This window comes from Pongo abelii, chromosome X, assembly GCF_028885655.2.
Source record: "Pongo abelii isolate AG06213 chromosome X, NHGRI_mPonAbe1-v2.0_pri, whole genome shotgun sequence".
In the NCBI taxonomy this organism is placed as follows: Eukaryota; Metazoa; Chordata; class Mammalia; order Primates; family Hominidae; genus Pongo; species Pongo abelii.
The window spans coordinates 123,553,495-123,625,583 of NC_072008.2; positions in this window are offsets into that span (position 1 = coordinate 123,553,495).

Genomic DNA, 72,089 nt, shown 5'->3' on the forward strand with positions numbered 1-72,089 from the left:
AGCTTTAGATTAATTCACCAAAAATCAAATCATCCAAAGCCAATTCTCTAAAATTCATGTCACCAAAAAATTAACTCATCAAAGCCTATTAGTTTCAGTCTGGTCTCAGAGCTGCCCCTCTATCTGCCTGCTCTGTTGACTGCCCCATGGAGTGTGTGTGTGTGTGTGTGTGTGTGTGTGTGTGTGTGCACACGTGCGCATGTGTGTGTGTGTGAGAGAGAGAGAGCGAGAGCGAGAGAGAGAGACAGGGAGAGAGAGAGAGTGTGTGTGTGTGTGTGTGTGTGTGTGTGTGTGTGTGTGTGTGTGTTGGGGGTGGCAGCTGCTAAGGTCACCAACTCTCCTGCCAATCCTCATCTATAACCAACTCCTGCTACAACAAAACCACTACTTGCAAATTTCAGTAAAACCGAAATTTCAGAAAAAGCCTCCCAAACTCTTAAGTCCATCCTGTGTAGATATTATTAGCAGTCAACGGTTTCTGTTGTCCTTTCCATAAAAGGGACCTAGCCACTCTGCAATTAGATAGGGATATATAACTAGTTCTGACCAATGAAACATGAAACGAAGTTGTGTGTATCGCTTCTACCCTAAAACAATCTTTTATGATTATCTTGTCACTTCTACTCTGGCATGTGTTCCAAATAGTGTAGTTAAAAGATGATAGAGTCTTCATCAGCCTAGGTTCTTCCTTCAGCAGCTTGGGTTCCTGAATATCTTGTGTAGTAGAGCTTTCTCACCAAACTCAAACTGCATTTATGTCCACCATACATATGAAATAAACCTTTGTTATATTAGGACACTGAGATTTTAAGGTTAATTACTTACTGCAACATAATCTATCCTCTCCTGACTAATACACATCACATATAGCATAAATTATTTTTAAAAACTTTTAAAGTAGTTAATTGAAACAAGTTTTGGTGAATGCATAATTAAACTATTTTAGAGGAAGGAGAGATATGCTGTTATCTCAAAGGGGCAGAATCTCCCTATAACACTCACCCTACTCCTCTCCCCCCACCCTATGCTGGCTGAAAGATGGCTGCAGCAAAACACAGTAAATCTTCAAAACACAATCAGTTGATTGGTGACTTGGCCAATTAATCATTAAGTAAGATAGTTTTGGTGAATTAACTCTCAGTGAATTGATGAGTTTCAATTACTTAGTTGGCTTCTGGAATATCAGGCTCTGCTGAAGGCTTGTGAGATATTCTTTTTCTGTGGAGGAAAATCTCAAATCTTTCTGCAAAGGAAACCGCTAATCCATCCGTACAAGATGAATCCTGCCTCAATCACTCTGAACTTCTTCTCTCCTGAACATAGCATCTTGCCTTTGCCTAACAAATCTGGTAACTTCTCAGAATGCCCCAGAATATCTTCTGATCAGAAGTTCTAAAAAGACAAGCCCAACTTCTGGAAGTCTGTTTGCAAGTAAGTTGAGACTGAGTTCAGAAGCTAGAGCTCTTATTCCTCTATTGTCTCAAAAAAAATGTTTACACTCTAACTCCATTTGTTTCTTGCCAAATGCCTTCTGGAATAGCATGACTCAAAGAAAATGACTTGATTTTACTGAGGATCAGCACTTAACACCCAGCGAAATGTTGAGTAAAAAGACTTTAGGACACTCCACCACCCAGTGGAAGAACTGTTGACTTGATGGCTCTAGCAAATAATGATAAATGTTTTTCTCAGTAGGACCTTAACACCTTAGCAGCAGCTAAATAAATTTTCCTTCATAAAAATGCAAACTTCTTCCCAGCACACAAATTATTATTTTTAAAATTCTAGTGAAATCATCATAGATGTAGCAGATCTAGATGACATCTAGGGTCATCTGAGAGACATCTAGGCATCTCAGAGACATCTAGGGTCTCTGAGATGTCACATTCGAGGAGTCCTTGAGTCCATAAGATCTGCCATTTACAATTCTCAGATGGCTCCTACCCTGACTCACTTGTTTTGAGAAAAACATTATTGGATCATATAAACAGTTGTTCAGTCAGCCAAGTTCTGTAACAATGGCTGCAGGAGCCAGTTTCTGAAGATTTATGATAGCTATCCTCACAGGCTTCTACCAATGGAAGATTACAAACCTATATCAATTCATTTTACAGCTACTTAAGTGGCTAACCTATGCTAGATACCAGTTCTCAAGATGTAAGACAAAATAAGGCATGGTTATTAAGAAGTAATCTAGGAATTTGATTACTTCATCCTTGACCTTGCATATTTAGACCCATCTCAGAAATAGTTTACATATACCATTCCCTGACGGCAAGTAACACAGTTTCTAAGATTATTTCCCATGGTAATAGAGTACTTTGGTTTACCTATCCTGAAATAACCAGCTCTAAACGGTCCCCGCTTCATAAAATGGACAAATCCTATGCTCACCATCTGCACAGCCACCTTTGGTTCTGTGACACTGACTGTCTCTTCTTAAACGAGGCTTGCAGAATAGCAAACTAATATTATGGTAGAAGAGCCTCAAAACCTGGACAATGAGAGAAGCAGAGGCCGGGCATGGTGGCTCACACCTGTAATCCCAGCACTATGGGAGGCCGAGGCAGGCGGATCACAAGGTCGGGAGATCAAGACCATCCTAGCTAACACGGTGAAACTCTGTCTCTACTAAAAATACAAAAAATTAGCCGAGCGTGGTGACGGGCACCTGTAGTCCCAGCTACTCGGGAGGCTGAGGCAGGAGAATGGCATGAACCCGGGAGGTGGAGCTTGCAGTGAGCTGAGATTGCACCACTGCACTCCAGCCTAGGCGACAGAGCAAGACTCCGTCTCAAAAAAAAAAAAAAAAGAGAGAAGCAGAGCCTAAAGTTTGGGAAGTATGATTCAATGCTTGTAAATACTTACTCTCTTGTCTATAAGATCTTGCATGATCTGGTTTGGGTCAACCTCTCCAACTAATGTTTCTGTATTCTACTTTTCACTCATGATAAACCAGTTACACTCCTTCATATCAGAACCTTCACAGATGCCTTCCCCCTCTGCAGGAATATATTTCATCTCTATTCACCTAGCTAATTTCCACTTATTATGCAGGTCTCGGGGAAGCCTGCCTTAACTCAGCCACCCTCTCCTATCCCACCTGATATCCCTATATCCCATATTTTCATAACATTCTGTATTTCCTTTTTAGCTTCTAACACATTGTTGTGTCCTCCCTTGAGGCCAGATAAAGTGTCTGGCAAACTGTGAGAACTTGAATATTTGTTTAATGACTCAGTGGATGAATGAATGACCAATCCTTGGCCTCAGCTCTCCAGGACCCATCCCAAACTAAGAGTAACAGGTACAAGTAATAGAGACTTTTTGGTAACAAAATCTGAGAGTGTTAAATTGTGTGTGTGTGTGTGTGTGTGTGTGAGAGAGAGAGAGAGAGAGAGAGACAGAGAGAGAGAGAGAGAGAATGTATGTGTGTGTGTTTATATGTGTATTTGAGGGGAAGAGAAAACAGGGCTGTAGGCCTTTGGTCCAAAAAGTATTTTGAGTCATAGCCATTACAGCTGTAATAGAGGGCCCCATGAAACCAGAAAGAAAATTGAGTTCAGGGAAAACCGTATTCCAGGTGTTACATATGCCTTAGGGGGCCATGGCTTAGTGTGAGTACGGCTCAGTGTAAGTTTTTGTTCCTCAGTAGTTCCTGTCAGGGTTTGTTCCTTTCAAGTTCTCCTAGCTACATCCAGCAATCGTTCATAATATGGTTGTCCAGAATTGTTTTTACCTCAATGAGAGCCCATTTGTTGTTTGTTCTCCAAAAGGACCTACAATACAATAGCTCTTTTCCTTTTACAAACAAGAAAATTTGGTCAGGAGGCAAAATTACAGTGGTAAGAGTGAAAAATGTTTACTCTTGGGAGTCTAGTTAAATTTCAGATAAATAGTTTGTGTGATATTAAGTGATTTGAATATAGATGGTACAAAGAAATTCCAGGAAACTCATCTTTACTTCTACTCCCTCCAATCTCAACCTCTTCCAGACTAAAATCACACAGTATAGTAGAGACTCCTCCCAGTTAGTCCTCAGTATCAGCTGTCAGGAAATAAATCATACCAAGGCAAGACATTTAACAGTCTTCATTTTTGTCACATTAATGACATATGGTTTTAACTCAAATATTTACTACTTCCAAAGGTAAGATTATAAAATATTGTTGGTGCTTGCCCAGCTTAGGTAAGTGCTATTAGTGGTATTTTTATTGGGCTGCCATAGAGCAATAAAGAAATCATTTGTAAAATTCTTCTGAAAAATTCTACAACCTAGGAAAGGTGGCAGTATCTCTCCCAGTCAACAGCTAGCCTTCAGTTGCTATAGAGAAACATATGTTTTCTACTATAACCTTCAGAACAGTTTTGCAGTTGTCAACTTGGCCCTGGGGTATCATCAATTTCCTCTGAGAGTTTCCAAGATCCCTTATCAGGAATATAACAGGATTAGTTACCACATCATGTCAAGAGGAAGGTTTAGAAATCACCAGTAACTTCCCAACAGTAGAAGTAGCAAGCAAGTGGTCCAGATTCCAGGAAACAACCCCAGGGACAGGAACTGAGCACAAAAGAAAACAAGACAGATGGGCAAAAAACCCTTGATGCATATCAGTATCCTACCGAATAGGGCCAATTCCAAGATCTTCAGGGCTAAGTGAAGGGTAAGTCTTCTCATGGGCTGAAATATGTCCACAGCAGACCACCGGGCAAAGCACAAGATCAAAACAGGGACTTAAATCTGCATCAGAGCCAGAGTGGGATATGAAGGAAGGAATCTGGGTCACCAGTCAGCTATATTAAAAAAACTTCAGAATCAAGAAAAAGTTCAAGTTGATGGTGCCATTTGCTAACAGTGAAAATATCTGAGTAACATTGTCTCAAATAGTCCTAGGGGATGGTCACGTCCATACCCAGTTATTTTTCAAAAGTTTGACATCTGAAAGGGCAAGAAAGAAAAAGCGTTTTTATATATGAGCAATTCAAGTAGGATAGATAGAAAGTGCTCTGAATTGAGTCAGAAGACCTAGGTTTTAATTATGATTCTGCCACTTACTATCTTTATGGCATTGGGCAAGTCCCTCGCCTCTGTATACCTCGATTTCCTCATCTATCAAATAGGTGAATACTTGTAGACAAGAGATATCAAAATTATTTAGAATCAAATACATTCAAAGTTTTCAATTTAAAATGATGATTGTACAACTTCACAAAAATACTACTGTTTATTTCTTTCAAGAAAACAAGCCCTATAGCCACATAGCATTCATCATTCTCTTTCTGGAAGGTGACTTCCAAGACTCCTTCTGTTAGTCTGCCAACTTTGTACTGAGAAAATATTTTTTAGAGTACAAAGAGGAAGAACAGTATACTCATGCATTACTAGATTGAACTTTTAATTATTGCCTCAATTTGCCATTTTCATGTACAGGGCTATCTCCCACACATGGCAGTTGATGAGGCAGTGTAACGTGCCGTGATAAGCCAAGGAGTCAGAGACATGAGACCTGTGTTCTAGTCCATTTTTAAGTAACATGCTAAATTACCTTGAGTAAGTCATTTAACCTCTACTCTTCAGTTACCTCATCTATAATCTTATGGTGATGATGATAAAAATAGATACCATTTCCTGAACACTTATAATGTGCTTTAGATATACATAATCTCCAATCCTCACAACAGCCCCTATTAGAAGGCACTGTCATCTTCATTTTTCTGAAGTGGAAACTGAGACCCCAAAACGTTCTCATTTTCCCAAGGTCACCCACTAAGAGTGGGATTCAAACCTAGGTCCATGTGACTCCAGAGCACATGTTCCTTTTTTTCTCCCATTATCCCACATTGCCTTCCATTTGAGAAACAGATTAGAGAGCCTCTAAGATCCCTTCCAACTCTGATATACAGTATTTTGGGACCCCAGCAGTTATGTGGCTAAGCTTACTTAATAAGTAACTAATTGTACAGTCTTCACAAGCCCTACCCCTTTATTTTAGCACATTCTTAATCCTTCTTTCTAAAAGATTTCTTATATTTTCATTGAAGACCTTGAACAACTTAGCAAAATGAGCTCAAATATATTTGTATATTTCAAAAACCTTAGCCCTTTTATTGAAACAAGAGATACCTGAAGCACTTGTTCTGGAACAGATTCTTGGTTTGAGACAAATTTTCAAATCCCCAGGAATTGAGGCTACCATTATTAAAAATGCCTTTTTTTACTTGAAAACTGCTGGAGTACGGGACTGCCTCTAAGTGATGGGATGCTGAGATAAAAAGAAGCCCCTAACTTACATGCACACTCTTCTATGAAATTCTACCAATAGAAACTCATTCCCTTGGTCTTTGAAGAGCTTTCAAGTCTTTTAAGAGTTCCTTATTCAAATGGTTAAAAATTATGGAAGGATAATACCTCAAACCTGAGAGCAGGTGAGAAGCAAAATTAGCTGCTTTCCAGGCAAGAATCTCAGCCCACCATAGGAATGAGAATAAGATCATAGTTTAAATTCCTAATGGAGGTAAGAGATCTTTGGGGAAAGAGCAGTGGGAAATGGGAAGGTATTAGAATCAACTTGACTCACTTCTAGTCTTGCTGAGTGTGAATCCTGCTCATGGAAAACTATGAGAAGCATGACAAATAAGAAAGGGTGAAGATAAAGCAGCACGTAATATGGGAAAAACAATAGTCAGAAATTGGAGGCATTAGCTTTCATACCTCAAAAAATGCTGGAAGCAAAGAAAAAGGAAAGTAATCAATTGGCAAAGACTTTGAGATACACAAAGCAGTCTATCAACCTGACAATGAAGAATATAATGTCAGACAAATCTAATTTCCTTCTGTGACAGAGTGACAACCCCAGCAGTTTGGAGAATGTAACAAATGTAGTGTTCATTTGGTGAGCCCCCATAGTGAGGAAAATGAGGTCCTGGATTAGTTCACCAATAGCAGGATCCCAGAACTGAGTCAGAGCCAGACTCCAAGTGCAGGAGCTCTAATGCATGATCACTTAAGGACCACCACAAATGGTATTTGTCATTCAAGTTCTGCTACTATTATTCAGGATTTGAGATAATTCTTACATAGGTTCTGAAGGTCTTACATAGGAATTTTACCTCAGCCCTGAGTTTTCACTGCCAGTAAGTGCTAAAAGCAACCTAATATTTGCCAGCTGTAACTGAACTGCCTGTCAACAAAGAAATGAGTGAAAATTAGAGATAATGTAAGTCAGAGACTAAATTCTTAAAAACTATGCAATTTACAAGCAAAAATACAATATAAGGACTTAGTGAATAAATCTGGAGTTAAGAAATACCTATTAGGGCAAATCCAAAAACACAAAATATTTTATCTGTTAATAATTTGTACATTGACTTACAATATACCTCTCAAAGATAAATTTCTTTTCAACCCTGGCCCTGCCAGCCACTATCAGTCAATATCTGACCTGCTCCCATCTCTGTCACCTAAACTGCTCCCTTCTATGTCACTCTCTTAACAGACTTTCAATGAGCTTTATAATGCCAACTATTTACAGTGTTGCTTTGTTTTCCTTTCAACATATTTAAAGATTTTAGAAATTTAATCAGAGTAAAGATAGTCCTGGCCAGGTGCAGTGGCTCACGCCTGTAATCCCAGCACTTTGGGAGGCCGAAGCGAACGGATCACGAGGTCAGGAGATCAAGACCATCCTGGCTAACATGGTGAAACCCCGTCTCTACTAAAAATACAAAAAATTAGCCGGGCATAGTGGCGTGTGCCTGTAGTCCCAGCTACTCGGGAGGCTGAGGCAGGAGAATGGCGTGAACCCGGAAGGTGGAGCTTGCAGCGAGCCGAGATTGCGCCACTGCACTCCAGCCTGAGCGACAGAGCCAGACTCCATCTCAAAAAAAAAAAAAAAAAAAAGACAAAAAAAAAGATAGTCCTTTCAGTTATACTTGGCCTTTTGAACAGAGTGGGCCCTTCACTGTCTTGTTCCATTTCAAGTCCTCCCCCACATCCCCCTGAGATTGAATCTAAGGGATAGTCACGTAGGATGATGTTATGGGCTGAGATGTGTCCTCCTAAATTCATATGTTTAAGCCCTAACCCATACTATGGTTGGAACACTTTATCGCCTCCAAAACTCATGTGTTGGAAATTTAATCCCCAATTGAACAGTGTTGGGAGATAGAGACTTTTGGGAGGATGAGAGCTCCATGCTCATGAATGAGTTAATGCTGCTATAAAAAGGACTTGCTGGAGTTCCTTCCTTCTCTCTTGCTCTTTCGCCATGTTAGGATACAATGTACCTCCTATTCAGAGGATGCAGCAATGAGGCACCATCTTCGAACCAGAGATGCAACCTGCTGGCATCTTGATCTTGGACTTCCCAGGCTCTAGAAAGTAAACTTATTTTCCTTAAAAATTATCCAGTCTCAGGTATTTTGTCATAACACAAAAAGGACTAAAACATCCTTCAGTGTGACTGCATTTAGAGATAGGGCATTTAAAGTGATAATTAAGGTAAAACAAGGTCATAAGGGTAAGCCCCTATTCCAATAGGACTAGTGTCTTTAAAATATTCAGTAAAAAAGAGGAAAAGGTACTGGGGATGCATGCACACAGAAAAAAGCTCATGTGAGGACACAGTGAGAAGGCAGCCATCTGCAAGCCAAGGAAAGAGGCTTCTGGAGAAACCAAATCAGCCAACACCTTGATCTTGGACTTTTAGCCTCCAAAAATGTGAGGAAAAAATTTTTTTAAGTCACCCAGTCTATGGTACAGGCATATCTCAGAGATATTGTGGGTTTAGTTCCAGACCACAGCAAGAAAATGAATATTACAATAAAGCTAGTTACATGAATTTTTTGGTTTCCAAGTGCATATAAAAGTTAAATTTTGCTATGCAGAAGCTCGTTAGTTTAATTAGATCCCATTTGTCCATTTTGGCTTTTGTTGCCATTGCTTTTGGTGTTTTTGTCATCAAGTCTTTGCCCATGCCTATGTCCTGAATGATACTGCCTACGTCTTCTTCTAGGGTTTTTATGATTTTAGGTCTTACACTTAAGTCTTTAATCCTTCTTGAGTTAATTTTTGTATAAGGTGTAAGGAAGGGGTCTAGTTTCTGTTTTCTGCATATCACTAGCCAGTTTTCACAACACCATTTATTAAATAGGGAATCCTTTCCCCATTGCTTGTTTTTGTCAGGTTTGTCATCAAAGATCAGATGGTTGTAGATGTGTGGTGTTATTTCTGAGGCCTTTGTTCTGTTCCATTGGTCTATATATCTGTTTTGGTACCAGTACCATGCTGTTTTGGTTACTGTAGCCTTGTAATATAGTTTGAAGTCAGGTAGCATGACGCCTGCAGCAAAAGAAACTATCATCAGAGTGAACAGGCAATCTAGAGAATGGGAGAAAACTTTTGCAATCTATCCATCTAACAAAGGGCTAATATCCAGAATCTACAAAGAACTTAAATAAATTTGCAAGAAAAAAAACAAGCAACCCCATCAAAAAGTGGGTGAAGGATATGAAGAGACACTTCTCAAAAGAAGACATTTATGCAGCCAACAAACATATGAAAAAAAAAAAGCTCATCATCACTGGTCATTAGAGAAATGTAAATCAAAACCACAATGAGATACCATCTCATGCCAGTTAAAATGGTGATCATTAAAAAGTCAGGAAACAACAGATGCTGGAGAGGATGTGGAGAAATAGAAATGCTTTTACACTGTTGGTGGGAGTATAAATTAGTTCAACCATTGTGGAAGACAGTGTGACGATTCCTCAAGGATCTAGAACCAGAAATACCATTTGACCCAGCAATCCAATTACTAGGTATATACCCAAAGGATTATAAATAATTCTACTATAAAGACATGTGCACATGTATGTTTATTGCAGCACTGTTCACAATAGCAAAGACTTGGAACCAACCCAAATGCCCATCAATGATTGACTAGATAAAGAAAATGTGGCACATATACACCATGGAATACTATTCAGCCATAAAAAAGGATGAGTTCATGTCTTTTGCAGGGACATGGATGAAGCTGGAAACCATCATTCTCAGCAAGCTAACAGAAGAACAGAAAACCAAACACTGCATTTTCTCACTCACAAGTGGGAGTTGAACAATGAGTACACATGGAAACAGGGAGCGGACATCACTCACAGGGGCCTGTCGGGGGGATTGGAGAGGGATAGCATTAGGAGAAATACCTAATGTAGATGACGGGTTGATGGGTGCAGCAAACCACCATGGCAGGTGTATACCTATGTAACAAACCTGTACGTTTTGCACATGTATCCCAGAACTTAAAGTACAATTTAAAAAACATTTTTAAAGTCATGTTACATTACACTGTAGTCTATTGTGTGTGCAATATCATTATTTTTAAAAACGATGTATACATCTTAATTTAAAAATACTTTATGGCTAAAAAATGCTAACAGTCATCTGAGCATTCAATAACTAGTAATCTTTTTTATTTTATTTTATTTTATTATTATTACACTTTAAGTTTTAGGGTACATGTACACAATGTGCAGGTTAGTTACATATGTATACATGTGCCATGCTGGTGTGCTGCACCCATTAACTCGCCATTTAGCATTAGGTTTATCTCCTAATGCTATCCCTCCCCCCTCCTCCCACCCCACAGCAGTCCCCAGAGTGTGATGTTCCACTTCCTGTGTCCATGTGCTCTCATTGTTCAATTCCCACCTATGAGTGAGAACATGCAGTGTTTGGTTTTTTGTCCTTGTGATAGTTTACTGAGAATGATGATTTCCAATTTCATCCATGTCCCTACAAAGGACATGAACTCATCATTTTTTATGGCTGCATAGTATTCCATGGTGTATATGTGCCACATTTTCTTAATCCAGTCTATCCTTGTTGGACATTTGGGTTGGTTCCAAGTCTTTATGTTTATTGTGGCACTATTCACAATAGCAAAGACTTGGAATTTGTAATCTTTTAGCTGGTGGGAGATCTTGCCTCGATGTTGATAGCTGCTGATTGACCAGGTGGTGGTTGCTGAAGGATGGGGTGGCTGTGGCAATTTCTTAAAGTAAGATAGCAATAATGAAGTGTACCACATCAATTGACTCTTCCTTTCACAATACATTTCTCTGTAGCATCCAATGTTGTTTGATAACATTTTACCTATAGTAGAACTTTTTTTCAAAATTGGAGTCGATCCTCTCAAACCTACTGCTCCTTTATCAACTAAGTTTATGTAATATTCCAACTCTTTTGTTGTCCTTTCAACAATGTTCACAGCATCTTCATCAAGAATAGATTCCATCTCAAGAAACCACTTTCTTTGCTAATCCATAAGAAGCAACACCTCATCTGTTCAAATTTGATCATGAAATTATAGTAATTCAGTCACATCTTCATTCTCCACTTCTAGTTGCTTGCTATTTCTGCTACATCTGCAGTGAATTCCTCCACTGAAGTCTCAAACCCCTCAAAGTCACCCATGAGGGCTGAAATCAATTTCTTGCAAACTCCTGTTAATGGTATTTTGACCTTCTCCTATGAAGCACTAGTGTTCCTAATGGCATCCAGAATGGTGAATCCTTTCCAGAATTTTTTTTCAATTTACTTTGCCCAGATCCATCAGAGGAAACACTGTCTATAGCAGCTATAACCTTATGAAATGTAGTTCCTAAATTAGACTTCAAAGTCAAAATCACCACCTTGATCCATGGGCTGCAGAATGGATGTTGTGTTAGTAGACATGAATATAACATTAATTTCCTTGTACATCTTCATCTGAGCTCTTGGGTGATCAGGTACCTTGTCAGTGAGAAGTAACATTTTGAAAGGAATCTTTTTTTTTTTTTTTTTTCCTGAACAGTAGGTGTCAACAGTGGGTTTAAAATATTCAGTAAACTATGCTGTAAACAGATGTGCTGTCATCCAGGCCTTGTTGTTTCATTTATAGAGCACAGACAGAGTAGAATGAGTATAATTCTTAAGAGCTCTAGGATTTTGGGAATGGTAAATAAACCTTGGCTTTAACTTAAAGTCATCAACTGCATTAGCCCGTAACAAGAGAATCAGCCTGCCCTTTGAAGTTTTGAAGACAGGCATTGACTTCTCTCTAGCTATGAAAGTCATAGATGGCATCTTCTTCCAGTACAAGGCTGTTTTGTCTTCGTTGAAAACCTGTTTTTAGTGTAGCTATGTTCATCAACAGTCACAGCCAGATACAGATAACTTGCTGCAGTTTCTACATCAACACTTGCTACTTCACTTTGCACTTTTATGATATAGAGACAGCTTTTTTCCTTAAACCTCATGAACCAATCTCTGATAGTTTATAACTTTTCTTCTACAGCTTCCTCTTCTCTCTCAGCCTTCACAGAATTGAAGAGAATTGTAGCCTTGCCCTGGATTAGGCTTTGGCTTAAGGGAATATTGTGGCTAGTTTAATCTTTTATCCAGGCCATCAAACTTTCTCCGTATTGGCACTAAGGCTTTTTCACTATCTTATCATTTATGCGTTCACTAATTTCCTTCAAGAACTTTTCCTTTTTATTCACAACTTGGCTGTTTGGCACAAGAGGCCTAGCTTTTGGCCTACCTCAGGTTTCAACGTGCTTTCCTCACTAAGTTTAATCACTTTTAGCTTTTGATTTAAAGTGAGAGATGTGCAATTCTTCCTTTCAGTTGAACATTTAGAGAGCATAGTAGGCTTATTAATTATCCTAATTTCAATATTCTTGTGTCTTAGGGGATAGGGAGGCCCAAGGAGATAGAGAGAGATGGAGGAACATCTGGTTGGTTGAGTAGTCAGAATACACACATTTATCGATTAAGTTCACTTTCTTCTACAGGTTCAGTCTGTGAAACTCTAAGACAATTACAACAGTGACATAAAAGATCCCTGATCAGAGATCACCAGAATACATGTTGCAATAAAGTTTGAAATATTGTGAGAACTACCAAAATGTGACACAGGGACACAAAGTGAGTACATGTTGTTGGAAAAAAATGGTGCCAATAGAATTGCTCGGTGTAGGGGTACCACAAACCTTCAGTGTCTACAAAGTATAATAAAACAAGTACGCCTGTATTTTGTTATCTCAGCCCAAACAGACTAAGACAGCTGGGAAGAGTACTTGTAGAGTTTGGCCAAGCTGCATTCAGAACCTGATACTTATTTGTACAATGTTGAAAAAGTCTCTGTACCTTTCTCAGTTTACCCTTCAGTAAAATAGGGATATAAACATCCTCTGGTGTTAGCGGTATGAAGATTAGCAAAATGTTTGTAATCTGACAGTCATATAGGTCCCCTCAATAACTAGTGATGGGTATTTTTAATTAGCAACTTTAATTCAAATATGCTTACATAGATATTTATTTTTATCCAAGTTGAGGTTTTGTTGGCTTCCAGAGGCTTATTTTCAGTTAAAATTCAGCCTTTAAAGCTCATATATTTTCCTGCTCTGAAGTTTTTTTATTTTCCTACAAAGCCCATTTCAAACTGCTCAGTCTCTCTCAGTGTCAGACAGAAAGCTTTCTTAAGTGTTATATGCACTTCCTAACATCAAAAAAAATCCTTTGGTTAATTCCTTATTTTAACTGACTCATTTTAGAAGATAGTCCCTTGAAATCAATATCAACATATTCAGGTTAGAATTATGCCCACTCTGACTGCCCTAATATATTTCTCTCACAAGCCTCATCAAAACTACCATCTTTCTCCAAAGTGCTTATCAGAGTCCTCACCACAGTCTGCTGTACCTCTCACAAAGGCAATGCATTCTAAAACAGAACATTGTCATGTGGCCAATTTGTCTTCACATCAATAGATAGCATAAAGTGATAGAGATATGTAACAAATGTAACTCAAACATTTACAGTAAAAAATCACAAGAGATTGTTTTGTTGCTGTTCTCTTTAATCAGAGGTAATTCTTACTTGTTTTAGAAACTCTGCTGGTACAATAAAAACCCATGTACATAAACACAGATCATCAGAGTTAAAGCCCAAACACAATTTATAGTCGAGGACAAACATGTTTATAAGTTGAGGTTCCACATGTATTGTTGCTGCTCCAGATAATGAATTGTTAAAGTGGATTTTCCTTGGAGGAAGCCATTTGTGGACATAAGAAAATAAAAATCAATTTCCAACATCTAGCATATCAGATGGACCTCATTTCAAATCCCAGCTGGGCCACTTGCTACTTGTGTAAGTTTCAGAGTGTAGGTGCACAATAAATATTAACTTCATTTATTCCCCTGTAATAGGAACTAAGGCTTAGCCGAAATTTCAGAATTCTGACACCAAAAACCAAGTCGTATATTTTTCCTTGTTATCCTTTGTAAAGTTATGGATGAAACCCTCATTAAAGGATCAGCTGGCTTTCCTTCATGATGTAGATATTAGTGTTTATTATTAGTTGTAAAAAGTAATCATATCATCAGTACACTCTTCAAAGAGCTGGACTTTATGAAAGAGCACATGGGTAACCCATTCTTGTACTTCCATAGCAAGTTATTACACTTAGTCAATGGGTGTAATTGGTGTGCATATTTATAGACCTGAAAGGGTGCTGACTCTTTCTTTGGATGGTCACTAAAGTCATTTATCCTTTGTGGATAAGCAAAGTTGGCAAGAAAACAGTAGGTATAGTAAACAGTTCTGGATGAGCATAAGGTACTAGGTCAGGTTCAGAAACAGGAGATGTGAGTAAGGTGTCAAATGAAGGCCAAAAATAGAAACCAAAGTCATTTATCCAAACCAAGTCAGAGACAGGTGAAATTGGGAGAAGCTGTCAGCCCTATTGAGTTGGATGATACGAAAAAGTCATGTACAGACACTTAGAACAGAATCTTAATGCTCCTTGTCACTGATGACCTTTCATAGGTTGGGCACTGGTCTAAACATGTTTGAATTCTATTAACTTTGGTGTCTTTCAGTTACTGATGTTACATCTGAGATTACTAGCTATGGACTTTGAATCAAAGAGATGAGTGGAACATGGTGATTTGCTTTAACCTAAGAACAGACTCCAGCAGCACTCATTCGAAAGGATGCACAGGGGTGTGGCTCTTGGTTAAGCCAGTTCACCACAATGAGAGCTGCTTTAAATCAGGAATCATATTGTTTTCCAGTTTTATATCCTCAAAGCATCCAGCTCTGTGCATATATAAAACTATAGTGACAATTATTAATAAATCATGTTGAATCACATTTCATTCGTAGCTGTTTTTTACTGTACACAGGCTGATTATTGGGATGGAGTAGCATAACACAAGCTCTAAAATATGTTTAGCCTTGGAATAAAATTTATGGAGCCAGGAGGATTCTGATATGAATATTATAAACCTTTCTAACGATTAATCATAATCAACAAATATAACCATCCTTCCTATCATATGGGATGGACAGTCTTTTGTAGTAGTATTTCCCAAGTTTAATATTCACCACAATAGTGGAACTATTTTGTTTTGTTTTGTTTTGTTTTTTTGAGACAGAGTCTCACTCTGTCACCCAGATTGGAGTGCAGTGGCACAATCTCGACTCACTGCAACCTCCACCTCCCAGGTTCAAGCAATTCTGCTGCCTCAGCCTCCTGAGTAGCTGAGATTTCGGGTGAGCACCACCACGCCTGGCTAATTTTTGTATTTTTAGTAGAGACGGAGTTTCACCATGTTGGTCAAGCTGGTCTTGAACTCCTAACCTCGTGATCCGCCTGCCTCGGCCTCGCAAAGTGTTGGGATAAAAGGCGTGAGGCACCACTCCTGGCCTGAAATTATTTTTAAATGTAGAGTTTCTGACTCCACTTCTAGGGACTCTGATTTATTATATCTAGGTCAGTGCTCAGGAAGCTCTATTTTCACCAAGCACCTCAGGTTGATGCAAATGTTCTATGGACCACACTTTGGGAAACACTTAGCATATGTACACATAATAAAACAGGGCAGGGAGAGGGAAATATGGAAAGAAGGAAAGAGGGAGGGAGGGGAAGGAAGGAGGTGAGAGGAGAGAGAGATTGAATCATCCCTTCAAACAAATTCAATGAGCCTTTCTACTGAATATGGATTTTAAATAGAACCACAAAAAATATTCTAACAGTATATTTGGCTTGCCCACTGGCCAAGGAATGACATGCAATATTAAACTAAGGTCATTTGACACCAGGTTTGCAGGTCTCATACAAAAGCTGTAACACTCCAACAAACTCTTGGCCTTTGACTCGCTTATAGATTCTAATTCACTGAATACCTGTCAAGACATATATGGGGTCAGAAGAAGACCAGCAAATGAATTGTGTTGTTCTAGCATCAACATTTCACCTGCAGCTGCATCCAGGAATCTGCTTCAACTTTAGGTTGAATATTAAAGGTCAATTGTGAATTTTTTGAAACTCAAAATTCTCTCTTCTTTACTAGCCCCTCAACTAATACCTTCTTCTTCATTAGGACACTTAATTGAAAGTCTAATATATAACAAGTTACTGATATACAAAGCAATTGTAATAATATTTAACACTTAATAAACATATTCCAACTGCTGTGCTAAGCTATCTTAATGCATTATCTTGTCTGTACAAGAAACCTCTGAAGTGAGTACTAAATTATTCCCGTTTTACAGATCAGAAAGTGAAGAAGCAAATTCAGGGCCACACAATGGGGGGTAAAACTTAGATTTGACCACTGGTAAGAGTACACATGCTTAACCACTCTCCTTTCAACTATACCAGCACTGATTATGGATTCATGGTTCTCAAAAAGGTCTTCAGGACAGCATCAAGATGGCTGGCTAGAGGTGCCCAGTGCTCCTCTCCTTTACAAAGAAGAACCAAAACAAAAAATCGCATAGCTATACTTTGAGTAAAGTACCTAAGGAAGAACACTGAAATTTATAAAGGAAGTAATGAAGACCCTCAGATACCCAAATAAGAAAGAAAACCTTATCACAACAGAAAATGACAAAGCCACAAAGAAAAAATGAGAGAGGAAGAAAGCATCAAAGGCTATATGAAAGCACTAGAAACCATGTAACAAAATGACAGGAGTAAGTTGTTACCTATTATTAATAATCTTAAATGTAAATTAATTAAATTCCTCAATTAAGAAGTATAGACCTTAGTAGTGGAGAGGGAGGCAGAGAAAGATGGCTGAATAGAAGCCTCCACCATTGTCTCCCCACAGGAACACAAAACTCAATAACTATCCACACAGAAAAGTACCTTCATAAGAATGAAAAGTTAGATGAGCAATCACAGTACCTGGCTTTAATGTCACATCCCTGAAAGGGGCACTGAAGAGGATAAGAAAGTCTTGAATTACCAATGCCACTCTTCCCCCAACCCCCATCTGTGGCTGCATGGTGGAGAGAGAGAATCTGCGCACTTGGGAACAGGAGAGTACAGTGACTGTGGGACATGGCATTGGAACTAAGTGTTGCCTTGTCACCATGCGAAGCAACACCAGGCAGAACTCATCTGGTACACACAGAGGGATCATTTAGACCAGCCATATCCAGAGGGGAACTGCCTGTCACAGCAGTTGAAACCTGGACTCTGCCAAACCTCGCCACCACAGGTTAAAGTGCTCTGTGGTTCTAAACAAACTTGAAAGTCAGACCAGGCCACCTGGACTGCAATTTCTAGGCAAGTTCTGGTGCTGTGCTGGGCTCAGAGCTACTGGACTTGGGGTCATACAACCTAATGAGATACCAGATGACGTGGCCAAGGTGGGTGCTCATGACACCCCTCTCCCAATTCAAAGCAGCTCAGTTCACAGGTCTGGGGAGACTCCTTCCTTCTGCTTAAGAAGAAGAGAGGAAATAGGACTTTCTCTTGCAACTTGGATACCACCTGAGCCACAGTAGGATAGGGCACCAGGCAGAGTCCTGTGGCCCCAATTCCAGGCCCTAACTCCCAGACAACTCTTCTAGACACACCATGGGCCAAAAAGGAACCCATTGCCTTGAGGGCAACAACCTCATCCTGGGAGGATTCATCACCTGTTGACATGGGCCCTGAATAGTCAGCAGTGGTAGCTAGGCACTACTCGCCATGGGCTTTGGGTGAGGCTCAGAGATGTGCTTGCTTCAGGTGGGACCTAGCACATTCCCAACAGTGGTGGCTATGGGGAGAGATTCCTTCTGCTTGAGAAAAGGAGAGGAAAGAGTAAAGGGGTCTTTGTCTTACAGCTTAGGTACCAGCTTGCCCACAATGAGGTAGAGTACCAAGTGGGCTGTAGGGGTTTCTGATTCCAGGCCTTAGCTCTTGGATGGCATTTATAGGCATGCCCTGAGCTAGAGGGCAGCCCAGCACTATAAAGGGAGAGCCCCAGGCCTCACAGAATTCACCACAAGCTGAAGACCCCTTGGGGCTTGAGTGAACATTGATGGTAGCCAGGCAGTACTCTCCATGGGCCAGGGTCAGTGGCGGCCACAGCAAGAGGCTTCTCTGCTTGTGGAAAGGGAAGGGAAGAGTAGGAAGGACTTTGTATTGTGCCTTGGGTGCCAGCTCAGCTGCAGGACAATACAGCACCAGGTAGATTCCTAAGGTTTCTGACCTCAGGACTTGGCTGATGGATAGCATCTCTGGATCATCCAGGGTCAGGGAAAAATCACCACCCTGTAGGGAAGGACACAAGCCTGGCTGGATTTACCACCCTTCTGATTGTAGAGACCTAGGGTCTTAAGTGAACATAGCTGGTAGGTAGACAGTGGTTACCATGGACCCTGGGTAATCTGTGCTATGCTGGTTTCAGGTGTGACCCAGTCCAGTCCCAGTGGTGGTAGCTACAGGGGTGGTTGTGTCACCCCTCCTGCAGCTCCAGGCAGCTCAACATAGAGAGAGAAAGACTCCATTTGTTTGGAAGAATGTAAGGGAAGAGAACAAATGTCACTGCCTGGTCATCCAGAAAATTCTCCTGGATCATATCCAAGACCACCAAGTTGCTACGTCTAAAAGTCTGCAAGAGCCACAGTGATACTGGGCTTGAGGTGCCTCCTAATGTACATACAGCTGGAGTGAATAAAACTTAGATGGCAACACCCAAGTCCCTTTGAATACCTGGAAAGCCTTCCCAAGAAGAATGGGTACAAACAAGCTGAGACTGTGAAGACTATAATAAATAAATAACTCTTCAATGTCTAGATACCAAAAATAATCCACAAACATCAAGACTATAAAGGAAAACATGATCTCACCAAATGAACTACAAAAGGTACCAGAAAACAATCCTAGACAGATATAGATAAGTGACCTTTCAGTAAGAAAATTAAATTAGCTGTTGTGAGAAAACTTAATAAAATTCAAGATAACACAGAGAAAGAATTCAGATTCTATCTGATAAATTTAACAAAGAGATTGAAATAATTAAAAAGAATCAAACAGAAAACTGGGAGAGGAAAAATGCAATTCACATACAGAAGAATGCATCAGAGTCTCTGAGCAGCAAAATTTATAAAGCAAGGGAAAGAATTATCAAGCATGAAGAAAGCCTACTTGTAAATACACAGGCAGAAGAGACAAAAAAGCATAAAAACAAATGAAGCACCCCCATCCCCCACAGCAGCTGCAGCAAGCCCTGCCCAAGAAGAGTCTGAGCTCAGACACTGTCTAACCCTGTCCCCACCTGACGGTCCTTTCCTACCCACCCTGGTAGCTCAAGACAAAGGGCACATTCTCTTGGAAGTTCTAGGGTCCCACCCACCACCTGATCCTCCCTATACTACCAAAGCTGATGCTGTCTTGAAAGCACCACCTTCTGGCAGGAGGCCAACCAGCACAAAAAAGGTCCATTAAACAACCAAAACTAAGGACACTCACAGAGTTCATTTCACTCCTCTGCCACCTCCATCAGAGCACATGCTGGTATCCCTGGCTGAGAGACCTGAAGACAGTTCACATCACAGGACTCTGTGCAGACAATTCCTAGTACCAGCCCAGAGCCTGGTAACCATGCTGGGTGGCTAGATCCAGAAAAGAAATAACAAGCATTACAGTGCAGCTCTCAGTAAGCCACATCCCTAGGAAAAAGGAAAGAGTACTACATCAAGGGAACACCCTGTGGCAAAAAAGAATCTGAATAGCAGCCTTGAGCCCCAGATCTCCCCTCTAAATAGACTACTCAAATGAGAAGGAACCAGAAAAACAATTCTGGCAATATGTCAAAACAAGGTTCTTTAACGCCCCCAAAAAATCACACTAGCTCACCAGCAATGGATCCAAACCAAGAAGAAATCCCTGAATTACCTGAAAAAGAATTCAGAAGGTTGATTATTAAGCTAATCAAGGAGGCACCAGAGAAAGATGAAGTTCAATTTAAGGAAATCAAAAAAAGATACAGAAAAACGAGGGGAGAAATCTGCAGTTAAATAGATAGTATAAGTAAACAATCACAACTTCAGGAAATAAAGGATACACTTACAGAAATGCAAAATGTTCTGGAAAGTCTCAGCAATAGAATCAAACAAGCAGAAGAAAGAATTTCAGAGCTCAAAGACAAGGTTTTCAAATTAACCCAATCCAACAAAGACAAGAAAAAAAGAATTAAAAAAATAACATAGACTCCAAGAGGTTTGTGATTATGTTAAACAACCAAACCTAAGAATAATTAGCATTCCTGAGGAAGAAGAGAAATCTAAAAGTTTGGAAAACATATTTGGGGGAAAAATCAAGGAAAATATCCCCGGCCTTGCTAGAGACCTAGACATCCAAACACAAGAAGCTGAAAGAACAACTGGGAAATTAATTGCAAAAAGATCATTGCCTAGGCACATTTTCATCAGGTTATCTAAAGTCAAGACAAAGGAAAGAATGTTAATTAAGAGCTGTGAGGCAAATGCACCAGGTAACCTAAAAAGGAAAACCTATCAGATTAACAGCAGATTTTTCATCAAAAACCCTACAAGCTAAAAGGGATTGGTGGATCCTTTAACAAAACAATTATCAGCCAACAATTTTGTATCCAGTGAAACAAAACTTCATAAATGAAGGAAAGACACGGTCTTTTTCAGACAAAGGCTGAGAGAATTTGCCACTACCAAGCCAGCACTACAAGAAATGTCACTATTTGCTGATGATATGATTGTTTCCCTAGAAAACCCTAAAAACTCCTCCAAAAAGCTCCTAGAACTGATAAATGAATTCAGCAAAGTTTCAGGATATAAAATTAACGTACACAAATCAGTGCTCTGCTGTACACCAACAGCGGCCAAGGTGAGAATCAAATCAAGAATTCAACCTCTTTCCCAATAGCTGCAAAAAAATAAAATAAAATACTTAGGAATATATCTAACCAAGGAGGTGAAAGACTGCTGCAAGGAAAACTACAAAACACTGCTGAAAGAAATCATAGATGACACAAACAAATGGAAACACATCCCATGCTCATGGATCAGTAGAATCAATATTGTGAAAATGACATACTACCAAAAGCAATCTACAAATTCATGGCAACTTCCATCAAAATGCCACCATCATTCTTCACAAAGCTAGAAAAAACAATCCTAAAATTCCTATGGAACCACAAAAGAGCATGCATGGCCAAAGCAAGACTAAGCAAAAAGAACAAATCTGGCGGCATCACATTACATGATTTCAAGCCATACTATAAGGCCATTGTCACCAAAACAGCATGTACTGGCATAAAAATAGACATATAGGCCAATGGAACAGAATCAAGAACCCGGTAATAAGCCCAAATACTTACAGCCAACTAATCTTCAACAAAGCAAACAAAAACATGAAGTGGGGAAAGGACACTCTATTCAACAAATGGTGCTGGGATAATTGGCAAGCCACATATAGGAGAATGAAACTGGATCCTCATTTCTCCTGTTATATAAAAATCAACTCAAGATGGATCAAGGACTTAAATCTAAGACCTGAAACTATAACAATTCTGGAAGATAACATTGGAAAAACCCTTCTAGACATTGGCTTAGGCAAAGATTTTATGACTAAGAACCCAAAGCAAATACAACAAAATCAAAGATAAATAAGTGGGACTTAAACTAAAGAGCTTTGGCATGGCAAAAGCAACAGTCAGCAGAGTAAACAGACAACCCAAAAAGTGGGAGAAAATCTTCACAATCTATACATCCAACAAAGAACGAATATCCAGAATCTGCAAGGAACTCAAACAAATTAGCAAGAAAAAAACAATTCCATCAAAAAGTGGGCTAAGGACATGAATAGACAATTCTCAAAAGAAGATATACAAATGGCCCACAAACATCTGAAAAAAGGCTCAACATCACTAACGATCCAGGAAATGCAAATCAAAACCACAATGTGATACCATTTTACTCGCACAAGAATGGCCATTATTGAAAAATCAAAAAATAATAGATGTTGGTGTATAGGCAGTGAAAAAGGAACACTTTTACACTGCTGGTGGGAATGTAAACTAGTACAACCACTATGGAAAACAGTATGAGGATTCCTTAAAGAACTAAAAGTAGAACTACCATTTGATCCAGCAATCCCATTAATGAGTATCTACCCAGCCAAAAATTAGTCATTATATGAAAAAGATACTTGCACATTAATTTTTACAGCAGCACAATTCACAATTGCAAATATGTGAACCCAGCCCAAATCAACCAGTGGATAAAGAAACTGTGGTGTAATATATATATGAAGGAATACTGCTCAGCCATAAAAGGGAATGAATTAATGTCATTCACAGTAACCTGGATGGGATCGGAGACTATTATTCTAAGTGAAGTAACTCAGGAATGGAAAACCAAACATCATATGTTCTCACTCATAAGTGGGAGCTAAGCTATGAGGATACCTTAAGAAAATGTGGCACATGTACACCATGGAATACTATGCAGCCATAAAAAATGATGAGTTCATGTCCTTTGTAGGGACATGGATGAAGCTGGAAACCATCATTCTCAGCAAACTATCGCAAGGACAAAAAACCAAACACCACATGTTCTCACTCATAGGTGGGAATTGAACAATGAGAACACTTGACACAGGAAGGGGAACATCACACACTGGGGCCTGTTGTGGGGTGGAGAGACGGGCGAGGGATAGCATTAGGAGATATGCCTAATGTAAATGACAAATTAATGGGTGCAGCACACCAACATGGCACATGTATACATATGTAACAAACCTGCACGTTGTGCACATGTAACCTAGAACTTAAAGTATAATTTAAAAAAAATATATATATATATATAAAAGAATGAAACAGTGTACTTTGGGGACTCGGGGTGGTAGGGTGGGAAGGACATGAGAGATAAAAGACTACAAATTGAGTTCAGTGTATCCTGCTCAGGTGATTGGTAAAGAACTTACTCATGTAACCAAATACCACCTGTCCCCCAAAAACCTATGGATATACAAAATTTAAAAAAAATTTAAAAAGACATAGAGTGGCTGAAGATATTTTTTTAAAAAAAAATGCAAGACCCAATGATCTGTTGCCTACAAGAGACACACTTCACCTGTAAAGCTACGCAAAGGCTGGAAATAAAGGGATGGAAAAAGATATTCCATGCCAATGGAAACCATAAAAAAGAGCATGAATAGCTATGCTTATAAAAGAAAAAACAGGTTTCAAGGAAAATCTATAAAAAGAAACAAAGAAGGTTATTATATAATGATAAAGTTGTCAATTCAGCAACAGGATATAACAATTGTAAACATATATGCACCCAACACTGGAGCACAAAGATATATAAAGCAAATATTCTGAGAGCTCAGGGTGAGATAAACTTCAATACAATAATAACTGGAGATTTCAACTCCTCATTATCAGCATTGAACAGATCTCCCAGACAGAAAATAAACCAAGAAACATAGGACTTAATTTGCACTATAGACCAAATGGACCTAATAGATATTTACAGAACATTTCATCCAGGGGCAACAGAATACACATTCTTTTCTTCAGCATATAGATCATTCTCAAAGGCAGATCATATTTTAGGCCACAGAACAAATCTTCAAAAGCTCAAAAAACAAAAATTACATCAAGTGTCTTCTCTGAACACAATGGGATAAAATTTGAAGTCAAAAATGGGAAATTTTGGAAACTTTACCAACACTTGGGAAGTAAACAATATGTTCTCAATGACCAGTGGGTTTATAAAGAAATTAAGAAGAAAATTGAAAAAATGTTTGAAATTAATGATAATGGAAAGGCTACATACCAAAATGAATAGGATATGGTGGAAGCAATAATAAGACATAACTATAAGCACCTACATCCAAAAAGTGGAAAACTTCTAATAAACCACCTAAGAATGCATCATAAAGAACTAGAAACTCAAGCACAGACCAAACCTAAAATTAGTAGAAAAGGAATAAGAATTACAGTGAAAATTTAAAAAAATTGAAATGAAGAAAATAATATAAGAGATTAATAAAATGAAAACTTGTCTTTTTGAAAAGATAAACAAAATTGACAAGTCTTCAGCCAGACTGAGGAAAAAAAGAGAGACAGAGCACACAAATAAAATCAGACATGAAAAAGCAGATATTACAACTCAAACTGCAAAATTTCAAAGGATAACTAGTGACTACTATCAGCAACTATATGCCAATACATTGGAAAACCTGGAAGAAATGGATAAATTCCTAGACACATACAATCTACTAATATCTAACCATGAAGAAATCCAAAACCTAAACAGACCAAAAATAAGTAGCACGCTTGAAGCTGTAGTAAAAGGTCTCCCAGCAAAGAAAAGCTCAGGACCCAATGGCTTCACTGATAAATTCTACAAACATTTAAAGAACTAATACCAGTCCTACTCAAATTATTCCAAAAAATATAGGAAGAAGGAATACTTCCAAACACATTCTATGAGGTCAGTATTATCCTGATGCCAAAATCAGAAAAAGACACATTAAAAAAAAGAAAACTATAAGTCAATATCCTGGTTAATGTTGATGCAAAAATCCTCAATAAAATACTAGCAAACCGAATGCAAAAACACACTGGAAAGATCATTCATCATAACCAAGTGGGATTTATTCCAGGGCTGCAAAGATATTCAACACACACAAATCAACCATTGTGATACATCGTATCGACAGAATGAAGGACAAAATCATATGATCCTTTCAATTGATCCTGAAAAGCATTTGATAAAATTCAACATCACTTCATGATAAATTCCCCCAGTAAACTAGGTATAAAAGGATCATACCCCAACACAATAAAGTCTATATATGACAGACCCACAGCTAATATCATACTGAATCAAGAAAAATTGAAAGCCTTTTCTCTTAGATCTGGGACACAAGGATAGCCACTTTCGCCACTGTTATTCAACATAATACTGGAAGTACTAGCTAGTGCAGTTAGACAAGACAAATAAATCAATGGCATCCAAATTGGAAAGGAAGAAGTCAAATTATACTTGTTTGCAGATAATGTAATCTTGTATTTGGAAAAGCCCAGAGACTCTACCAAAAAACTATTAGAACTAATAAAAAAAATTCAAGATAATTTCGTATCTTTCAAATAATAAACAAGTTGCAGGATACAAAATCAACATATAAAAATTAATGGCATTTCTATTACCAACAACAAACAATCTGAAACAGAAATTTTAAAAGTAGCCCCATTTACAATAGCCAACAAACAAAATCAAATACCTAGCAATTAACCAAAGTAGTAAAATATTTCTACAATGAAAACTATAAAACATTGATGCAAGAAACTGAATAGGACATAAACAATGGAAAGATATTCCATGTTTGTGCATTGAAGAAATCAATATTGCTAAAACTTTCATGCTACTTAAAGCAATGTACAGATTCAATGCAATCCTTTTCAAAATACCAGTGACATTCTTCAAAGAAATAGAAAAAAAAACACCCTAAAATCATATGAAACCACAAAAGACCCAGAATAGTCAAAGCATTTCTGAGCAAAAAGAACAAAACTGGAGGAATCACATTACCTGATTTCAAATTATACTACGAAGCTATAGTAACCAAAACAGCATGACACTGGCATAAATAGAGACAAATAGACAATGGAACAGAATAGAGAACCCAGAAACAAATCCATACTTCTACAGTGAACTAATTTTCAGCAAAGATGTCAACAACATACATTGAGGAAAGAAGAGTCTCTTCAGTAAATGGTTCTGGGAAAACTGGATATCCATATGCGGAAGAATAAAACTAGGACCCTATTTCTTGCCATATACAAAATTCAAATCAAATTGAATTAAAGACTTAAATTTAAGACTTCAAACTATGAAACAACTAAAAGAAAACATTGAGGAAACTCTCCAGGACACTGGGCTGAGCAAATATTTCTTGAACAATACCCCGCAAGCACAGACAACCAAAGTAAAAATGGACAAATGGGATCACATCGATGTAAAAAGCTTCTGCACAAGAAAGGAAACAACAAAGTGAATAGACAACCCACAGAATGGGAGAAAATATTTGCAAACTATCTTGAGAAAGGATTAATAACCAGAATACATAAGGATTGTAAACAACTCTATAGGAAAAAAAGAAACTAATAATCTGATTAAAAATGGGTATAATAGGGCCAGGCGCAGTGGTTCATGCCTGCAATCCCAGCACTTTTTGGGAGTCTGAGGCGGGTGGATCATGAGGTCAGGAAATTGAGACCATCCAGGCCAACATGGTGAAACCCCATCTCCACTAAAATACAAAAAAATTAGCTGGGCATGGTGGTGCATGCCTGTAGTCCCAGTCCCAGCTACTCAGGTGGCTGAGGCAGGGGAATCACTTGAACCCAGGAGGCAGAGGTTGCAGTGAGCCAAGATCATGCCTGGCAACAGAGCAAGACTGTTTCAAAAAAAAAAAATGGGTATAATATCTGTAGAGACATTTATCAAAAGAAGACATACAAATGGCAAACAATCATATGAAAAGGTGCTCAGTATCACTGATCATCAGATAAATATAAATAAAAATTACACTGATATCTACCCCAGTTAAAAAGACTTTTATCCAAGACAGGCAACAGCAAATGCTGACAAAGATGTGGAGAAAAGGGAACCTTCATGCACCTTTAGTGTGAACGTAAATTAGTACAACCACTACAGAGAACTGTTTGGAGTTGCCTCAGAAAACTAAAAATAGTGCTACCATGGGCAGGCGTGGTGACTCATGCCTATAATCCCAGCACTTTGGGAGGCCGAGGCAGGCAGATCACTTGAGGTCAGGAGTTCAAGAACAGCCTGGCCAATACAGTGAAACTCCATCTCTACTAAAAGTACAAAAAAATAGCTGGGCATGGTGATGGGCGCCTGTAATCCCAGATGCTCTGGAGGCTGAGGCAGAAGAATCACTTGAACCAGGAAGGTGGAGGTTGCAGTGATCTGATATCGCACAACTGCACTCCAGCCTGGGTGACAGAGTGAGACTCCATCTCAACAACAAAAAATAGTACTACCATATGATCCAGCACTCCCACTGTTAGGCATATGCCCAAAAGAAAGGAAATCAGTATATTGAAGAGATATTTGCACTTCCATGTTTATTGCAGCACTATTCAATTAGCCAAGACTTGAAAGCAACCTGCGTTCATCACCAGATGAATGGATAAAGAAAAAGTAGTATATATACACAATGAGACACTATTCATCTATAAAAAAGAATGAGATCCAGTCATTTGCAACAACATTGGTGGAACTGGAGGTCACTATGTTAAGTGAAATAAGTCAGGCACAGAAGACAAACTCATATGTTCTCACTTATTTGTGGAAACTAAAAATTAAAACTATTGAACTTACAGAGATAGAGTGGAAGGATTGTTACCAGAAGCTGGCAAAGGTAGGTAGTGGTGGGGTGAAGATAATATGGTTAGTGGATACAAAAATATAGATAGAATAAATAAGATCTAGTATTTGATAGCACAACAGGTTGACTACAGTCAACAATAAAGTATTGTGTATTTCAAAATAGCTAAAATAGTATAATTGGATTGTTTGTAACATGAATAAAAGATAAATGCTTGATTTTTAAAAATCTGTTGAGACTTGTTTTCTGGTCTAATATGTGGTCTGTCTAAGAATTTTCCATGTGCTGATGATAAGAATGTGTATTCTGAGGTTGTTGGGTTAAATGTTCTATAAATGTCTGTTTGGTCCATTTGGTCTACAGTGCAGCTTAAATCCAATATTTCTTTGTCGATTTTCTCTCTAGATGATCTGTTTAATGTTGAGAGTTGGTTGGTAAAGTTCCTATTATTGTATTGGGGCTATCTCTCTCTTTAGTTTTAATAATGTTTGCTTTGTATATCAGAGTGCTCTGGTATTAGATACCCCATTTACCCTGATGGATTACACACCATATGCCCATATCAATACATCTCATGTATCTCATACATATATACACCTACTATATACCCCCAAAAATTAAATATGAAAAAAATGAAGATATAGAATGACTCAATGGGTAAGAAAACAAGACACAAATATATGCTGCCTAGAGGAAAATCAAGTCACCTGTAAAGACACAGAGAGACTGAACTTGAAATGATGGATTCTATGCAAACAGAAAACAAAAGTGTGTAGGAGTAGTTAAACTTATATGAGATAAAGTACACTTTAAGTTAAAACTGTAAAAAGAGACAAAAGACATCATTATATTATGTTAAATGGATCAATTCAGCAAGAAGATATAACCATTGTAAATATATATGCCCCAATGCCAGAGCACTCTGATATATAAAGCAAATATTATTAGAACTAAAGAGATAGACCTCGATACAATAGTCTTTCTTCCTTTCATTCATCTAGAGAGAAAATCAACAAAGAAATATTAAATTTAAACTTCACTATAGACCAAATGCACCAAACAGGAATTTATAGAGCATTTAACCCAACTGCAGAATACACATTCTTATCATCAACACATGGAACATTTTTAAAGATAGACCATATGTTAGACCAGAAAACAAGTCTCAACAAATTTTTAAACATCAAAAAAACAAAATCATATCAAATATCTCCTCAGACCCCAATGGCATAAAACTAGGAATCAATAACAAGAGGAACATTGGAAACTGTACAAATACATGGAAAGTATACAACATGCTCCTGAATGATCAATGGGTCAATGAAGAAATTAAGAAGGAAATTTAAAAATGCCTTGAAAGAAATTGAAATAGAAACATCACATACCAAAATCTATGGAATATTGTAAAAACAGTAATGAATGTGATTTTTATAAAAATAAATGCTTACACCAAAAAATTAGAAAGATTTCAAGGAACAACCTAATGATGCACCTCAAGGAACTAGAAAACCAAGCAAAAACTAACTCAAAATTAATAGAAGTAAATAAAGTTAAGAGCGTAAATAAATGATAGATTAAAACAGTACAAAAGATCAACAAAAATGAAAATTTGGTTATTTGGAAAGATAAACCAGCTTGACAAACAATTAGCTACACTAAGAAAAAGGACCTAAATAAAATCAGAAAAAAGGAGACCTTACAACTGACACCACAGAAATACAAAGGATCATTAGAGACTACTATGAACAGATATACATCAATAAATTGGAAAACTTAGAAGAAATGGATAAATTCCTGGACACATACAACCTATCAAGACTAAGACAGAAAGAAATAGAAAACCTGAAGATATCAAGAGCCACTCATGAGATTGAAGCAGTAATACAAAATTCTCTCATCAAAGAAAAGCCCAGGATCTGATGGCTTCACTGAATTCTACCAAACCTTAAAAAAAACTAACACCAATTCTTCTCAAACTATTCCAAAAACTTAAAGGGCATGGAATTTTTTCAAACTCATTATACAAGGCCAGCATTATTACCCTGATACCAAAGCCATAGAAGGATAAACACACACACACACACACATAAACACACACACACACATACACACACACACACACACACACACTTTACAGGCCAAAATCCCTGATAAACAAGATGCAGAAATTCTTAGCAAAATATTAGCAAACCAAATTCAATAGCACAACCAGAAGATTATACAACATGATCAAGTGAGATTTATCCCAGGGATTCAAGGATGGTTCAACATATGCAAATCAATAAATGTGATACATTGTATCAACAGAACGAAGGAGAAAATCCATATGATCATTTCAATAGATGCAAAAAAAGCATTTTACAATTTCATAATAAAAACCCACAACAATTAGGTATAGAAAGAATGTACCTCAACACAATAAAGGCCAGATAGGGCAAACCCACAGCTAACATCATACTCAATGAGGAAAACTTAAAAGATTTTTCTCTAAGAACTAGAACAAGACAAGTATACCCACTTTTATTACTCATTCAACATAGTACTGAAAATCCTAGACATTAGACAAAAGGAAAAAATAAATGGCACCCAAATTGGAAAGGAGGAAGTCAAATTGTCCCTGTTTGCAGATGATATGATCTTATATATAGAAAAACCTAAAGACTCCATCAAAAAACTCTTAGAACTGATAAATTCAGTGAAGTTGCAGAATACAAAATCAACATACAAAACTAAATAGTGTTTCTATACACGAATAATGAACTAACTGAAAAGGAAATCAAAAAAGCAATTCCACTTACAACAGCTACAAAAATAAAACAAAATACTTAGGAATGAATTTAACTAAGTAGATGAAAGATATCTACACAGAAAATTACAAAACACTGATAAAAGACATTGAAGAGGAAACAAAGAAATGTAACAACATCCCATGTTTATTGATTGAAAGAATTAATATTGTTAATGTTAATTGAAGCAATCTACAAATTCAATGCAATTCCTATCAAATTACTAAGGCCCTTTTCCCAAAAATAGAAAAAAAATTCTGAAAGTTGTATGGAACCACAAAAGACCCAGAAAAACCAATGCATTTCTGAGCAAAAAGAACAAATCTGGAGGCATCACACTACCTGACTTCAAAATATGCTACGAAAAGCTATAGTAAACAGAACAGCATGGTACTGGCATGAAAGAGACACAGACTAATGGAACAGAATAGATAACCCAGAAATAAATCCATGTATATACATCCAACTGACTTTCAACAAAAGCAGCAAGAACATACACTGGGGAAAGGACAGTCTCTTCAATAAATGGCGCTGGGAAAACTGGATGTTCATATGCAGAATACTAGACTAGGCTAGACTCCCACCTTTCATCATATACCAAAATTAACTCGAAATGGATTAAAAACTTTAAGACAATAAACTATAAAACTCCCAGAAGAAAACGCACAAGAAACACTTCAGAACATTGGTCTGGGCAAAGACTGCATGCTAAAACCTCAAAAGCTCAGGCAACAGAAGTAAAAATAGACAAATGAGATTATATCAGACTAAAAAGCTTTTGCACAGCAAAGGAAACAGTTAACAGAATGAAGAAACAACTGGCAGGATGGGAAAAACATTGCAAGCCAGGTGCAGTGGCTCATGCCTGTAATCCCAGCACTTTGGGAGGCCAAGGCAGGCAGATCACCTGAGGTCAGGAGTTCGAGACCAGCCTGCCAAACATGGAGAAACCCTGTCTCTACTAAAAATATAAAATTAGCCAGGCATGGTGGCGCATGCCTGTAATCCCAGCTACTCAGGAGGCTGAGGCAGAAAGTCACTTGAACCCGGGAGGCACAGGTTGCGGTGAGCCGAGATCACGGCATTGTACTCCAGCCTGGGCAACAAGAGTGAAACTCCATCTCAAAAACAACAACAACAACAACAAAAAACCTATTCATATGACACGGGATTAATATCCAAAATATATAAGGAACTGAACACAACAGCAGAAAAACCCAAATAACCTCATTTAAAAACGTGCAATTGATCTGAACAGACATTTCTCAAAAGATGTACAAATGGCCAACAGGTACAGAAATAAATGCTCAACATCTCTAATCATCATGTAAATGCAAATCAAAGCCACAATTTGATATTATGTCACCTCAGTTAGAATGGCTATTATCAAAAAGATACGGTTAAAAAAAAAACCCGAAGAATATAGTTTCCAAGCATCAAAAAATAAACAAATAAATAACAAATGCTGGTGAGGATGCAGAGAAAAGGGACCTCTTAGATACTCTTGGTAGAAATGTAAATTAATACAACCATTATGGAAAACAGTACGGAGGTTCATCAAAAAACTAAAAATAGAACTACTGTATGATCCAGCAATGCCACTACGGGGTATATACTCAAAGAAAAGGAAATCAAGATGTTGAAGAGATGTCTCCACTCCTGTGTTTATTGCAGCACTATTCACAATAGACAAGATATGGAATCAACCTAAGTGTCTGTCAACAGATGAATGGACAAAGAAATGTGTTATAAATGCACAATGAAATACTAAGGAACCACAAAAAAGAACGAAACCCTGTCATCTGCAGCAACATGGACAACCCTGGAGAACATTATGTTAAGTGAAATAAGTTAACCACAGAAATATAAATACTCCCCATATTCTCACTCATGTGCAAAAACTAAAAGTTGATCTAATAGAAACGGAGAGTAAAATAGTGGTTACTAGAGGGGAGTGAGGATAGAAAGAAGTTAGTTAACAGATACAAAATTACAGCTAGGTAAGAGGAATAAGTACTAGCGTTCTATAACACTGTAGTGTGACTACTGTTGACAGTAATTTATTGTACATTTTCAAAACATTAGAAGAGAGGATTTTGAATATTCCCAGCACAACGAAATGATAAATGTTTGAGATGACAGATATGGTAATTACTCTGATTTGATCATTATATGTTGTATACATGTATCAAAAATCACATTGTACATCATAAATATGTACAGTTATCGTGTCAATAATTTTCTTTGAGATTTTATTTATTTATTTTTATTATTTTTTATATTTTTTTTATTATACTTTAAGTTCTAGGGTACACGTGCACAATGTGCAGGTTTGTTACATATGTATACATGGGCCATGTTGGTGTGCTGCACCCATTAACTTGTCATTTACATTAGGTATATCTCCTAATGCTATCCCTCCCCCCTCCCCCCACCCCACAACAGGCCCTGGTGTGTGATGTTCCCCTTCCTGTGTCCAAGTGTTCTCATTATTCAATTCCCACCTATGAGTGAGAACATGCAGTGTTTGGCTTTTTGTCCTTGCGATAGTTTGCTGAGAATGATGGTTTCCAGCTTCATCCATGTCCCTACAAAGGACATGAACTCATCATTTTTCATGGCTGCATAGTATTCCATGGTGTATATGTGCCACATTTTCTTAATCCAGTCTATCATTGTTGGACATTTGGGTTGGTTCCAAGTCTTTGCTATTGTGAGTAGTGCCACAATAAACATACGTGTGCATGTGTCTTTATAATAGCATGATTTCTATTCCTTTGGGAATGTAAATGGGATGGCTGGGTCAAATGGTATTTCTAGTTCTAGATCCCTGAGGAACCGCCACACTGACTTCCACAATGGTTGAACTAGTTTACAGTCCCACCAACAGTGTAAAAGTGTTCCTATTTCTCCACACCCAAGGTAATTTATAGATTCAATGCCATCCCCATCAAGCTACCAATGACTTTCTTCACAGAATTGGAAAAAACTACTTTAAAGTTCATATGGAACCAAAAAAGAGCCCGCATTGCCAAGTCAATCCTAAGCAAAAAGAACAAAGCTGGAGGCATCACGCTACCTGACTTCAAACTATACTACAAGGCTACGGTAACCAAAACAGCATGGTACTGGTACCAAAACAGAGATATAGACCAATGGAACAGAACAGAGCCCTCAGAAATAATACCACACATCTACAACTATCTGATCTTTGACAAACCTGACAAAAACAAGAAATGGGGAAAGGATTCCCTATTTAACAAATGGTGCTGGGAAAACTGGCTAGCCATATGTAGAAAGCTGAAACTGGATCCCTTCCTTACACCTTATACAAAAATTAATTCAAGATGGAGTAAAGACTTAAATGTTAGACCTAAAATCATAAAAACCCTAGAAGAAAATCTAGGCAATACCATTCAGGACATAGGCATGGGCAAGGGCTTCATGTATAAAACACCAAAAGCAATGGCAACAAAAGCCAAAATTGACAAATGGGATCTAATTAAACTAAAGAGCTTCTGCACAGCAAAAGAAACTACCACCACAGTAAACAGGAAATCTACAGAATGGGAGAAAATTTTTGCAATCTACTCATCTGACAAAGGGCTAATATTCATAATCTACAAAGAACTCAAACAAATTTACAAGAAAAAAGCAAACAACCCCAACAAAAAGTGGGCAAAGGATGTGAACAAACACTTCTCAAAAGAAGACATTTATGCAGCCAATAGACACATGAAAAAATGCTCATCATCACTGGCCATCAGAGAAATGCAAATCAAAACCACAATGAGATATCATCTCACACCAGTTAGAATGGCAATCATTAAAAAGTCAGGAAATAATTTGTTTTTTAAAAAAATGTTCCCAGGATAGCAACATTAGCATCATCTGGTAGCTTCCTAGGAATTCCAATTCTTGGCCTTCACCCCAGATTTAGTGAATCAAAAGCTCTGAAGGTGCAACCAGATAACCTTTGTTTAATATTTTTTATTTCAATAGCCTTTGGGGTACAAGTGGTTTTGGGTTGCAAGAATGAATTGCACAGTGGTGAAATCTGAGATTTTAGTGCACCTATCACCCAAGTAGTGTACACTGTACCCAATATGCAGTCTTTATCCCTCACCTCCTCCTACCCTCCCCCTTCTGAGTCTCCAACGTCCATTATACCACTCTGTATGCCTTTGCATATCCATAGCTTAGCTCCCACTTATATGTGAGAACATACAGTATTTGGTTTTTCTTTCCTTAGTTCACTTAGAATAATGGACTCCAGCTCCATCCAAGCTGCTGCAACAGACATTATTTCTTTCTTTTTTTATGGCTGAGTATTATTCTATGGTGTATATATTCCAAACTTTCTTTATCCACTCATTGGTTGATGGGAACTTAGGTTGGGTCCACATCTTTGCAATTGTGAATTGTACTGTGATGGACATAACACATAGAAGAGTCTTTTTGATATAATGACTTATTTTCCTTTGGGTAGGTACCCAGTAGTGTGATTGCTGGATTGAATGGTATATTTGCTTTCAGTTCTTTAAGAAATCTTCATACTGTTTTCCATAGAGGTTCTACTAATGTACACTCCCACCAGCAATATATAAGTGTTCTCTTTTTACCACGTGCACACCAACATCTATTGTTCTTTGACTTTTCAATAATGACCATTCTTGCAGGGATAAGGTGGTATCTCATTGTAGTTTTAATTGCATTTCCCTGATGATTAGTGATGTTGAGCATTTTTTCATATGTTTGTTGGACATTTGTATATCTTCTTATGAGAAATGTCTGCTCATGTCATTTGACTACTTTTTCATGGGATTAGTTTTTTCTTGCTCATTTGTTTGAGTTCCTTGCAGATTATGGATATTAGTCCTTTGTCAGATACATAGTTTACAAATATTTTCTCCCATTCTGTAGGTCATCTGTCTACTCTGATGACTACTTCTTTTGCTATAAAGAAGATTTTTAGTTTAATTAGGCCTCATTTATTTATTTTTATTTTAGTTACATTTGCTTTTGGGGTCTTAGTCATCAATTCTTTGCCTAGGCCAATGTCTAGAAAAATTTTTCCTAGGTTATCTTCTAGAATGTTTATGGGTTTCAGGCCTTAGATTTAAGTCTTCGATTCATCTTGAGTTGATTTTTGTATAAGGTAAAAGACAGGGATCCAGTTTTCCCAGGATGACTTATTCAACAGGGTGTCCTTTCCCTGATTTATATTTTTTTCAGCTTTGTCAAAGATCAGTTGGTTATAAGTATTTGTCTTCACTCTTGGGTTCTCTATTCTGTTCCATTGGTTTACTCGTCTCCTTTTATAACAGTATCCTTCTGTTTTGGTAACTCTAGCCTTGCGGTATAACTTGAAGTCTGGTAATGTGATGCTTACAGATTTGTTCATTTTGCTTAGGATTGCTTTAGCTATTCAGGCTCTTTTTTGGTTCCATATGAATTTTAGGCTTGTTTTCTCTAATTCTGTGAAAAAGTTGTTGGTATTTTGATAGGGATTGCATTGAATCTCTAGATTGCTTTGGGCAGTATGGCTATTTTTATGATATTGATCTTCCTATCCATAAGCATGGGATGTGTTTCCATTTGTTTGTGTCATCTATAATTTCTTTCAGCAGTGTTTTGTAGTTCTCCTTGTAGAGATAATTTGCCTCCTTGGTTAAGTATATTCCTAGGTATTTTATATTTTTACAGCTGTTATAAAAGCGATTGAGTTCTTCATTTGATTCTCAGCTTGCTCATTGTTAGTGTATAGCAGTTCTGCTGATTTGTATAAATGATTTTGTAACCTGAGACTTTACTGAATTGATTTATCAAATCTATGAATCTTTTGGAAGAATCTTTAGCATTTTCTAGGTTTACGATCATACCATTTGCAAACAGCAACAGTTTGACCTTCTCTTTTCAAATTTGGATGCCCTTTATTTCCTTCTCTTGCCTGATTGCTCTGGCTAGTACTTCTAGCACTATGTTGAATAGAAATGGTGAAAGTAGGCACTCTTGTCTTGTTCCAGTTCTCAGGGGAAATGCTTTCAACTTTTCCCCATTCAGTATAATGTTGGCTGTGGGTTTGTCATAGATGGCTTTTATATTTTGAGGTAAGCCCCTTCTGTGGCTAGTTTGTGGGGGTTTTATCATAAAGGGATGCTGGATTTTGTCAAATGCTTTTTCTGCATCTATTGAGATGATCATATGGTTTTTGTTTTTAATTCTGTTTATGTGGTATATCACATTTATTGACTTGCATATGTTAAACCATCTCTGTATCTCTGGGATGAAACCCACTTAATCATGGTATATTATCTTTTTGATGTACTGATGGATTTGGTTAGTCAGTATTTTGTTGAGGATTTTTGCATCTATGTTCATCAGGGATATTGTCCTGTAGTTTTCTTTTTTGGTTATGTCCTTTCCTAGTTTTAGTATCTGGGTAATATTGGCTCATAGAATGAGTTAGGAAGAATTCCCTCTTACTCAATCTTGTGGAATATTTTCAGTAGGACTGGTACCAATTCTTCTTTCAATGTCTGGTAGAATTCAGCTGTGAATTCATCTGGCCCTGGGCTTTTTTTGTTGGCAATATTTTTATTACTTATTCAATTTCACTGTTATTGGTCTATTAATGGTTTCTATATCTTTCTGATTTAATCCAAGAAGGTTGACTCCAGGAATTTATCTGTTTTGTCTAGATTTTCTACTTTTTGTGCATAGAGGTGTTGATAGTAGTCTCAAATAATTATTTGTATTTATGTAGTGTCTACTGTAATGTCTCCACTTTCATTTCTAATTGAGCTTATTTGAATCTTCCTCTTCTTTGCATGATTAATCTAGGTAATGGTCTATAAATGTTGTTTATCTTTTCAAAGAACCAACTTTTTGCTTTATTGATATTTTGTATTTTTTTGTTTCAAAATCATTTAGTTCTGCTCTGATCTTTGTTATATCTTTTCTTCTGCTAGCTGTGGGTTTGGTTTGTTCTTCTCAAGTTCCTTGAGGTATGACATTAGGTTGTCAATTTGTGACCTTTCAGACTTTTCGATGGAGGTATTTAGTGCATGGAGGTATTTAGCACTATTTTTCCTGTATCCCAGAGGTTGTGATAACTTGTGTTACCATTGTCCTTCATTTCAAAGAATTTTTAATTTCCATCTTGATATCATTGTTAACCCAAAAATTGTTCAGGAGCAGATTATTTAATTTCCATGTATTTGTATAATTTTGAGGGTTCCTTTTAAAATTGATTTCTAGTCTTATTGCACCATGATCTGAGAAGATCTTTGATATTATTTGATTTTTTTTCAAATTTATTGAGACATGTTTTGTGGCCTATAATATGGTCTATCTTGGAGAATATTCCATGTGTTGATGAGAAGAACATATATTTTGCAGTTTTGGGGTAGAATGTTCTGTCACTATCTGTTAGGTCCATTTGTTGTAGAGTGTAGTTTAAGTCTGTTGTTTCTTCGTTGACTTCCTGTCTTGATCTGACTAGTGCTGTCAGTAGAGTGAAGTCTCCCACTGTTATTGTGTTGCTGTCTATCTCATTTCTTAGTTCTAATAGTAATTGTTTTATGAATCTGGGGCTCTAGAGTTAGATGCACATAAATTTAGGGTTGTAATACCTTGTTGGATTGATCATTTTATCATTATAGAATGACTTTCTTTGTCCTTTTTTTACTGTTGTTCCTTTAAAATCTGTTTTATCTAATGTAGGAATAGCTACTCCTGCTCACTTTTGATTTCCATTTGCATGGAATATCTTTTTCCACACCTTTACCCTGAGTTTAATGAATCCTTTTGTATTAGGTGAGTCATTTTTTTCCCCCAGCAGAGTCTTGCTCTGTCACCCAGACTGGAGTACAATGGCGTGATCTTGGCTCACTGCAACCTCTGCCTCCTGGGTTCAACTGATTCTTGTGCCTCAGCCTCCCAAGTAGCTGGGGTTTCAGGCATGCACCACCACACCCTGCTAATTTTTGTATTTTTGGTAGAGACAGGGTATCACCGTGTTGGCCAGGCTGGTCTTGAACTTGTGAGTTCAGGTGATGCACCCGACTCAGCCTCCCAAAGTGCTAGGATTACAGGCCTGAGCCACTGCACCCAGCCTGATGAGTCTCTTAAAGATAGCAGATATTTGGTTTGTGATTTTTTTAACCATTCTGACATTCTGTATCTTTTAAGTGAAGCATTTAGGCCATTTATGTTCAACATTAATATTGATATGAGATACTGTTCCAGTCACCATGTTAATTGTTATTTTGTTTTTTTTTAATTGTGTAATTGTTTTATATGCTCTGTGAGTTTCATGCTTTCAAGAGGTTCTATTCTGGTACATGTTGACTTTTTATTTCAAGATTTATAACTCCTTTTATGATTTCTTGTAGGGCTGGTCTGGTAGTGACAAATTGTCTCAGCATTTGTTTGTCTAAAAATAACTTTATTTCTCCTTCATTTCTGAAATTTAGTTTTGCTGGATACAAAACTCTTGGCTGACAGTTATTCTGTTTATGGAGGCCAAATATAGGACCTCAGTTCCTTCAGGCTTATAAGGTTTTTGCTTAAGTTTTTTTATATAAGTCTTCCATATGCTTCTAATGCACACTAAAGTAAGAACCACTGAATTAGAGAACTGGCTGCAGGACTCTATGAGCCTTAGAAATCGATTCAAAGTCTTAAGTTAATCAACTCTGGGTACTCCTTTTTATTGTCAGTATAATTTTCCTATGGGAGAAATATAACCACAAGCGGTCCCACTTCCCCTTCTGATCCATACCTTTTTTTATTTTAAAGGATAATTTTTTTCCAAAACTGCAGTAACAACTGACAAACACTCCCCTTACCAACAAGTCAAGCTATCGCCTAGGCACGTATTTGCTCATTCACCCATTCATTCATTTACTCAATCATTCACTAATGTGTTCCACAAGTATTCAAGAACCTCTTATGTGTCATTCACTGGTGCTGCATACTAAGGATACGTAAAAAGTCGATAATGACAACCACAAATAGGAAATTGCACAGTATATGAGACTGAACTTTGACATGTGGCAGCAGTGCTGACCACTTCAAAGGCTATGACTTGATACAAGTAATGGCCATATCAGTTCAAATGACTGAGGTAATTAAACCCTATAAGAAGTACACTATTCTTTTGTTTTATTACTGGTTGTTTATCACCAACAAAGGTGTGCCTGGAGCATGAGATAAAACCACTTAAGGAATAAAGTTCAATTCTATAGTCCCCCAGTGAAGTGTCAGCTAGAGGTTATTGCCAGATGCCTTTTTCAACATCTCCCATGTGACATAAATAAATACTACTGTAATAGTTGGTTTCACATCATCAAAGTTTATTTACTATAAGGCTAACACCTGAAAAGAGCTTATTTTTTAAAAGCACTCCAGGAAAGACCTTTGAAAGTGTGGTGATATACAGCCCTGCTTCTAGAATATTAGCTCCACAAAGGTAGGAATCTTATTGTTTATTTTGGGCCCTGATATATTTCAAGTACTAAGAACGGTGCTCAGTACATAATAGGTGCTCAACAAATATTTGTTGTAAACTATTCTGGCCTGTCCTAATTTCATATAACTTCATATAGCTATTATTTTTATAATAAAGAAGATTTGTCAGATTTGTCAACTATATGTTACTTTATTTGTGTACCTTGGTCAGGCTTTTCACATATGTAAATTTCTCCCCTCAGAAGCCATGGTTAAACCATTTAACCATGTTTTGGTTTAGGAAATATGATCATCTCACTTACAGCACATACCCGCTGAATTTTGACAAATAAGCCAAGAATTAGGTTTGGAAAAATAAACCCCTTAGAAGCACCCAAGCCAGATATAGTTTCTGGTCCCTAGAAAGTCTTTCCAACTGGAGAACTCTTATTTTCTCGCTGCAAGCCAGGAAGGTTGAGAACACAAGGCTTGCTCTTCCTGGCTGGCCTCTGGAAAAACCAGGCTGACGTAAGAAAGCCTCTGGTGCCTGTTTCCTTTTCCAAAGCTGTTGCTATGGATACCCAAGGCTAGAAAGCAATGGGCATAATATCAGATACCTAGGGTCAAGTTACCAGACTCAGGCCAATGATGGGCTAAGGCAGGAGCAGCAGGGAAAAACAAAGATTTTCCCTCATATACTAGCCAGAGAGGAGGTCCTTGGCAGAGCTGGTGGTCCTTGGAAAGGTCTTGACAAGATGTCTGTGTGTGTGTGTCTGTGAGTGTGTGTGTGTATGTGTGTGTGTGTTATCTAAGCCTCTTCCTGGTGTTAAGATGCCAAAGACTGAAATTCAACATCAGAAGATTACAGGATGCACATGAACTCAGAGTACAGATAAGGTGGTGTTTCTAGGTAAAAAAAGTATATATTACCCAGGCTACAGTGAGGCCTATCCCCCAGTTGAGAAAAAGGCTTCCCTGATGCCTGAAATGTACATTCCTCCTAGAATCTGTATCTGAGTCCCTCTGACCCTGGCCACTCTAGGTTTTCCTTGCTGACTCTTCTTTTTCTGTTTCTCTATTCTTCCCTTCAATTAATAACACTCATTATATTACAGTCAGTCTTTTCTCCTAAATTCTAGCTTGACTCACAATGTTCTGTCTCTAATTATTATGTGTTGGTTGTATGAGTCAATATTTTGACAGTCTAAGAATTCCTTACCATTGCCTCTATGTGTGGGCTTCAACACAATTCCATATTTTAAATTATTTGTTAGGCCTCAGAGTGTAATATATACAGAGAGAGTGAGGTAACACCTCTTAGATCTGAAGATAGGTGTCCTTGTTGTCTTGGTGTATACCTTACCCTACAGAAGAGAGGAGTGTGCACAGGGCAAGACAATGAAAGAGAGAATGAAAAAGAGACAGAAAAGGGAGAAAGAGACCTGATTATCTGTGATCAGGGCTACAGGTGAAATAAAAATACAAATGTTAACTAATGAACTCAGAGAGGCTAACACTACTGTCCATGCTTTGTGTAGCTAACTCTTCCAGCTACTTCCAGACTGTTTCACAAAGTGTGTGTACTAAAGCAGGCTCCACTGGGTCCTCTTTGCTCATTCTGATGCTCCCCTTCCTAGATCATCAGGGTGATGATTATCTCATATATCTGTGGTTACTGTATCTCATTCATGCTCATAGGATTTTGTTGAAGTTGTGTATCATATGGCTATAGGATTCCTAATGAAAGGTTCATGGCTATGATATATTTTCTTGTATTTGTTTTCCCAACATGGAATGGAAACCGAACAAATGATTCTTTCCGAAATTGTTCTCTCTCCTAGCGACTCAGTGGAATTACCACACAAAGCCAAGAACTCCTCTGCTAAAAATCACAGAGGAGACTAGTTATTGCCTGGCTACGAAGAGAAGCTTCACAAAGGCTGATGCCACAGAGGATGGGTAGGGGTCAAGGAATCCTTTGTTTTGTACCTTATGCCCAGGGGTAAAAAGCTCCTTCTTTATTCATTGTTGATTCAACTCACCAAGCATTGAATGAACACTAGTAGGTACTGTAGAAGATAAAATAATAAATAAGGAAAGTCCCTGCCTTCAAAGAGTTGAAGTCTAGAAAGGAAGATGTATATTTGAAAGAGATGGGAGGACAAGACATTGGTTTAAAAATGACACAAAATACTGGAACTATAAAGAAAAGAGAGCAATTACACTGATTAAAATTGTTTTGTGATAACATCCGCCAGGCCAACAGACTGGCACCATTTTTTTTCAAATGATGTTGACACACATCCTGCCTGCTCCAATTAAAGTCCCCAGCTTGACATCCTCTTTGGTAGAAACACCAAGGTGTTCTGCCAGTATGAACAGAGAAAGCAGAAACTCAGGAAGGAAAAAAGGAGGAGATGCTAGGAAGAATAGGAGATATAAGTCATTGTTTGATTTATCAAAACAGGAATATTCACAACTCATTTTAATCCAAAAAGCACTGCTTAGAAAAAGGAATTGAGTTGGAAAGGATCTGAGACCTCATCTCATTTCACTCAACCACCATGTAATGCTTCAGTTCCCTTTATAATATCCCTGTCAAACAGGTGCCCCTAAGGGAGATATCAAAAAGTTTTATGAAAGAAAATGGCATTTCAACCAGGTCCTCAAAATATTGAATTTTTATGTTTGAAAACAAAAAGGATGAGGAAATGACAAAAACCTAAAGGCTCTAAAAATGTACAGGTCATTTACAGGGGATAAATGTCACAAGCTGGATGGAGTATACAAGGGTATAAGGGAAGGAGTGGACAGAAATCACAGGAGGAGTTAGATCATGAAGACTTTTGAATCTGGCCAAGTAATCTGGACTTGATTCAACAAATAATAGGTAGCTACTGACAATTTTAGAGCAGAAAGAAGACATGATTAAATGTGGATTTAGGAAGATGAATCTGGCAGTGAAGTGGAGAACAGATTGTAGGACAGAAAGACTGAAAGCAGAAACATAGGCTAGTAGACACTTGTAGTAGCCCAGGAAATGGGTATGAACTCTGGTTGTGGGAGAAAAGTGCAAATAGAAAAAGGACAGAATTTCATAACTATTCCAGAGGTGAGACTTGGTGACTGGTGGTGAGTGTGTGGGTAAGAAAGAGAGAGAGAGAGAGAGAGAGAGAGAGAGAGAGTGTATGTGTGTCCAATTTAAAGATTTTCAAAGAGCTAGAAAATTATTTCCTTTGATCTTTCCAATAACTTTATTAAGTCGGTAAGACAAGTATTTTGTCTCCATTCTCTAGATAAGGAAGTTCAACCAGACATTCCAACTTATGAGAGGTAAGTGTCATATTGAATAAAATTAGCCTCAGGATCTGCGCAGGTACCAAGACCTCCCAACAACTAAAGCAACATCTTTCCCTTTATACTCACAATCCTACACTTGTACTCCAGGCTTTGTGAAACATTCTACCAATAAGGAAACTTCTCTTTTCTCTTGTAAATGATCTATTTTCAAAAAATATTTGCTCTTGTTTGCTGAGTATAAATTGCTCATGACAGACTAACCAACTTTCATTAGTTTGTCTCCTTATTTTAAAAACAGTTCCAGCTCAAGGTAATCTATTCCCCGTAGCACTTTAATCTCACCTGAGCCATATTGTTCTGTGGATGAAATACACCAAGGGAAGAGCATCATTCACTCAGCCTTCCCACAAAATAAGTGGCCACTGGTACAATATAGTAAGGGAAGCCTGCACTGCTATGAGAACAACACCTCTTTTTTCAACTATTGATTTAGAGTATTTCTGCTACAAATAAAATGAAAACCTAAGAAAAAGTCCCATCTGGGGCTATTAAAATTGCTACCAAACGAAAAGCAATGTGATGACTTACTGCCAAACCTGGCCTGACCCTGAGAACAGACACAAATGAACACACAGGAACTTTCTAGATCCATTCCGAGCAGAAGACAAGAACAGTTCCTGGTCTAGGGGAAAAATGAAGGGCAGGTAGCAAGAGCTCAAAAAGAGAGTTCTAAAGAAGGTACCAAGAGGCCTTCAAGGAAGTTCTAAAGGCCACATTGTAGGAAGAGAACTGAGACTGAAAACCATATGGTTCAGTCAGGCATGAAAATGCAGTAACATGGGTAATGGATAAGGCCATTCGTTCAGTAATTTTTCTTCTTGTAAACAGGTGTTTGGCCTCTTGATGTTCAGAGGAACCACTCAGGTCTGTGCCATTCATGGATTTTCTCCTATAACCAAACACTTTTCCTGTCTCTGACTATATGCCTTACGAATAGGTTCCAGTTGAGAAATTTGGGAGTAAAGTTATCAACCACCCTTGAAATAAGGTATTTATAAAGTGCAGCTGGGACACACTGCATCTCAGTGAACCCTGGGCATAAGTAGCCCAGTGCTGTGGAGAAGGAAGAAGGGAATAATATCCCAGTCTCACCTACCAACTCACAATGAGAACTTCCTGTTAGCTTCCTTCCCTTGGTAATTCAAGTACAGACATGCCCCAAAGCAAGTGTTATCTGCTGGGCTCCTGGGTCCTGCTCAAAACCCAGAGCAGGTTGGTGAAAAAAGTGGTAAATCTGGGCAGTAAGGTAATAAGATTATGCCTTTCAAACCCACCTGGGCATTTCACTATGTTTCTTACATCAGATGTATCCCTGCCCCAAGTTTACCAAAAGGAGCCCCTTCAGGCCACTAATAGGAGGTAATATCACATAATAAAAAGATCGCTGAACATGAGAGTCCAAGTACATAGATTTAAGTCTTGACCCTACTACTTACCCCATGTCTCTCCCAAAGCAACTCACTTCACCCTCTGAGCCTCAATCCCTCATCTATAAAAAAGGAGTATTTATTCCTACATTTTTTATAGTTAAGTATGGTATAGATCTGTGGTTTGCAAACTTTTATTAAGCAGAATAATCATTTTTCCTAAATGAAATCCTAGTTGAAACCCTAATACCAAAAAAGCAGGCAGAAATGGAACTACTCTGTTCAAAGCAACACTGGAGAGTCTAGGAGCTCACCTGTTGGGCCTCCACTGCCCCTGCTGGCACTTATAGGAAGTGATTTGAAGATCACCTGACCAACAAAAAAGAACCCCCCCAAGGGAGGAGTCAAGAAATGAAATATCTCATTTAAGTTTACCAATAGCTAGCTGAAATCCCATCTTTAATACCATATCTCATCAGGTTAAGGCTTTGATACCTGGTGAAATCCTATCCCACTCTTCTTTCTCAAAAGAGTGATATTCAGAATTCTTGCCGGTGATTCATATTTCAATGTGAATAAAGAATATCAAAAGGGACTCTTTGTTTCCTTTTAACAAAAAGAAATCTATTTTTGTTTTTATTGATCATAAAAGTAAGGCACACTTGTTATATAAAAACATAAACACCATGGAATATAAAATATAAGATAAACTTTTTCCTTAGAAACCCCATTCACACCAGCCACCAGATAAATAGTTGATATTTGGTAAAATGCTTTCCAGATTTCTATGAGTACAACATATACATACACATGAACCTGGGGGTAGGGGTGGATACACATGCTTTTTAAAAAACAAGTATATCATCCTACATCCTACATCCTATATCCTATCCCGTCTTTTTAAATAGCTGCTTAGCTTCTGCTTGCACCTTATATAAGTTATCTAACCTCTTATTGCCAGGTCTTTAGGTGCTTCTACCCTTTTTGCTATTGAAAACACCGCTACAAACACAGATCTTCTCACAATCTCTTGACTGATTGTGGGAGTACAGAACATGAGGGCCCTAGTTGCTGGTGGTGAAAATACCAACACCAAAGTCACAAAGGATAGAGAGTCTGGGGCACCAGAATTCAGCCTTGGCCTCCTTCTTCATTTTGTTGGCGGTTCTAAATGATTTCTTTTATCCCTGCAAAAGCCTGAGGCAGATTTTTTTCCGTTTATTACCACACTGCTTAGAAATTCAGCAATGGTTTTTCCACTTTACTCAAAAGTTAGTGTTGACTATATAAAGTCCATCTCAGGCTTTCCGGATAACCAAACAAAACCAAATGGCCTGGTGATAATAACTATTCTTCAAGCCTCAAGCCCATGTGTCAATCCACCTATGAACTAGACCTCTCAATGACGTTGACTTTCTGACCCCTCTGGCCTCCCACTCATCAATAGGAAGTGGTGCATGACCGGTCTTGAAATTTCTTCATGGTGAAAGACTGAAACAGCCATAAACCTCACCTTAATTTAGTCACTGATTACACTAACCATGCACATTCAGTTTAGAGCTTCCTAGCTTATGGGTTTTCACTCCATTTACTTTCCAAAGCCCATCCTGTTGAATATGAAATTTATTGCCAGCCAAGACTTCTCAGTGACTGACGTCAATACCAATTTGGAAGCAAAACTAAAGAAACACAGATCCTGTGCCAGCACTGTGGATTGAGTGAAAAACTACTTTCTATCTTTCCCAGAGGATCATCTGGTCAGATGCTTCTTGAATTCTTACCAAGAAGTGTTATTATACATTTTTAAATGCATTTCTACAAAATGCTTTTTGTTCTGTGCACTTCTGTATCTTAGCTTTGCAAAAAGAGTGGTTTCTCTGACCTATCAATAAGCGTCAAAGTGCTTAACATGACCAAGACAGCTACTAGATGTTGAGGTTGCACAGATGAACAAAATAGAATTCTTATTCTCAGGGAGCTTAGACTTCATTGTAGGTATATAAGTAAGATCTGCACATACCATTGACACAAAGATGAGGAAGAAGTATATTTCATGTATTTTAAGAGAAAAATGGTGGAGTAAGCAAGAAATTTCATGTTATAGTCAGCGACCAAGACTTTTATGGAAGAGAAGGTATTTGACATGGCCCTGAAATGATGAGCAGAAATTTAAATTGGAGTGAAGGATTTCTCAAACTGAGATGCCTTCAGAAGCCCAGTGGAGAACAGAAATCAGTATAAATGGGCTACGTGTAAGAAAATAGCAAATGGGGCCAGGCGCGGTGGCTCACGCCTGTTAATCCCAGCACTTTGGGAGGCCAAGGTGAGCGGACCAGGAGGTCAGGAGATCGAGACCATCCTGGCTAACACGGTGAAACTCCGTCTCTACTAAAAATACAAAAAAATTAGCCAGGCACGATGGCAGGTACCTGTAGTCCCAGCTACTCGGGAGGCTGAGGCAGAAGAATGGCGTGAACTCAGGAGGCAGAGCTTGCAGTGAGCCGAGATCGCACCACTGCACTCCAGCCTGGGCGACAGAGTGAGACTCCATCTCAAAATAAATAAATAAATAAAATAGCAAATGGTGGGATATATGATGAATGAGTCAAACATGCCCCCATTTAAAAGCAGGTAATAAACATTTACAGACCAGACAACACATATGGTGGGCAGACTTTAGATGTAAAAATGCTAATCTACGTCAATGGAAGAAGGGAATGGGGAAATTTCAGGAAGAGGCAATGACAAAATCAAAAGCAGAGAGTTTGGAATGAGTAAATTATGCTCAAATAAAATAAACTAGTTTGATTAGAGCACACTGGAAAAGGGGAAAGGTGGGGTGGGAGGTGGGGAAAGAGAAAAGAGAAAGGAAAATGAAAAGACAAAACGAAATTTATTTAATTTCAAATATCACCTACATTGTCCTATTTGATTTCTGCAACTGCCTTTTTAAAGTAGCTATTATCCTTTCTCTATTGTTTGTTCTTGCCATCTGTGTCAAAAAAAAAGTTGGTTGTAAGTGCTTGAATGTATTTCTCTGTTCTCTACTCTGTTCCATTGGTCTATGTGTCTATTTTTTATGCCCATGCCATGCTATTTTGATTACTATAGTATTGTAGCGTATTTTGAAGTCAGGTACTGTGATGTCTCCAGCTTTGTTCTTTTTGCTCAGAAATGCTTTGACTATTGTGGGTCTTTTGTGGTTCCATATGAATTTTAGAATTGTCCTATTTCTGTGAAGCATGTCATTGGTATTTTGATAAGGATTTCACTGAATCTGTAGATCATTGCAGGTAGTATGAACATTTTAACAATATTAATTCTTCCAATCCATGAGCATGGACTATCTTTCCATTTATTTGTGTCTTCTTTCTTTCTTCAGTGTTTTGTCATTTTCAATGTAGAGATCTTTTACCTCCTTGGTTAAATTTATTTCTAAGTATTTTATTTTTTGGCTATTCTAAATGTGATTGTTGATTTCATTTTCAGATAATTCACAAACAGTGTATGGAGACACTCCTGACATTTGTATGTTGATTTTGTGTCCTGCAACTTTACTGAATGTATAGGTTCTGACAGTTTTTTAATGGAGTCTGGGGTTTTATATATATAAGACTATGTGGTCTGCAGACAGGGACAACTTAACTTCTTTCTTCCCAATTTAGATGTCTTTTATTTCTTTCTCTTGTGTAGTTGCTCTTCAATAAATGGTGCTGGGAAAAGTGGATATCCACATACAAAACAATGAAGCTAGACCCCTATCTCTCACCATATTAAAAAATGAAAAATAGATCAAAGACTTAAATGTATAACCCAAAACTATAAATGTACTAAAATAAAAGAGAGTAAACACTTCAGGACACTTATCTGGGCAATATTTTTTTTGGTAAGATCCTAAAAGCACAGGCAACAAAAGCAAAAATAGACAAATGGGATTATATCAAACTAAAAAGCTCTGTACAGCAAAGGAGACAGACAACAGAGTAAAAATACAACCTACAAAATGGGAGAAAATATTTGAAAACTATGCATTTGACAAAGGATTAATGTCCAAAATATGTAAGAAACCCAAATGTCCAACAATGATAGACTGGATTAAGAAAATGTGGCACATATACACCATGGAATACTATGCAGCCATAAAAAATGATGAGTTCATGTCCTTTGTAGGGACATGGATGAAATTGGAAATCATCATTCTCAGTAAACTATCACAAGGACAAAAAACCAAACACCGCATGTTCTCACTCATAGATGGGAATTGAACAATGAGAACACATGGACACAGGAAGGGGAACATCACACTCTGGGGACTGTTGTGGGGTGGGGGGAGGGGGGAGGGATAGCATTAGGAGATATACCTAATGCTAAATGGCAAGCTAATGGGTGCAGCACACCAGCACGGCACATGTATACATATGTAACTAACCTGCACATTGTGCACATATGCCCTAAAACTTAAAGTATAATAATAATAATTTAAAAAACTCAAACAACTCAACAGCAAAAAATAATCCGATTAAAAAGTGGGCAAAAGAGCTGAATAGACATTTCTCAAAAGAGAAGATACAAATGTCCAACAAATATATGAAAAAATACTCAACATCACTAATCATCAGAGAAATGCAAATCAATACAATAATGAAATACGAGATATCACCTCACCCCAATTAGAATGGCTATTATCAAAAAGACAAGAAATAACAAATGCTGGCATGTATGTGGAGAAAGGGTAACTACTGGTGAGAAGGGAAAGTAGTACAACCATTATGGAAAACAGTATGGAGGTTTCTCAAAAAATTAGAAATAAAACTACCATATGATCCAGCAATTCCACTACTAAGTACATATCCAAAGGAAATGAAATCAGGATGTTCTAGAGATATCTGTACTCCTATGCTTATTGTAGCACTATTCACAATAGACAAGATATGGAATCAACCTAAATGTCCATCAACAGATACAGAAAATGCGGTATATAACATGTTCTCACTCACAGGTGGGAATTGAACAATGAGAACACTTAGACACAGGGTAGGGAACATCATACACCCCAGGGCCTGTCATGGGATGGGGGGAGGGGGGAGGGATAGCATTAGGAGATATACCTAATGTAAATGATGAGTTAATGGGTGCAGCACACCAACATGGCACATGTATACATATGTAACAAACCTGCACGTTGTGCACATATACCCTAGAACTTAAAGTATAATAAAAAAAGATTAGAAAAAAATAATAAATAAATAAAAGGCTTCACTCTACCTGAAGATGAAAAAAAGAAAAAAGAAAATGCGGTATATATACACAATAGAATACTATTCATCCATAAGAATGAATAAAATCCTATCATCTACAACAACATAGATAAGCCTAAGAACATTAAGTGAAATAAGACAAGCACATAAAGGCAAATACTGCATGTTCTCACTCACATATGAAATCTAAATTTATCACACAGACGCAGAGTAGATAATGGTTACCAGAGGCTAGGGTGGGGGTAGAAGGAGGATGATATAGGGAGAAATTGCTCAACAGGTACAAAGTTACAATTAGGAGGAATAAATTCTGGTATTCTATTGGACAGTAGGGTGACTATGATTAACAACCTCATTTTGTATATTTCAAAATAAGTAGAAGAGAGGATTTTGAATGTTCTTACCACAAAGAAATAATAAATGTATGGTGGTAAATATGCCAAATACCCTGATTTGATTTTTATATGATGTATGTATGTATCAAAACATCACACTGTACCCCAGAGATATGTACAATTATTTTGTGTCAATTAAAAACAATTTTAAAGTTTAGACCAAAAAAGTAGGTATTATCAGTCCATTTTAAAGAAAAATAAAACTCAGATACAAAGAAGTAGCTAAATTTCTCAAAGCCATACAGGTAAGAGTGGGAGAGGTAGGGAACAAACCAAACCTTCTCTATTTCTAAAATGTATTTCCATGATATCACACTGAGTGGAATGAGCAAAGGTAAAGGTGAAAATTTAGGATTAGGTTGTGAAGGTCCTTACAAAAAGCAATTAGCTCAATGAAACATGTAGTTGTATAAAATCAGATAAAACATTTAAAATGTTATACTTTTCACAGGTTCCATATGTTATAAATATGGAACTTGTAACCATTTCATATGAAAGACATGCTATTCTTACACTGCCTTTCTCTGCCCTTTTCCTACTTGTACCTCATTCCATTTTGCTAACTCTAAATCAAGCAGTGCTGTGTTAATAATCAGATCCTGGCACCAAACTACTTGCATTTGAATTGAATCCTAACTCTGCCACTACTGACCAAATTATTTAACCTCTCTGTGCTTTGATTTCCTTGTCTATAAAATGGGGATAATAACAGTCTACGTCATAGCATTGTTGTGCAATGCTTGGCATAGAGTAAGTGCTCAATACATGTTAGCTTTTCACTTTATCTGAACCAAAAAGAAAACCCAGTTACAACTAATAGGAACAAGAGGAGTCTTAATGATAGGCCCAAATTGAGTTTTGGGAAGTAACAAATTTGGATATGAAGTTAAACAAAGAGCTGGATTGGCACTGTGGCAAGGACTGTTTATTGCTTCCCAACATTTATTCTCCTTTCTTCTTTAACAAAGAGAACCTTGAGTTTTAGTTGAGAATATTCAACACAGAAAATACTGGATTTTCTAGCCTCCCTTTCAGCTAGATGAAGCTATGCTCCTAAATTCAAAAAAGTGAGATGCAAGCAAAAATATTACATGGAACTACTGGGAAAGACTTCTTCAAAGAGGGCACACTCTTTCTTCTTTCTTCCTCCTTTCTGCTGCCTGGAAAGTAGATGTGATAGCAGGTTCTCTAGCAGCCAACTTAGACTCTGGGGGTGGGTTCTCCAAGATGATTCCAAAGTACACAAAGATTTAACAACTTTTTATATCTAATGTGAATTTTACCTTTCATAAAAATATAAATTTATTAAGACTGTTCAATTCATAATATAAATGATTTTATCAGATCCTTTTTTTAGGAAAAAGGTTATAAGATATAAACAGTATCAGGATAACAAATATATCAACCTGTTTTCCTTTCACTTATGATATGTAATTATCCATCTTTTCCACTAGAATGCAAGCTTCATATTATCTGGTAAAAACACATAATATTTAATATGGGCCAGTCAATCATATATAGTCCTCATAACAATCCTATGAGGAAATCTACCATTATTCCCATTTTACAGATGCAGAAACTAGGGCACAGACAGGTCAAATGACTTGTCTACTATCAAACAGCTGGGAAGAAGCAGTGCCAGGATTCAAACCTAGGCAATGTGATTGCAGAGTTAGCATTCTAACTGCTACTCTATGTGGCCGCTTTGTGAAAATTGAGATCTTGCATTGTTCACGACTTGTGTCCTCCATGCCTAGTATAATGTTTGAAAAATAATTAAAGCTCAGTAAACACATTAAGTAAATAAAGATTTGTTCATTACACATTATATGAAGTTATCGAAATACCACATGTTCCCTGAAAATATGTACATCTATTATGTATCAATAAAATTTTTAAATAAGAGAAAAAAAAGAACAAATGAGGGAAAAGGACAGAAAAATTGACAGACACTGGATTTTATTTCACATAATTCATAATCTTGGCTCCAGGCAACATTCTTCCAGAAATAATAAAGAATATAGAAACTTAAAATACTGTGGGGATCTAGATCCTACAGATAAGGGTCTGAGAGCTTTCTCCCCTGAGGTTGTATTGGCTTTAGCCAAGAACTCTTGTTACACAAACAAGATGAAGTTTCCCTGATAAGACTAATTTTGAGAAATAGAGTTTACAAGGGCCATTTCTTTCTTTTTTTTTATTTATTATTATTATACTTTAAGTTTTAGGGTACATGTGCACAATGTGCAGGTAAGTTACATATGTATACATGTGCCATGTTGGTGTGCTGCATCCACTAACTCGTCATCTAGCATTAGGTATATCTCCCAATGCTATCCCTCCCCCCTCCCCCCACCCCACAACAGTCCCCAGAGTGTGATGTTCCCCTTCCTGTGTCCATGTGTTCTCATTGTTCAATTCCCACCTATGAGTGAGAATATGCGGTGTTTGGTTTTTTTGTTCTTGCGATAGTTTACAGAGAATGATACAAGGGCCATTTCTATCTAGACCTCAGCAGTAAAAGTTATCCTCCCAACCTGATCTCTGAGGCAGCTTTCAGGAGGTGGGCATAGACTCTGGTTGGCCAGGATCACCAATTAAACCAGAAATGTAAAGAACACTGCTAGCCCCTTCCAACTCTTGCTCTGCGCCAAACAGAATGATTTAATCCAGAATCAATGCAGTGACAGCTACAATCAGGGAAGCAATAGCAACTTCAGATCACCAGAGTTGGGAAAGGGGAGCAAATAGAAGCCTGTCATTTTCTCAGATCCCAACTTGAACTTCAGTAAGCCAGGGACATTCAATTCCTGTCCCTGGAATTGAAGAAAGAAACGAATGCCCCTAGGAGAAAAGAGAGTTTACTTTGTCAAAGGTGGGAGGAACCTTGTTTTACATTCAGGGTTCAAACTATATTAACATTTTCAAATACTCCTGTTGTTTCCAAGAATACATTCAGAACATTTATATAAGATCCAACTGTGCATTTAAGCCTCTTATGTACTCAGGGCTCTCCTAGTGGTCTCTCTGAGGCCGAAAGAGATCTTTCCATAATATTAATGGCTTCTCCTTAATGAAGCACTTTCCCTGGATTTGCAGATAAGAAAAACCCTTCCTCTACACCCCCATGAATTTTGGCCACTTTGTTCCCTCTTAGTCTAGGAAAAGTTTGTAAATTTATTTATTTATTTATTTATTTATTTATTTATTTATTTAGAGCCTCTTCCTGTCATCCAGGCTGGAGTGCGGTGGCATGATCTCTGCTCACTGCAACATCTGCCTCCCAGGTTCAAGCAATCATCCTGCCTCAGCCTCCCAAGCAGCTGGGATTACAGGCACGTGCCACCAAGCCCAGCTAATTTTTGTATTTTTAGTAGAGATGGAGTTTTGTCATGTTGGCCAGGCTGGTTTTGAACCCCTGGCCTCAAGTGATCCGCCCACCTCGGCCTCCTAAAGTGCTGAGATTACAGGCATGAGCCATCTTGCCCGGCCGAGAGTTTGTAAGATTCTTAAAAGTTACACACTTCTGAAGTTTCATGTATGAAACAGGAACATTAAGCAAAGGTACTGATTACATTAGCCACATGCCATGCCCTTTATGGTTATATGAATCATAATTCAATATGGCACTTTACTTCCATTATCTTCCCATAAACACATTATTCTCACAATGTGCGGTTCCTATAGCAAAGTGGCTACATTACCGGATATGGTGAACAAGGAAAACTCAGCAGACTTTACTGGGGTTAAAACTGGTCTTACCCTATTTGAAATCTCAGCAATTGACACTATGGAATCTTAAAAGAAGCAAAATGTTCAATAGGTGAAAGGCAGCATCCTCTGTCACATATAATAGAAGCTTTAACGAATGTTTCCATATTGATGAAATTTGAACATCCCTGTTTTCCTAAGAAGAATGGTGTCTATAGTTTCTGCAACAGCTTGGACTTCAAGTATTCCATTCCATTGTCTCCTTAAGTACACTGAAATTGGTTAGACCACGTGTACTCACTTGCAATGGGAAAATATGGTCACCACATTGATAGTTTGAACTATGCTGGACAGCTGTTACACAAGCTCTGAAGAAAGATGAGAGCAGAGCAAAAACATGCCACAAATTTGTCACTCAGGAGCTGATAAAATGCTGAACTGGGGTTTTTCACATGGCTGCAAATATGCAAACGATACTCAGCACAGTAAAGAATTTAGATATAGCTTCTCTGTGTAAACCAAACCTTAACAAAAAGAGGACATTCACCTTCCTCAGAAGGAAGGGAAGTTTGTGAGTTCTACTTCAAGCTCTGTGATCTCAAGTATTTCTCCTTCGTCAAGCCCTTAATACTGTTTCAATATGGCCTTGGCATAAGATTCATCAAGAAGGTACCTCCGTATCCAAAGGGATAGACAAATCATTTAGAAATGCACCATGTTGATATAAAGCAGAGCTTAGCTGTTTCTTCATACAAAACATCTGTATAACAAACAAGGCTTTTTTTTACAGACCTAAAACAACTAGTAAAATGAGAGGTTTACATTAGAGTGGCTGTGAACTAAAGGAAAACCAAGCAAGCTTTATCAATAATACAAGAAGTGAGAGGAACAAGAGGGAAGAATACAGTAAAAACAAGAACGGTCAAGGGAGAAAAAGAAGTCATAAACAGAAAGCAAATTCTGTAAACTTAAATAATAAATTGAAATTAAAATTTTAGAGGATTGCTGATCTATATTAAAGATCCCTATTCTACTTTGAAATTTAAATTATCAAGTGGAGCTAAAAAGAAGAAAAAATCTACAATGGAGCTTTTAATAAAAGTAAGTGAACAATAATACAATGCCTTTCATGACCACTTGTATACCTTTCTACCATTCTTAATTTCATTTCCTTTCTTAGTTCACCAAGGAAAACGTCTCTAGCTCACCCGTGGAACTTAACCTAGATTCCTCTTCCTGGCACCGTGCCCCAAAAAATGTGGCTACGCTGTGATCTCAAACATGTGACATTCAATACTTACCTCAGACTTTTCTGGAAAAATTCATGGGAGAGCCTGAAGGGGTGATATTAGCAACTCCTGTCATGCTTTGAAACACCCTCTCTCCTGCCAGTTGAACTTGCTTACTGACTGAAGTATCCACACCAGTCTCTGGATTCTGTAGAACTAATGAAGTTATTCTCACAGGTAACCATTTTGAACAAACTGCTTAAGTCTAAAACAATACAAATATCCTATACACACATCTCATACTTCACTTAAATGCTCCCGATCAGTGATAGAAAAGTTATTTCACTAAAACCTGAGACTCTTCAATGCCTTTGATTTCTGAGTTAGGAAGGGCACTCCACCCAACAGACCAAACAGCAACCTTGGTGATCTTGAAGTTCCACAGTCCTCCATCTGTAACATCATTACAGCTATTTTGTTTGTTAATGAGCACCTACAGATTAATAATACACTTAAGAGGGTTTGAGGCCCTATAACCCTTTGTGGTCCAAAATGCCCTCATCAACACAGTGTGGTAGAAAGAGCATGTACTGAGAATCAGATGGGCCCAGGTTCAAATACCAATTTTGTTACTTCTTACCTATAGGATCCGGTCAAGTCACTCAAACTGAGACTCAATTTTTCTTCATATAAATGAAGCTAATGAAGATAATAATAACCATATATCCATAAATGAATATAATGTAGGTAAAGCACATGGCACCATCCCTAGCACATAGAACCAGCGTCCACTCCAGAAATTCTGGAAAGAGTTTCTCAAGGGTAACATTCTGGTTGAAAGGGGCTGGTGAAGGAGACTCAATAAATTCAGTTCTCATGAAAGCCCATACCATTGTAAAGATCAGAGATTCAGTGTCTTTCGAGGCTGGAGTCCCTTTAGGAATTAATACCAGTACAATCTTCTTTAATCCTGACAGTTCCACTCTTTTGAACACAAAATCCGGTTTTATCTAGCTGGGATCAACCCACTGAGGCACATGCAAGAATAAACCAGTCTATTACCATAAAGTAACTGAGTGGTTGTAACAAAATCACATGTGCAACATGTATGTTCAGGTCCATAAATTCAAGCTATTTTTCTTTTGTAAATGATAAACAGAATTAGCAGCTCTCATCAGACTTCTGCAAAAAACATAAAGGAGCTAAACTGACCTGAATTCAGAATGCTTGAAAACAATTAACAACAACTGCAAAGCCTTGTAGACCTACTGCTTAGCTCAGCCTCTATCTAGGAACCTTGATAAAAAGATATATACCAGAACATACCAGAGACTCAGTCCTGAGGTTCTACAAGGATCTTGCTTCCTTGGCTGTTACCAACTAACAGAACATGGAGGGCAATTCTTGGCATTCAGAGAATAATTCCATTTCACTTCCATCTTTGATCCAAGCTTTACTAATCCTACATATTGCCTCATTCAATGAATATTTACTAAACAGTGAAATATAATAAATGTGGGGTTTGGAGCCTAATGAACCCAGATTAAAGTCTACTTTGCCACATACCAGTTGCTACCTACCAACTTAGAAGGGAAAGGACAAGCTGTGATATTGAAACCAAATAAAAAAACATGTGTCATGCCTGTAATCCCAGCATTTTGGGAAGCCAAGGCAGGTGGATTGCTTGAGTCCAGGAGTTTAAGACTAGCCTGGGCGGCATGGCAAAACCCCGTCTCGACAAAAAATACAAAAATTAGCTGGACATGATGGCATGCACCTGTAGTTCCAGCTATTCAGGAGGCTGAGGTGGGACAACCACTTAAGCCCAAGAGGCAGAGGTTGCAGTGAGCTAAGATTGCGCCACTGCATTACAGCCTGGGTGACAGAGTGAGACGCCACCTCAACAAAAAAAAAAAAAAAAAAAAAAAGTTAAAAAAAAGGCATACATGTGTCTTGATTTCTTCATTTAAAATGAGAATAATTGCTTCAGAGGGTTTTCATTTAGCACAGTGCCTGATATAAAATAAACACTCAAGAAATAAAAATAGATGTTTATCAAGTGCCCACTGCCAGACACTATTTTAAATGCTTTATATGCAAAAATATACAAATGGCAGATAATTATTTAAACTCTATAATGATAAAATGAGAACTAACACTTATTGAATGCTTAGTACCCTGTACTGTTTTAAGAACATATATTGACTCTGTAAATCCTCACAACAACCCTATGAAGTGATACTATGATTCTGATCTTATAGATGAGTAAGTTGAGGACAAGTTGAATAAATTGGTCCAGGATCCTGCAACTGGAAAGTGGCATAGCTGGACTCAAAACCAGATAATCTGACTTTAGAGCCCATGAGAGCTTCTGAGCAGCTGTTATCCTGCCCTGAGTTACACTTCATCCCCTTCACCCTTCATTCAAAGCTGCCCCATTGCAGCATAGGGTGGAAGAACTATAATGCAGCCCAGGTTATAACAACACATATGATTTATTAGCTTTTATTGTGTGCTAGATACTGTACTGGGGTGTTTTGCATAGGTTATATTGAATCCTTACATCGATAACATAACATGATTACTATTAACATTGTTTATAGATTGGAATAATGAGACTGCCCAAATTTACAGCTATGTTTCCTGCTCTCTGCAAACCCCAATTCCTCTGACTCCAAGCTACATGTTCTTTGTAATTCTTCATGCTGATCCGTCACTGCCCATATCCATTCCCCATTCTCTACCTCTAGAATGGACATGGATCATTAACTAGAAGAGAATGGATTTTTTAAATTCCTTTTTAAAAATGTCTTAATATAGTTTCTGCACAAGAAATTTCTAGCCATTGCATGCAAAATTATGATTGTATCTTGTCTGTATCTGAAAAGTATCTTTTTAGTGCTTTGTTTTAACGAGGAGTGGCACTCAGCTATCAGGATACAAGAATCTTGAAAGGTTCTTTGCCAATCTGGGCATCAAGGTACCTTTTTAGACTCCAATAAAAAAATCATCATTTCTCCCTTTTCAGCCTCGTAAATTATGACTTAGTATGTCTGCCCCATACTTGTACAATGTTCATCCTCTTCCCAGGACAGAGCAGGGGCTCCAAAGCATAAGAGATGTGGGTATGATGTATATGTGAGTTGGGGAGATGTCTTTATATTTCTGAGGACTGAAACTTCCTTGAAATACAGAAAGAAACTGGAAAAATATCTCTTTGGTTAGTAATTCATCCAACTGGCTAAAAATTGTTCAGAGCAGCTGGATAGCCTAAATGTAAAGCCTTGAAAAGAATTAAGCTTTAGGAGGTATTAAAACCAAATGAAGTTTTTTTCTGAATTCAACAGAGAAACTATACATTTTATATCTTAATAAGTATAGTTCATCTAGTTGATTTTTTCATCTCTAGGATCTGAAAGCTCAGTGTCAAAAATCTTCAAAGGAACCTTGTTATACCCAACTGTCATCACTTATAGTACTGAAGCAAGTGCAAGACCAGGCCTCAGGAATTCCAAGTTGTAATTCAGGCCTCATTGCTGGCTCACCAAATGGCCATTGGAAGTAGTGTAAGGTCTTTGCCCCAGTTTGTCAGTGTTAGCAACGGTCAGACCACAGGTGGGATCAGTGAAGAAAATCTGCCTGTTCTCATGCTAAAAGGGAATAGACAGAATAACTACTAAAAATGTGCCCAATGTGAAGTCCAGATTGAGTCCTCTCCCTGTGAATGACAAAAGGACCACTTCTCCTTACTCCTGCCATCAGGAAAAGTGGGCTTGGTTAATCAAGAACATGAGTCTTAGGCAAGAAGTTTGAAAAAGGAGAATGTAGGTTATTTTTCTTCTTTGATAATCTTACCAAAAAGTACAAGTCATATGCCTAAGTGTTACAGGTAATACAGTTTACTTTTCTAGATGTATCTGTAGACACCCACGAGATACAGAATAAAGGCTCTATGCCGAGGCTATGCACCCCACAGAACCCACTCTAATCCATGCTTTTCTTCGACATCTCTGATTTCCTCAAAATCAACTCAAAATTTGTTGAATGAATGAATAATAAGATTGTCCTACTTACCCTACTTAGAAAAGGGACTTCATAAGGCAAATGAATGACTGACAAATCTTTAGAAACTCACTAATTCTCTTAAATTTTGGGGAATAAAACAGTTATCGATTATCACAGGATATACTGCTAACAAGCACTTACCTTAAAATCAAAAGATGTAGGTGTGAGATTTTGCTTTGACAACTTACTCATAGCAGTTGAGCAAGTCACAACCCCTTGTAGTTGCAGCTTGCTGATGAGCAAAAATGGAAATAATACCTGCGTCATTTATTTGGTATTACTGTTGCTCATTTATTAATTTACTTCTTTAACTAACAATAATTGAATGCTGACCATATCCCAAATACTGTGCTAGACACAGTGGCAGATGCAGAGGAATAATACAAGCCCTGGACTTTTTTTCCTTATGCAGTTTTTGAAACATACGAATAAACAGAAATACTATGATGATGGTGACAGTTGATCTTTCTCGATAAAATATATCCTATTTATTGAGCACTATGTTATACCAGGGACTATGATCTTCATAAATTACAACATTCTTTAGGAATTGGCATTATCATATTCATTTTACTTATGTGATAACTACTTGCCATAGATCACACAGTTTGTAAATGGCAGAACTGGAATGATTTCAACCCAGGACTATCCAAACTCTAAAACTGTACTCTTTCCACCTTATCACACTGTCCACAGATGTAGCTATTAGCTGGATGTTTTTTTTTCTTTCTCATCAAATATACCAATGACTCACAAATGTATTTTTTGCCCAATCCACCTTCTGAAAAAGACAACAAATCTTTCTTAACTCAGCCTTGGCACAATGCAATCTGTCTGAATTGTCCTCTAAAAATGAAGGACAGTGTGTGTACATATAACATATCTTCCAAGAGTGAAGATAACTAAAATAGTCCTAGGCAAAAAAAAAAAAAAAAAAGCACATCAGCCTAATCAGGACCAGCTAAAATGACGCATACGGCATTTATCACCAACAGAGAGAGACTGGATGTGCATGGTCTCTGGGACTCAATGTCAGGCCAATTATGGATCGAAGGGACAAATGTGCTTCCATTTTTCCTTCAGGGATTATCATAATCATTTAGCATCATTGGTGGCATGGCAGTCAGTCATAATGTAGTGTGAGCAGCAGTTTTCTGGATCACTTGTGTCGATGCAGGTCATTGGACAAAGAAACCTTAAAATTCTTCCTCACGCAAGTCACAGTTGCTACCATGAGGTCCAAGTTTAAACACTAACTCTTCATTAATTCACATTCAGACAGCAGTAATATTTCCACTGGAACAACTATGTAGCTGAAGGAACAAGATACTGTATAAATGATTAAGAGACTGTGCTCATTGACTCTTAATTGTATTAGGTCAGGGCTGAAAGGAAACTTAGAGGGCATCTGACCTAACTCTCACTTTACAGGTGAGAAAACTGGAGCTCAGGAAAGGGAAGTGACTTCCTCATGCCACATAGTCATTGCTTACTACTTACTGCAAAAAAAAGAAAAATCAAGTTGGGGGAAGGGATAGGATATTAGAGGTGAACTAAATTATTCATCCTTCTCAGTCAAAAATCAAAAAATAAAAGAGGGACACAAAAGTTATTTTGTGTTATAGATGTAACCAATAGAAGAACTGAAAACAAAATCAGTCCTGATAAGACCACAACCTACCTATGTGACCTTGTGTAAACTCCCTGAATTTCAGTTTGGTCATCTATAAAATAGGGATGCTGCTACTGGTGCAACTCATTTCTTAAGGTTCTTATTAAAAAGTCAGGAAACAACAGGTGCTGGAGAGGATGTGAAGAAATAGGAACACTTTTACACTGTTGGTGGGACTGTAAGCTAGTACGACCATTGGGGAAGTCAGTGTGGCAATTCCTCAGGGATCTAGAACTAGAAATACCATTTGACCCAGCCATCCCTCAAAGGATTATAAATCATGCTGCTATAAAGACACATGCACACGTATGTTTATTGTGGCACTATTCACAATAGCAAAGACTTGGAACCAACCCAAATGTCCAACAATGATACACTGGATTAAGAAAATGTGACACATATACACCATGGAATACTACGCAGCCATAAAAAAGGATGAGTTCATGTCCTTTGTAGGGACATGGATGAAGCTGGAAACCATCATTCTCAGCAAACTATCACAAGGACAAAAAACCAAACACCGCATGTTCTCACTCACAGGTGGGAACTGAACAATGAGAACACTTGGACACAGGGCGGGGAACATCACACACTGGGGCCTGTTGTGGGGTGGGGAGATGGGGGAGGGATTGCATTAGGAGATATACCTAATGTAAATGATGAGTTAATGGGTGCAGCACACCAACATGGCACATGTACACATATGTAACAAACCTGCACGTTGTGCACATGTACCCAAGAACTTAAAGTATAATAAATATATATATAAAGAAAACTGTTTGTAAAAAATAAAAATAAATAAAAAGAAAAAAAGAAAAACAAGACGGTAGATGTAGGAAATGGTGATAATTCTCAAGTCAAATCCAGGGATGGTTTCTTAGCAATTTTTTCCAGTTCATTTATATAATAGGGCTCCTGTAACAGCCCATCAATACCTACACTGAATTCCTTACCCAGGATGTCACCCAATACTATAGTCTACCCTTTCTAGCCTTGAGTTAGGAAAAATTCAATCTTTGAGATATAAGTACAACTAGAAAATATCCAATTGAATGGTCTCTCTCTCTCTTCCCCCCAATCAAGATTTCCATCTGTTACTGGGTTTTCTCTTTGGTATCTGAGATTTCTTATTCTAGAATTTACTCGCTGTAAATGGAAAAAAAAAAAAAAAAAAAAAAAAAAACTACCCTGTTTTCTTTCCCCTTGTCAAAGAGGTGCTGAGTAGCAAGCAATATAGGAGGGCAAATACCATTCTCTCTAAAGGGTTTTAAAGCCAAGTTGGTAGAGCATCAGAGGCTGGTTGGGACTACAGAATAGTCATCCCAGAACATGTTGTGGCACTAAGAAACAGTAGAAAAACATCATATGTGCTCCTCTTTCCAGTGTTTATTATTCATAAGCCTGAAAGGAAACTGCTGATCTACCATTCTAGTCTCCAGAGATATGTTATATGTACACACACACAGGCAAACATGCACAACATAAACACATAGGCTCACACTCTCCCTTGCTTTGTGGGAAAAAATTTCCAGCCCTTTGAAAGGCTTTTTGGCATTAACAGATTGTGTAGTCCCACTAAACAGAAAATCAGACTTACATTTTTATAGAGAAATGCATGCTTGTTCCAATTTTCCTGTCTAAATTATCCAAGCCCTTACAGCGGTTCACTTAAAGATCATTACTCATGTTACTGAGTGGGCTACAGAGTGATCATGCCTACGCAAGGTATTCTTCTGGGTGTTGGAAAAATGACAGGAGTTAGCTATATCATCGAATGTGCTGAGATTAAGTCAAACTTGCAAAGTTCCATCAGCACCATATAAGGCAAGATATTTATCCTGCAACTGAAGTCAGGAAGGGAAAGGGGGAAGGATGGAGGTATTAAGTGATTTATGACTGAAAATGTTCAAATTGGCAGACAGGCTAAAGGTCCCACAGGAAGTTGCTAGCAATTAACAATATAGCCATTTGAAGCTGTGCTTAACATAAACCACTAATGCAAAATTAGAAGAGTTTACTAAAAAAAAAAAAGATCTGTCAAATTTTCCCAATTTCTTTATTTTATTTGGCACATAAAGACTACTTTCCATGTGTCAATTTTAACTATGATCAAACAAGCATCATTTTAAAAGAAACTGAAGGAATTATCACCTGAACATGGAGGAGAGATTACTTTTTAAAAAGTGAAATAAATCTCAGTTAAAAGCTTTTTGTTTCTTATAATACTCCCCAAGAAGTGTCTCAGGTATTAATTAGCTTTCCTCCTTATCTCTGATAAAATGGGCTTACAAAGTTTTCCACATCATTTCCACGAAGGAATTTGAAAAATATGTGATCACCCACCTGGAAGATGTGTAAGTTCATTTCCAACCTATCTGAGACTTATTGCTGGCAATGTGTGTACATTTGTACATTTTGACTAATGATTATATAAAATTATGGGAGATGCTGTTAGGAAAATTGATTCCATTAAATTAGGAAGGAATATTCTTCCAATATATCTGCAGTCAGAGTTCTAATACCACAATAATTTACAAAATGAATTTCAAGTCATTTTGATGAAAATTATACTTTAAACTAGAATTACATACTCATTCAGAATTTGATGCTGTTCTATTGTGTTCTTAAAAGCACAACGATTAGTTAATTGAAATTTATTTTAAATATATTTGATACACACAAGGGATCAGTTTTTGAAGATTTAGTTCCCGAAGTAAAGGTATCTACAAGCATCCTGTGTTGCTTCTCACTCTTCATTAGTCAACTCCAACTTTTTGATATTTTGGCTAATATATTCGTTGCCAAACTCAAATAAGTATGGTATTGCTACTACTAATGAGACTGTTGCCAGTCTTTCCACATTTAAGATCATTAGCTCCAGCTGAAATGCACATTTTAAAGTGTGACTCATTTCATTCTTCTAAAATGTTTACCCCACATTTCACAGAGTTCTTGTTTGAGTCTGGAGCTAAAATCTGAAAGGAGGTTAATTGGCCTCAATGCCCTCTTGCTCTAAAAGCAAACCAGGCTTCCCATGGGTAGAATATTTGGATTGGTGATCATCAAGTGACTTCTTTTTATCACGCAGGAAGTTTCTGTTGTTATTATTATAGTTTTTAAAATGTATATTCCAAGAATATCCACAAGAGAGAAAAGAGAAAACAGAGGAATTTATAAAGCTCGCCTCTCATATTCTGTGTGATCTTAACCCACCTCTCAGTGCTGCAATTGTTCCTTTGCCCCACAGCAACATTTGAGCATGCCCCAGGCTGGTAGAACCCAGCTGCTTCTCTGTGGCCTGGTTCTGGCTGTGTAGCTGCCCCAACCCAGAGACAGTATGAACCTTGATCATTGGTGTGGAATATAACACAAGAGACAATATATCAATATGATTCCCATTGAATTCAGGGTTGTGGTTTCTGTAACATAACTAAGGCAGGCCTATTTCAAATATTTCAGTCCCACTTTACAGTAAGTCTACATCTCTTTTAAATAGATCACCCTACATATAGCTACATCAAGACAGTCTCATAGCTTCAAGTTGTATCATTTGGCTAATCCTTCTATTAATATAATTTTTAAGTAGCCGTTTTTTTAAATACAGAGGAAAAATAATTTTTCACATAATAATAATGACTATTATATGGCATGATAGTAATAATAATAAAAACAGCTATCATTTATCAAGTGCTTACTGGGTTTCTGGCACCATGCCATGTGCTTTGTGGACCTTATCTCATTTAATGTCTACAAAAATCCTGTGAGGTCAGTACATGACTACATTCATATTATAAATGAGGAAGCTAGGGTTCAGAAAGATTAACTTACCCAATATCATAGCAGCCATAAATGAGAGAAATGAGATTTGAACATAGCTTTGTTTTAAACTCAGTCTCCTAACCCCCAAACTGGTGATTCTTAACCCAGTCTGCAAATTAGACTCACAATTAAATTTGTATCTTTGGAAGTGGGACCCAGACATAAGTCATTTTTAAAAGACCTCCATATGTTTCTGTATAGCCAAAAGATTCTTGAAGTTCTACTGAAATCCTATGCTTGAAAATATTTGTGGCAGTTTGGTTACTTTTATAAGTTAGTAATTGGCCATATTTGACCTTCAGAAAATTACTTCACCTGTTCAAGAGTCACTTTCCTTATGATGGAGGTGGATTGGGGACCTCTAAAGACCTAGTCAAGCTTAAATATCCCAAGATCTACAGTTTAAATTAAAACTTGGGAAGATCCAGTTACCTAAAAACCTAAATCTAGAAGATTTTAATGGTCATATATATGGAGCTAGAGCAGCCTAACTAAACTATTCCACCACTGAGGGCATTGCTGTTTGAGTAAACCCTTCCACTTCCCACTCTTTTGAACACATTTTGATTTTTGCCTGCTGGACACCTTACGCTGCCCTTTGGTTCCTGATGCTGGCCAGAATTTCTTGTGGCCTTTTTCCATGTTCACATATAAATTCTTACTTTTCAGGCATAAGCAGCCACTACTAACTGTTCTTCATTTCTTCAACAATTTGCTGAGTGGATACTATGTGCCTGGCACTGCTCTAGGAGTAAATATATTAAATGTTAATGTAACATTGAATGCACCAGAAAAATCCCTGCCTTCATGGAGCTTATATTCTCATGGCAGAAGACAAATAACAAATGAGTAAACAAATACAATATCTTTGGTGGTGACAAGTGCTAAGCGGAAAAAAAAGACAAAATAAGGAGTTAGAAAGCCAAGGTGCTACTTTGGATAAGGTGTTAAGGAAAGGCCTCTCAGAGAGTGTGTTGCTTGAACAGAGGTTTGAGTGAAGGGAAGAGCAAGGCCATCTGGTGAAGAATATTGCAAGCAGCTGGAAGAGAACATTTTTCTAGAACCACACCACAAAACTTCAGGGGACATCTCATGGGTGAGGATTGGGCCAGAGCTGAAAATGCATCTATACAATTTGGAGATCAGATGAGTTCATCTTAGCCTAACCTTGCCTTCTTAGCTCCTACCTCTGAGGCCTTTGTTATCATATGCTCATTTAAATAATCTTTGAAAAAGGTTTCTTCAGAAAAAGTAGGCTAAAAAACATAGTAATAATTCAAGGCATAATGGCTAATAACAGAGTTTACGTGTGACAGACATGGAATCTAATCTCAGCTCTACCTCCTGAGAGCTGTTTGACCTTAACCAAGATACATCAGCTTTCCATACCTTACTTTCTTTGTCTGGAAAACAAGAAGAGTGAGTTAATAAAAATATCTTACAATATCTGATGCAAAAAAATGCTCAATAATATAATTATTATAATTCAAAACAGAGGAGTAGAAAGGGAACTTGTCCTAGAGGCAGGGAACCTGGGGTAATGTTCCAGTTACATCACTTACTAAACACATGACCATGAAAAAGTCACTTAACTTCTCTGGGCCTCAGATTCTTCTTCTCAAATATGGAAATGGAAATAATGATTAACACCTGATATGGTTTGGCTTTGTGTCTCCACTCAAATCTTATCTTGAATTGTAACCCCATAATTCCCACGGGTTGTGGGAGGGGCCCCCGTGGGAGATAATTGAATCATGGAGGCAGTTTCTCCCATGCTGTTCTCATAATAGTGAGTGAGTTCTCACAAGATCTGATGGTTTCATAAGGGGCTTTTCCTCCTTTGCTCAGCAATTCTTCCTGCCACCATGTGAAGAAGGACGTGTTTGCTTCCCCTTCCACTATGATTGTAAGTTTCCTGGGGCCTCCCCAGCCCTGTAGAACTGTGAGTCAACTAAACCTCTTTCCTTTATAAATTACCCAGTCTCAGGTATGTACTTATGGCAGCGTGAGAATGGACCAATACAAAACCTAACCTCAAGGATTGTCACATCAAACAAAAAAATTGAAAATTGTAGAACTGTTTAAGAGTGGTTTAGGTAAAGAGTAAGCTGTGATCTGAGAATCTGTATTGGCTTAAGGCACAGGATTTTGTAACTACCGATACTTGGCAACACAAATAGCCATTCCAAAGTAATTTTTGCAAAATTACAAACACAGGCAATTTTTTTCCTCTTCAACACTAATCCTTACATTTTCTAGTCACTCAAATCTGATAAAATTGTTTTTAACATGTTGAATTATTGGAACACAGATGTTTCTAACTGACAGGATTCTCAGAGTTCATCCTATCCAATGTTATCTTTGTACAAATAAGAAACTTGAGACCCAGAAAGGTAAAGTGATGAGGTATAGTCACACAGTTACTTAATGGGAGATCCACAAGCAAAATCCAGATCCCCTGACTCTCTCCACTGTTCTCCAGAGTATAGAAATATTCTCTATTTCTTACTGTTTCTTAGCCTCAATCTCACGTAGTTTATTGTGTTTTGAAAAGGGTTTTTGCTTACAAAATGAACTCCCTAGGTATTTTTCTCAAGATATGTATGTTTCCTTATCTGATATAGCCACATGCACATATGAGAGAAGTCTACTGCAAATCTCACAATATTTCACATTCGTAGTTAAAATAGTACCAACAGTTGGACTGCATTCAATTATACATTCATTTTTATGGGACCGTTTCAAAAGACTACAATAAAATTCCTCTTATCGTCATAAAAATAATATTTGAATAACAGAAAAAAAGGAACTAGTGGTTTTATAATGTCAAAGACCATTAAAACCCACAAATGGGTTAAATCACCAGAACAATTCTAGCATTCCCAGAAGAAAAAACAAAGCATAACTAGCCAAACGCTGGCCAAACGTAAGGATTCCTATGGAGAATAACAGGAAGCACCTTATAGACAGACAAAACTTGTCATCTCACTTGACACTTTCTTCCAAAGCCCTGGAAGCACTTAAGTCACAGATATGGTTTTCCCTAATGACATCATGCTGTGGGCAAATAATGGACAGAGTTTTCACCAAAAGATCTCCAAATAGCTCGCAACATAATGCACTCAATAGAGACTGTACTATAACGCCTAGATTCAACCTTCTATGAAGTTCCGGACGTCATCTGAAAGGCTCGGTAAAGATGAAGAGGTCAGTGGAGTATGAGAATGTTCTGCAGCAGGACTAACAGAAATTATCACAGAAACAATTCCTTTTCTTTCCTGTAGATTCAGGACTGGAATAATTGTTCAAGAAACCGGCATTCTCCAGCCACCTAACTAAATTAAATTTTAGAAATGTTTCCTGCTGAGGCAGCACCTCTTTTTGTAGTGCCAAAGAAAAATAAAGACCCTAGCTCATATGGTGCTTCCTTCCTGCCCCACCTCACTGGTCAACAGGTCTTATATGCCATTCAAAGACAATGGTCTCCTCTCCTGAGTTAAAAATATCACATGCCATTTCAGATGCTGATGCTATATAATAATGCTGATCACAGTGATAATAGATCATGTTTATTGAACACTTCACTTTGTGCAAAGTAACTCCTACCAGGTCATTTAATCTCATAGCATTCGGAGGTAGATACTATTATATCTCATTTTTGCCAGTAATGAAATTGAGGCTCAAAAAGGTGAAGCAAGTTGTGTGAGGTTATGGACTAGTGAGTGATAAGTAGGAATTAGGTCCCAGCGAATATGACTGCACACCCTACCTTCTTAACTACTCATGCTTGTTTTAGAGGTTAAAACCCTATATGATCTAAAAGGCAAGAAGATAATTCAAGCTTAGGAGCAAGGGCATAAAACAAAGAATACTAATAAGATTCTACACACTGTCCAGGAAACCTCCCCTTCTGATGGTTCTTGCAAACAGCACACCTCTTTCAACAGATTGTCTCTCTCCCTCCCACCACCACCCCCCACACACAAATATATATATATAGAGAGAGAGGGGCACAGCATTGTAGGTATACTAAATACCACAGAATTGTACACTTTAAATAAGGTTTTTATGTGGATTTCACCTAAAAAAACTGTATTTGTGAAAGATGTTATTTTTATTTATAGAAAACTTCTATCCCCCCTCTACCCCCCAAAATTGAAATGCTTTTCCTAGCATTTTGAGAAAATCAAATATAAAAGAGAGAGAGAGAAATTCTATTTGAAGTTCATTATTTCCTGATATCACACAGAGAAGCTCCGTTACTGCTTCAGTAAAGCTATTTCCATTTTTCAGAACCTACAGTATCAGAATTGGAAAAGACCATGGAGTTCATCAGGGAAACCTCCTTCCCAAAGCAGGAATCGTCCCTATAGTGTCCTTGACACATAGTCATCCAGCTTCTGTTTAACTCATTCAGTGACTCAGAACTCACTACTTGAAAGTTGGCCGTTCTATTTGTAAATAGATCCAATTAGTAGAAAGGTCTTGCTTATGCCAAATTAACTCTACTGGTCTGGTGCTTCTATACATTTTTCCTTCTTCTTTCTTTCTTTTTTTTTTTTTTTTGAGACGGAGTCTTGCTCTATCGCCCGGGACGGAGTGCAGTGGTGCCATCTCGGCTCACTGCAAGCTCCGCCTCCCGGGTTCACGCAATTCTCCTGCCTCAGCCTCCGGAGTAGCTGGGGCTACAGGTGCCCGCCACCACACCCAGCTAATTTTTTGTATTTTTAGTAGAGACGGGGTTTAGCCAGGATGGTCTCAATCTCCTGACCTTGTGATCCACCCGCCTAGGCCTCCCAAAGTGCTGGGACTACAGGTGTGAGCCACCGTGCCCAGCCACATTTTTCCTTCTTTAACCTTCTAGAGCTGTTTTGTCCAACTCAGCAGACAGCAGTCAAATATGGCTATTTGAATCTAAAACCGGTACTATTTTTTTAAAATTATGGATTAATAAATTTAAATCTCATTTCCTCAGATGAAGTAGTCATATATCAAGTTCTCAGTAGCCACTTGTGGCTAGTGGCTGCCATATTGAATGGTATAACTATAGAACATTTCCATCAGCTCAGAAAGTTTTATTGGAAAGCACTGCTCATTAGTAAAACAGAATATTGACTACTTCTTTCACATGAAAAACTATCCAAATGTTCCCCCTCAGTCATTTTTATCCAGATTAAATATCCCTAGTTCTTTCAACATTATGGAATGGTATACAGGCTCTTCCTGGCTTACAATGGCTCAATTTAAGATTTTTCAATTTTATTATAGTGTGAAAGCAATGCACATTCAGTCCAGGGTTACATCCGGATGAATGTAACTCTGAATTGTAAGTCGTTACTTGTGATATTTTCAACTTGCCATAGGTTTACTGGGACATAACCCCATAAGTCAAGGAGCATCTGTACTAGTTTTCTATTGCATAAAAATTACTACCAATTTAGCAGCCTAAAACAACACTTATTTATTACCTCACAGTTCTAAGGCCGGAAGTCAATGAGCTCAACTGTGTTCTGTGTTCTGAGTCTCACAAGGCTGAAATCAAGATGTTGATCAGGTTAGGCTCTGGGGTACAGGTCCGTTAAGTCGTTGGCAAAATTCTGTTTTGTTCAGCTGGAGGACTGAGCTCCCCATTTCCTTTCTGGCTGTCAGCCAGGGGTGCTCTCAGCTTCTAGTCACTCCTTCCATGTGGACTCCTCTATCCCCTCATCTTCAAAGTCAGCAAGAGTGCATCAAATCCTTCACATGCTTCCAATCTCGCTGACTTCCTTTTATACTACCAGCTGAAGAAAATGCTCTGTTTTTAAAGGCCTCATATAATTAGATTGGTCCCATCTGGATAATCACTCTGTCTTAAGGTAACCTGTAGAATCCCTTTGTAGATATGTCATCTTATTCACAATCTGGGGATCAAGGTGGGAAATCTTATGGAACCATCATAAAATTCAGCCAACCACAAATGTAACTATCTAATTATGGCTATGATGCTTATATTTTCCAGAGAGCTATTGGGCCTAGGTCATTTCTTCCTTTGGGTTCTACAAAACAGGTGTTACCTCAGCTGAAAATATTTCTAAAATTTAATTCCAACCAAAAGTCTAGTAAGGTGCATAAGTGCAGTTTGAGGCCTCCTAAAGATAAGCAATTTGCAACAGGATTAATACCCAGAACTAAAGATCTTTTTCCACCACCTCACTATTTAAAGGAACTAGAAGATCACAGTTATTCATTTAATGATATTCACGTGTGCTCAACTAGTATTCAATGAGAAAACCTGAATCCAAGGAGAATTTAAATGGATTGGTTTTGTGTGTCTAAAACAAAGTGTATTAAGAGAAAATAAAGCAGATTTTAATAATTACAAATATAATACAGATACTCAAGGAAAATTATTAGAGGCAGTGGAGTTAGAAAAGGGTTAGCAAAATATTACATTTAATGGTAATATAAAATTTTGACTTTTCTATTACCAGCACAGTATCACCCTTGTTAACTCTTTCTAAATGCCAAACTTCACAAAAATACTTCCCTCTATTGTGGCTTCTTGCAGAAGACAATTATTATGACTTGGGAAACCTTAGAAGTAGTGGGATATTCCAAAGAGTTTGAATATGTTCAAATGGTGAGTCAATGACAACATTCTTTCAGCCAGAAATAACTATTGGGTGAATATCCAAAACATTACCAAGCATTCTCCTTTGTAAAAAAGTCAAAAGTCATATCTACCTTGCCTACCTCAAGTGCACAGAATAGATAGGAAGAAACAAAGTAATAGTGAATTAAATGTGCCTTGAAAGGTTAAAAGTGCTATATGAGTAAAGGGGTGATAATAATAATGGTGATGATTACTATTACTATTTTTACTATTATTGCAGTACACAAAGCTGAGGGGGAACCTACTTCACTAGATTCCTGTAACTTCAGGCAAAGCCACAGGAACATATCACTCTGCGAATTCCTCATCTTGAAAATGGAGACAATGTACATATAAACAATTCTGCAATAGACTATGACTTATATTTCCTGGACAACGGTGTTGTTCTGATTGAAAAATAAAAAACGTTTATAGGCACTGTGAGTGGATAATACTCAGACAAAAGAGGGATCCTCCATTACCATTTCCCACAGTGTATGCTGACCTCATATCCTGCTCCCAACATCATCCCTTATCCCCAATATCCAATAGGATGTCATACCAGCTAACAAGGTAACACTTATAGGACTGGTTCTGGCTATTTTGTAA